This window comes from Meriones unguiculatus, chromosome 11, assembly GCF_030254825.1.
Source record: "Meriones unguiculatus strain TT.TT164.6M chromosome 11, Bangor_MerUng_6.1, whole genome shotgun sequence".
NCBI classification, from domain to species: Eukaryota; Metazoa; Chordata; class Mammalia; order Rodentia; family Muridae; genus Meriones; species Meriones unguiculatus.
Genome location: NC_083359.1, coordinates 65,230,979 through 65,303,067, shown reverse-complemented (window position 1 = coordinate 65,303,067; position 72,089 = coordinate 65,230,979). Strand labels below are relative to the sequence as shown.

Genomic DNA, 72,089 nt, shown 5'->3' with positions numbered 1-72,089 from the left:
CAATGGCGGCTGTAATTCCAAGATCCCTTTTCTGTCTGAAGAGAGTCATAGCGTGAGGGGCATCAATGGGCACAGGCACCCAGCGAGGCATGCGAGTAACCAGCTAGTAAATTTACTAGCATTCCAGCATTGGGCAAAAAAGCAAGTATCATTACAACAATTACTTGGCTCTATCTGGCTAATAATGAATAAAAATGGGGGATATAATGAAAGTATGCTGGACTTTGAGTCACTAGCATACAACATGAGAATTTTCCCTGTGCTGCAAATCTGTCTAAACAATTGTCTAGCTATATTTTAGGTAATTGGACTGGAGAATTCGATACTACGATGGAGCAGCTGAGAGTGGCCATTGTCACGGTAAATTCTACCAGAGTGGACGCAGGACTAGCCACAGGATTATCAGCATGGATTGCTGCAGCCATGAATCATCTGAAGGAATGGGCGGGCACGGGAGCGTTAGCAGGCCTTCTGGTGTTGGTCTCCTTGGTTTGCCTGTGGTATATATGCAAGATTAGAGTCTCACAACAGCGTAATGCAGCCATGACCATTCAGGCCTTTACAGCCATTGAAGCAGGACATTCGCCCCAAGCATGGTTGGCTACCATAAAAAGCTAAAATGTTACGCTCAGGATGCGAGGCTAAGCACTGCACTCAGGGTCAGCTGCTTTGGACCCAGAGAAGAGCATGTCTGATTGCATATGGGTTGATGCCCCAGGTCCCACCTCTGAGAAAAAGGTATTGGACGGGTCTGATGCTCTTTGGGTGGATGACACCTAAATGAACATCAGTACAAAGTCCCAATTTATTTCTAATATCAGAGATCAGACCTCTACTCTTGCCTGATGCGTCTAAAACAAAAAGGGGGAACTGTAGAGAGCTGTGTAATGCCGTGCCTTAAAGATGGAGCTGGTTTCCGCCTTCCACCTTCCCGATGGTGAGTGCTCTCTGTCACAAACAACTCCACATTTGGCTAAGGCTGAGGATCTGGCTTGCTTCCATGTATGTGGACCTATCTGCATTGCCCACGTGGCATGCCTGGGTTGGCTACCCAGAGGCTATTTAAGCTGTGGGCTGGCTTTCCCCAGGGTCAGATGATTGTTCAAGGTTCCTGAATAAACTGCATTGAAAAAAAAAAAAGAAAAAGAAAAGAGAGAAGTAAAGAGGGGAGGTAGTGAGGTATCAGAAATGAAAGCAAAAAGGGGGGAAAATAAGACAAAGGCTGTCAAATGGAATCAACAAACTCGGAAATATATCCCATGAGAAGCCATAAATTCCCCGTTTTGATCAAAGTTAAATTTAAACTTGTTCTGTAAAGACAAAGTGGGGGTACGAAGGACTCTTTGTACTAGTTGGTTTCAGTTGTCAACTTGACATGACCAGGAATTATCTGAGAGGAAATATTGATTGAGGAAATGACCATCAGCTTGCTCTCTGGGTGTGTCTGGGGAGGGTTGTCTTCACTGTGAAGAGATATGGGACAACCTAGCCCATTGCGGATGCTACTATCCCTACAGAGGCAAACCTAGGACTGCAAAAGAAAGATGGCTGAGCATGAACCAGGCAAGCATTGTTCCTCTATAGCTTCTGCTTTGAGTGCCTAATTGAGGGCCTGACCTGATTTTCCTCATGGATGGGCTATGATGTGGAAGAAGGAATATAACCCAAAACACCCCCTCTTAGTTGCTTTCGGTCAAGAGTGTTTTCAATCACGTCAATAGAAAGGAAACAAAAACACTCAATGGTCTCTCAATAAAATGTGTCCCTAACCTACAAAAGACAGAGATGCTCAGAAGTACTACTCTGCCCTGTGTAAAAGCACAGAAGTGCTTTCCCCTGAGCTGCTACATGAAAATAAAAACAATCAAGTGGCTCTCCTCTTAAATATAAATGACAGCCTGGCTTTCTCTCTGATGGTATATGCATGTTTCCTCTCGACCAGGCATGCTCTTAAAAATGGTGCTCTACCCCTCCAACTCAGTTTATTCCCTTACATTTGTGACTGTGACACTAAAAGCTCTGTCTCCACAGCCTTTCTAAAATGGCCGTACAAGTCAGTGTGCCTGTGACTTCACAATGAAAACTGCCTCACAGTCTTCTCTGCTCTCTGGGCCTGGTTTCCCTCCTTTTTCAAGTTATCTACGTAGCACTAAGAAGCTTTCCTAAGCAGCTGCCCTGATGTGGCTGTCCCTCTGCTCAAGCACCCAGTAATACCAGCCGCACCAAGACTGACTGTATTTTCCTGTTTCTAAGTGTTCGTGTCTAGCATTTCTTTCCTCTCATAGTTGGCTCTCAAAGTAAGGCATGAGGAATGGCAGGTTTGGTTTCCCTGACCTCTTTGTGGTTCAAGCGCCCACGTTCACATATTCAACTCTGCCTTCAGGGTCTGTGCAGCATGACACATAAATCAGAATATGAGAGGAGATGCACTCCTGTCTTGTCTTTTTATTCACAGGATGTTGAACTCCACTTTGCTTTGAACTTTGAAGTCACTGAAAGCGGAAAAACTGTTTTTATAATCACTAAAACCTTATAGTAATTTAATTTACATTTTATTATCTCCATGCACCCTACCTCTCTATAACTGACTTTACTAATTTCTTGTCTTCCTGGATTGGTGTTTGTTTGTTTGCTTGCTTGCTTGTTTAGAGACAGGGTTTCTCTGTGTAGCCTTGGCTATCCTGGACTTGCTTTGTAGACCAGGCTGGCCATGACCTCACAGAGATGAGCCTGCCTCTGTCTCCCTGGGTGCTGGGATTACCAGCTATGGTCCTGGATTTGTTTATTGTCTACTGTGTGGAGGTGTGTTGGCAGCCTCTGTCCAGTTTCATTACCCTTATCTAAGATTGTGATTAGTGTGACACTTTGCTCCCGACAGCCAAACATCTTGGTTTTACACACTCATCATGCTAAGTTCTCAGATGACCATAAGCCCATGTTCTAAAGGTTACTGAGACTCAACCCTACTGATTCCGTTCCCTTGAAGTCTGTATCCTGTCCCCTTCATCAGTCAGAATTCCAGCCTCTTGCTGTGGGCTCCATAATATTCATTCCACTCTAGTCTCATGTTCCACGTTTCTAGTAGAAACCTCTCTTACTCAAAAGCAAGTCAAACCTTCATGTCTCAATTTAAGTTCTAGCTCACCAAGAAGAGTCTAGTTTTCACAAGTGTTTCATCTTTGCGTGATAGCAGATATAGCTGCTATAACACGTGCTACAATATCAAGATATAACATCATGTCTTACCTTTGTCTATTCCTCCAAGTGTATGACAACTGTTCTTAACAGCATTGCAATCGTCCAACAATATTTTACTTTAGCATGAATTAGCATCTTAATGTTTCAAACATAAGAATAAGAAACCATTGCAATGTTTTCATAAGACAAATTATAAAACTTTAGAGGATAAAATTAACTCAACTATGTGTAGATAAAGGGAGGGATAGAAAACAAAGAGCGAGGATCAAATGCATTTACTTGATGCCAAAAATGCAGAAAAAAAAATCTCAGTCTCCAATGTTTTTGGTCTCCAACTTGCAATCATTTTTCAACAGAAATTATACTGTGCTTTTGGTATACAGGTATTAAATAGACTAAAGATAAATTTTAAAGATTCGGGTGTATTCTGTATAATGTTAACAGACTTGGGGTGATTTCTACTTATCTTCTCCCTCAAGGCATTATAATGCTTATTTTAATATATGATATTATGGTTTTTCTTATACATGATAAACAACATAGATTCAATATGTTCAAACTTCTACAAATTCTGGTAGCTAATATTTTTATTAAAAATATAAAAACTTGTATTTTCTAACAAATTAATAGAAAGTAATTATTATCAGAATATAGAAGGAAATAAAATGGGCATATTGAATTTTCATTACATACAGCTTTATTACAGTTCTAGGAACTTCAGTAAGATTAATTTTGAGAGGTATTTTATTTCTATAGTGTACAGGCCACATACAAATAAATAAGCCGGGATGACACTGTCTGGTGGTTTCTGTTTATTCCAAAACACTGTAACACTTTGTGATTAGAATACTAAGTTGACCTTGAATTCCAACGGTAACTATGTGAACTAGGTTCAATCATTTAACCTATCTGAGTTTATTTTATCATTTATTGTATATATAAAAATAATAAATATATTTTCTTATTTAATATAATGTGAAAGTGTATTAGGCAACACATCATACAAATAATGAAACTGTTTATAATATTTGGCTATTATTTTATGAATAAATATAACCACCTAAGAATGAAGTCATTCAAGACTACATTAATTCAACTTTAAATGAGGCAGTCTGTCATTACTATCAGATGACTTCCCCCAGCCTTGGTTACTAATGAATGGCTAAGCCTGTTGCTGTAAATAAATGGGCACTAGGACGTTTCTTAAACAACACATGTGGCTCAAGATTAGACTTCTTCCGCTTTGTGGTCTCACATGTCTGACCACAGCAACTATTTTTAATCAGTTTCTGTGCTTTTTAGTGACATCCAACTCCACACATAAGAGTCACCATTCTTATGATGATGCAAAGATGTGTGACATTCTTAATTGTCATATCCTTTTTGGTCAGTTGTTTTTCTTCTGTTTATGACTCCAACATGAATTTCTACTGTGGAAATTTTGAAAATACAGAAGAGTGAAATGGGCAAAGAACACTTACTTTATATCTACAAAAGTAAAGATGAGTTATGTAGTCAGCTGTCTTGACATAACTGATTTAACTAATAAACACTAATAAAACCCTCCAGAGAGGGCTTCTGCAATGACAGCAAGTTACCATTGCTTTTAACTCCAACTGAATAAAAGTATTAAGACTGAGAGGCAGTTTTAATAGCCCTCTAGAATCCTGACCTAAGCAGTGCCTCTCATAAGAGTGCACAGTGGATGTGTGCTCTGCCATTCAGTTGCTTACAACACTGATGGAGAAAATATGCTCCAATTCGGATGAACATGAATTCAGCTAAAGTAACTGTAACATCAACAGACTGTAGTCTTTTGAATGTTAAAGAATGTCCCCAACTTGTAATCAGACAGATCTAAGTTCAAATCCCAATCATACCATTTCAAAGGTTTATGACCTTGAACAGCTGAATAATTTGTATTTCTGGGATAGACAGGCTTTAATAGGACTAGAGAGAAAATGGTGGGTCAGGGATGAGAGGATTATCAATTAACAGTAAGTACTAAATTGAAAAGCAGAAAAGGTTAGAGGCATAAACTCTAAAGGCAGAGAAATTTACAAAGAGTGTTAAGAAAAAGCCTCTCTGATGGCATAAGAAACATTATAGTACCTTTGATCTATAAGACAGTGCCTTACCATTCTCCAAAGAATTTAGAAGAATCATTGCTAGTTACACAGGAAATAAGTGATTTGAGCATTAATTATTTCTTCAATTTTAAGTACTTCAAAAATAAAACTGGGAGACGACACAATGGGTAAAGATCTTTGCTACTAAGCCTGATGACTTGAGTTCAAGAGAGTGCCAACTCCCTCAAGGTGTCCTGTGTCCTGTCTTACCACACTTTGGTAAGCCTGTATGCATGCACACACATACACATACAAATACATACATACATTCATACAAACATAATAAACAGAAATACTTCAAAATAAAGTCATTTTGGACCTTTTTTTCTAAGTCCAATAATCCAATTAACTGTATGAAGAAAGTGAAGAGGTGAGCATTGTGTGTTTATAGTAATAATACTTCAGGGAGAATGAAGAGCAAGCAAAAGCCACAAATTAGCATTGGTATTACAAGATGAATATCAGAAAATCAATAGCTTTGGGGAAGGCAGATGCTGAAAGGTGTCAAAGGGCTTACTGAGCCTCAACCCCCAAATTCCTTACTTTTCCCAAGGAAAACAGTTTGTGCATCACTTGTGTAAGAAAGCAATTCATCTTTCTATGTATTTGTATGTATGTATCTGACACTAGAGGTCACGTGATAAGAAATGGCCACAGGAGACTTTATCTCAGATTGGCCAGACCCTATGCTCTTAGCCAAAATGCTATGGGGAAACAACTATTTCAAATAATAACACAGTGTGTAAACAGAACAAAGGAAAATGTGAAATAAGATTTTAAATTTAGACCTCAGCCTTAGGTGCTATTCTAACCGACCTACCAGCAGGAACCTAACTGCTGAAGGTCCATTACCTAGATCCCTCCTCCTTTACATCCTGATTGTAGCCCTTAAGCTGCAAGTACTGTTGACATGTGTGTGCTCTCTGGAAGATGTCAAAATGATACAACACGCACATGTGTACACCGGAACTCATGCAATAAAGAACAAACACGCCTGTGCAATATGCACATCACACATACATGTGGGCATGCACACATGCACACATATTCCTTCATGCACACGCTCACACACTCTGCCACCACAACAACCGCTGCAGCGCCCACCATTATTTCTCCACATCTTCACTGAGAAACAAAGAGAAAACCTGTGACGATCTAGCAACTGAGAAAGAGAAGTAAGTCATAATTTTATCACAGCATGGGGTCATTGTTGTCTACATTGAAACGTGTGGAAGTCAGAGTACTTCAACATTACAGCAATGATAAGACAAAACAAAAGTCCAAACGACCTTTATTTATGCATTGGAAGCTGGTGGTAGTTTTCAACCTCTCTGGAAAATCTAGAGAGTTCGAAACATCTCCCAAACCTTGTTGCAAAAGCATCCATAGAGCTGCTACCACCGCTAGCTTTGGTACAAAGGCTGCAGTTGTAATATTCATACCTGAGCCCCTGGCTACCACCTGCTGTCACTCACTATGCTTCCCCTGGAAACTGCTGCCCCTGCCCACTCCTCCCACTGCAGGGAATTTGTAGTCTCTCTTTTCTCATGTGAGTGACTTCTGACTGACAAGCGATTGGCTGGTACTTTGTATTTGTTAATATAGTAGCAAAAAGGAAGTCTAGATCATAGTTAATTTTTAAAAATACCTGATTATATGTTGTGAGAATACAAAAATGTCTTTGTTTGTCTTTTTCCCCCCTCTGTTCTAAACCAGGTAAGAATTGAAGTTAGTAATAGATAATTCTGAAAACATCTAAACATTCACAATTAATGGTAAATTAAATTAATTTATTTAGGTGAAACACACACACCTTCGTGTAAGTTCAGGTATAGTGCTGCAAAAGACACATGGGAAAAGGAGGGAAAAGCTGGGCCGGTTAAGATCTCTTTCTAGAGCCAAAGTGGCAGATCCTGCAATGCAGTCACTCTTTCCACTCTTTTCTCTCCCTCTCATCACCCATTGATGTAGATCTCAGGTCTCCTAAACCTTCCCTCTGTGAGTAAGCAGCATGGACAATGAAATCTGCAGATATGCCGAGTGTTGTCATTACTTAACATTGCTGTTCAGATCGCCCCTGTCACAGCACAGGACGAGAGTTCCTGCTGCATGGAGTATGGCAGTAGCTCTACAGTGCTAATTCCACTAGAAAACAGCTAGTTTTCCATTGCTCAGTTCTAGAAGCTCAGACAGGAAACCACACTCAGAGTATAATTGGCCACCAGCTACAGTGGCGCACAGGGACACCTAGTGGCTGACAAGTATTTTAAACTCGAGTTGATAATGTAAGCAAGTCTCCGTTCTCCCCTTCCCCTACAAACGTTCATAGTGTTTTCTTTCGTGAATTCTGAAATTTTTTCAAAGGAAACAAAATCTTTACAATCGTCTCTTCCTATTGTAAAATATAAATACTTAGAAGAACATTCTCCAAGAAAAGTTATCATTGAAGATTTTTATGAAAATAAGTCTTCAAATGAGATATTAGCTAGTAATCACAGTTTCAGGAGAAGGGCATAGGACTGGAAATGCAGCTCAGTTGTTTGGTAGAGTGACTGCCTAGAATGCAGTACATGCCCAGATTCCACATCTAGCATCACACACCTGTAATGGTGGGGTGTGCCTGTAATTCTAATACTGAGGAAGTAGAGTCTTCAGGATCAAATGTTCAAGGCTTTGCTTGGGTACATTGCAAGTTTGAGGCCAGCCTGAGGGTACAAGAGATTCTGTCAATTTTTTTAAAAAGGCAACACTTCTGCAAATCAAAATAAATTTGCAAATTGAAACACAGTTACACAAGGCCTCTCAGAATTTAGGAATATGAAAGAGAATCATTTTGGTAATTCTACCAAAATTACTTCAGTAGAAGCCAAAGATTTATGGTCTCAACTATGCTACTCAATCATTGGCTGTGCGACCTTAATCAAATTATGTGACCTCTCTGTGACTTTCTTTTATATCTGATAACATAAGAAGGTTTGGATGACTTTTGAGAGACTAGTTATAAAAGATGATAGACTTCTGCGCCAGTCACTGAGCATGGAAATGCTTAACCTTGAGGTCAGCACTAAGAGTAAAATACAAACCAGGTTTTCTCACACATGGACTCTCTTTCATACTACAAATTTATTTGTCTCTAATATTTAATTCATTCATAATTTTAATCTTAAATGGGTCATAATTTCATTAATTATTGAATAAAATGACTGTACTTGTTTTAAACATTCTTGCTCTCATATGTGGACATTAGCTTTAAATCTTTAGATATTTGTGTTTTATTATTAGGATACATAAAGATTAGGAAATTATTCAGGGGCTATGGAGGTGGAGGGTATCTTTCAAGGAAAAGGAGATTAAAATATAGTATTATAGAGGGGGTAAATATGAGGAGGGATAACTAACTCTAAACACATTTTGAAAAGTCCATGGTAATCTACACAAACATGTGTAAACTTTATAAACGTGTAGAAGTTTCCTAACATGTTTCATAAATGAACATATAATGAGAGTTTAAAGAATTGCAACAGGACCAAAGTTCCCCAACTAGATACCACATGCTACTGAATAAAAAGCCTAGTATCAGGCTGGGTTATAACCTTCTGAGTTTTTGGCCAATGGGGCCCCACAGACCCGCAAACATTATAGCTATTGCCACTCTTCTTCGTAACCCCCAGAGCTTGAAGAGGGGTCCTTAAAGATACCTCCTACTCGAATGGCAAACACAGAAAAAGTAGGTGGATGCCTCTCAGAGAACATCATCCCTATTGGCTGGCTGTCATGGTGCTGGAGGATGATATAAATGCTGTGGAAGAAATGGTAGTGACCAATCTCACCTAGCTGTGAGCACTGATGGCTACAATAATCACTGGTCTGGTAAGATATGCCCACTGGCACAACAGCAGCATGCAGTCTATCAAACATGTCATGAGCAAATGATTCAAATAGAGCATCCGTTTCTTCCTAATTAAGACCTTCTCAAAGGGATGGAATGCAAACTCGGCACCATTAATGGGGCCAAAGAAACTAGGGCTCACCATAGGCCCTAGAGGACAGCCCACCACTGTTTATTATTATTCTAAAATAGACATAATATTAAAACGACCCCTAAAAACTCATTTCTACACCCAAATGCTGAGCAGCTTTTAACGCTCATCAAAGCAGCTTCAACTTTTAGCAGAGAGCAATTAACACATACTCACAAACTGGTCAATATGAAGAGAATAAGAGTTTTCATCCCAAAATGGGAAGTCTGTACCACAGGCCCCTCCCTAAGACTCAGGCATGCTCATGGTAGAAGTTCTGGAAACAGTGCAAAATCAAGAGGTGGTGAACAATATTAAGGAAACAGTGTTTTCTTACAAAAGATGATAGATGGGCACAACAGGCTAGTGGCACATCTGAACTCACAGCAATTCTGATCGTGTGCACAAGACCCGCGCAAATTCAAGACACACAAACTCCCGACATGAAGGCAGATCTGTGAGTAGGAAGTTTTCAAGTGGAGGAATATTTGTCATTCAATAGCTGCTGAAAGAGAGAAAGTCAGGTTTCCTCAGTGGTGCGACCACTTGCAGGTCAGTCATACACTAGGGAAGGCCCCACACCAAAGACTATTTGAGCATCATAAAATGGTTTAGGTGAGGGGTGGGGTGAGAAGGAACATGAAGTTGATTTGACAGGGAGATGGGGTTGGGGTGAATATGGTAAAGTTACATTGATGGAATTCTCAAAGAGTTAATAAAAACGTTATTTTAAAAAATGGAAGGGCTGGAGAGATAGTTCCATGGTTAGAGCATTGGCTGCTCTTCAAGAAGACCCAGGTTCAATTCCCATTCCTGTCATATGGCAGCTAACAACCATTTATAACTCCAGTTCCAGAGACTCTGATGCCCTCTTCTGCACTGAGTACCTGTGGTGCAAAAACATACATGCAAGCAAAATGCTCACATATATAAAATAAATAAATCATAAAAGAAGAGAAAAGGAAGTAGGGAAGGAAGGAGAAAAGGGAGAAAAGAAAAGAATAGGACATTCCATTTGCATTGTTTGTTCCTCATGTGTTAGAATTCATCTGTCATCTCGTCTGGGGCTAGATTTTTGTGTTCTTTCAGTAGAAGTGAAGATGAGGTGATACTGGGAAGTAGGCAGATTCTGGGAGAGTTGGATGTCTGCAGCGTTCATTCAATTCCTACAATGTTTATAATCTATTCCAATTTTCCAGTTATTTTGAGTCAGAATATAAATTACATTTTCATAGAAATATGATCACTTAATTCCTGCATTCAAAATATTTTCTTGTAATTATATTTAACTTTTTTTTTGGACCCATAGATATACAGCCATGATTTTTTTTCATTTCTTTTTTATTTTTATCATTTATTACAATTTATTCAATTTGTATCTTGGCTCCCTTCCTCATCTCCTCCCAATCCCACCCTCCCTTTCCCTTCTCTCCCTATGCCCCTTTCCTAGTCCACTGACAGGGGAGGGCCTCCTCCCCTTCTGTTTGACCCTAGCCTATCAGGTCTCATCAGGACTGGTTGCATTGTCTTTTTCTGTGGTCTGGCAAAGCTGCTTCCCCCTTTGGGGGAGATGATCAAAAAGCCAACCACTGAGTTCATGTCAGGGAAAGCCCTGCTCCCCTTACTAAGAACCTCACTTGGATACTGAGTCTATAGGCTACATCTTAGCCAGGGTTTTAAGTCTTCTCCATGCATTGTTCTTGGTTGGGGTATCAGTCTCTGCAGGGCTCCCAGGGCTCAGTATTTTTGGCTCTGTTGGTTTCCAGGTCTTTCTCCCCCCCTTCTTTCATAAAATTCCATGCATTCTTCCCAAACTTTGGCTATGAGTCTCAGCATCTGCTTCAATACCTCTATCAGGAGAGTCTTTTAGAGGCTGTCTGTGGTAGGTTCCTGTCCTGTTCCCTGTCTTCTCCTGCTTCCAATGCCTAAAGTGTTTGTCCTTCTGAACGAGGATTGAACATCTTCCCTAGGGTCTTTCTTGTTTAACTTCTTTAGGAGTATAGATTTTATTGTGTTTATCTTGTATTATATGGCTAATACCCACTTATGAGGGAGTATATACCATGTGTGTCTGCTTCTGGGTTACCTCACTCAGAATGATCTTTTCTAGTTCCCACCATTTGCCTACAAATTTCAAGATTTCCTTGTTTTTAATAGCTGAGTAGTAGTCCGTTGTGTAATTGTACCACACTTTCTGTATCCATTCCTCAACTGAGGACATCTAGGTTGTTTCCAGGTTCTGGCTCTTACGAATAGAGCTGCTACCAACATGGTTAAGCAAATGTCCTTATTGAATGGTGGGGCATCTTTTGGTTACATACCTAGGAGTGGTATGCTGGATCTTGAGGTAGCACTATTGCTAATTTTCTAAGAAAGCAACAAATTTATTTCCAAAATGGTGGTACAAGCTTACATTCTCACCAGCAATGGAGGAGGTTTCCTCTTTCTCCACATCTTCTCCAGCATGTGTTGTCACATGAGTTTTTTTATCTTAGCAATTCTTCTGGGTGTAAGGTGAAATCTCAGGATCATTTTGATTTGCATTTCCCTGTAATGACTAAGGACGTTGAGAATTTCTTTAAGTGTTTCTCTGTTATTCAATATTCCTTTTTAGAATTCTCTGTTTAGCTCTGTACCCCATTTTAAAAATTGGATTACTTGGTTTATTTAATGTTTAACTTCTTCAGTTCTTTATATATATTCTGGATATTAGCCCCCTGTCAGATAAAGAGTTGGTGAAGATCCTTTCCCAATCTATAAACTATTGTTTTATTCTGATGACAGTGTTCTTTGCTTTACAGAAGCTTTTCAGTTTCATGAGGTCCCATTTATTGGTTGTTGATCTTAGAGCCTGAGCTATTGGTGTTCTGTTCAGGAAGTTGTTTCCTGGGCCAATGAGGTCAAGGCTGTTCCCCACTTTTTCTTCTAAGTGGTTTAGTGTGTCTGGTTTTATGTTGAGGTCTTTGATCCACTTGGACTTTAGTTTTGTGCAGGGTGATAAATATGGGTCTTTTTGCATTTTTTTTACATGTAGACATCCAGTTTGTTGAAAATGCTATCTTTTTTCCATTGTATGGTTTTGACTTCTCTGTCAAAATCAAGTATTCATAGGTGTGTGGATTTATTTCTGGGTCTTCTATTCGATTCTATTGATCTACCTTTCTGTTTCTATGTCATTACCATACAGTTTTTATTACTGTTGCTCTATAGTACAGCTTGAGATGAGGGATGGAGATACCTCCAGAAGATGTGTTATCGTACAGGATTGTTTTAGTAATTCTGGAGTTTTTGTTTTTCCATATGAAATTGAGAATTGTTCTTTCAATGTCTGTAAAGAATTGTGTTGGTATTTTGATGGGAATTACATTGAATCAAAGTAGATTGCTTTTGGTAAGATGGCCAATTTGTGATGTGTTTGTTTTCTGGTCTAGTCTATTTGGTGTTCTGTAGGCCTCTTTGTATATTTATGGACATCTCTTTCTTTAAGTTTGGAAAATTTTCTTTTATGATTTTCTTGAAAGTATTTTCTGGGCCTTGGAGCCTGGAGTCTTCTTTTTCATCAATTCCTATTATTCTTAGATTTTGTCTTTTCATGGTGTCCTTGATTTCTTGGATATTTTGTGTTTGGGATTTTTCTGATTTTACTTTTTCTTTGAGAGAAATATCAATTTCTGCGAATGTATCTTCAGCTCCAGGGTTTTCTCAGTTTGGGTTTTCTTTATTGACTCTAATTCTGTTTTCATGCCTTGCACAATTTCCTTCATCTGTTTCTATGTGGATTCCTGTCTCTCTTCGATGCTCTCTGTTTTTTGTTCATTTCCTCTCTATATGCCACTAATTGTATCTCTACTTGTGCCTCTATTTGTTTGGCCATATTTGCGTGTATTTCTTTAAGAATTTTGTCCATTTCCTCTTTCTTTGCCTCCAAATGACTGGCCAAATCTTTGATAGATTTGTTCATTTCATCTTTAACTGTCTGAATTTGCATGGCTATTGCTCTGAGAGAATTGCTTGTTTCCTCTTTATGAGCCTCAAATAGTTGGGTAAGCACAGCTTTAAAGTCATTTTCCTGTGCTTCTGATGAATTGGAGTATCCATCAATTTTCGGGTTTCCTGGTGAAGTCATGATGTCCTGATTTATGTTGGAAGTGTTCTTTCGCCTACCCCTGGCCATTGGCTTATCTGAAACCTTCCCTGTTTGTTTCTGGATTCTGCAGTTCAGACTGGTACTGTCTCTCTCTGACATCTGGAGAGTTCTTCAGGAAGCCGAGAGAGGTCTCATCGCCTCAGTGTGTGTGTGTTGGTGCACTGTCTGTACCTGTGGGAGGAAGTACGCTGGTGCAGAAGGGCAAATGTAGGCTTGTGGTGCAAGAGCTCTCATGCTAGCAGGTGCTGGTGATGGTCGCCAATGCGCAATTTCCGGCATTAACTGCCTTAACTCCTCAGTTGGACCCACAGAGCAGGGGCTTCAATGTCCCAAGTGACCCTCTGTTTCCCACAGTGGGTATATGGGTGAGAGGGGTCTGATGCCTGGCTTCTATTTTAGAAGGACCCTGGATCTGGGGCTCTGTAGATACTCAAGGGTGTGTTCATTCTTAAGCAGGTCACGTCGACAGGGATCTGGGCTCTCTGCTCTCTGGTTTGGCCCTGCTTGGTCTGCAGGAGGACTGACACACTCTGCCAGCTCAGTGATGCTGCTGTCGCCAGGTTAGAATGGCCAGCAGACCTGGGACCCTGGGAGGATGGTACCGTGGGTCTGGGACTCCAAGACCAGTACAGCTGGCAGTTGCCGCTAAGGGGCTAGGGGGCTCCGTCTTAGCTGCTGCATACCCTGAGCTCTGAGCTGAGAATCTCCATGAGCCAGCTGTGCTGAGTAGGAGGGAGGTCCGAGAAAGGGCAGTGCTGGGAGATCAAAGGATTGTTTCTCTCCTTCCCCAAACAAGTCCACAGGTGACCTGAGACCAAAGTTCTCACCTCGTGTGATGTTCCCTGTCATTCAGAAGGCCTCTCCGTCATTTCCCTGGCTCCAGAAGTCCTTCCACTCACCCACTCAGGCGTTCAGCTCTTCCACAAGTTTTTCTTTCTTTCTTTCTTTCTTTCTTTCTTTCTTTCTTTCTTTCTTTCTTTCTTTCTTTCTTTCTTTCTTTCCTTCTTTCTTTCTTTCTTTCTTTTTTTCTGTTGTTGTTGTTGGGATTTTGTTTCTGTAATAGATGGTCTCATGTAACCCAGACTATCAGTCTTGAACTTCTGATCCATATCCACTTTGCAAGTGTTTTGATTATAGGTGTGCATCGCCTATTTATTTAGAGTTGTGGATCAAATCCAGGGCTTTGTGTTATGCCAAGCACCCATGCTACCAACTCAGGTACATCCGCAGACCACATTTCATGGCTTGGTTTTATTATGCTTTTATATTCACTAACTCTTTGTTTCTTTCTATGGGTCTTACATGCCATTTCATACCGTCTTGTGTTGACAATACAGCTAATCATTTTACAGTTTTTTTTTTTTTTCAATGCAGTTTATTCAGGAACCTTGAACAATCATCTGACCCTGGGGAAAGCCAGCCCACAGCTTAAATAGCCTCTGGGTAGCCAACCCAGGCGTGCCACGTGGGCAATGCAGATAGGTCCACATACATGGAAGCAAGCCAGATCCTCAGCCTTAGCCAAATGTGGAGTTGTTTGTGACAGAGAGCACTCACCATCGGGAAGGTGGAAGGCGGAAACCAGCTCCATCTTTAAGGCACAGCATTCCGCAGCTCTCTACAATTCCCCCTTTTTGTTTTAGACGCATCAGGCAAGAGTAGAGGTCTGATCTCTGATATTAGAAATAAATTGGTACTTTGTACCGATGTTCATTTAGGTGTCATCCACCCAAAGAGCATCAGACCCGTCCAATACCTTTTTCTCAGAGGCGGGACCTGGGGTATCAACACGCATGCAATCAGACATGCTCTTCTCTGGGTCCAAAGCAGCTGACCCTGAGTGCAGTGCTTAGCCTCCCATCCTGAGCGTAACATTTTAGCTTTTTATGGTATCCAACCATGCTTGGGGCGAATGTCCTGCTTCAATGGCTGTAAAGGCCTGAATGATCATGGCTGCATCACACTGTTGTGAGACTCTAATCTTGCATATGTACCACAGGTATTTAGTTGTATAAAATTCCTTGAGAATCACTTCAAGACCCAGACTTAGTGGCATATACTTTTATTTCAAGACTTGGAAAACTAAGGCTGGAAGATGATGTGTTTGAGGACAAAAAGGGCTATCAAAGGGAGTTTAAAGTCAGTGTGAACTGCATATCAGACCCTCACCAAAACAATAGACACTTTAACTTTACCCTCTAGGTTTTATTCATAAAAATTTAATAACTTTATTTACATGTAGTGACTTTGACTCATTTTATCTTCTAAATATATGAAAAAGTTTAAAGAGATCTTTCAAAGGTATCTTCAACCGTGCATGGACTCAGCCTAGGCCCCCTAGACCTACATAGACGATGGGCAACTCGGGAAACATGTGGATTCCCTACAAAGGGGAAAGGACTCTGTTGCCTGTTTTTCAATCACTTCCCCAGGGCTGCCTTGCCAGGCCACTGGGGTTGAAGATGTGCTATATCCTGATGTGACTTTGTGCTGGTCTAGATTCTGTCAAGCTGACAATGGATATTAACCATCATATGCTCTCTTGAAATTTTTTCTGCCAAAATAATTATTCCAAGCACAAATATAGACAGAATATTCTTCCTCATAGATATAAATATTCTTTTCAAATACGAGCACTAACATTTTAAAGGTATTTACATAGAGTTGTCATTATAGTGAGAAAATCAGAACAAAAATATTAATACAGTTTACCAATTATGAAGCATTTAATATGCGTTGTATTTTAAAATACTTAGAATAACTCTTGATTTTTTTCAGGAAACTAATGTTTATACTACTGAGTAACTCATTCATAAATATACAAGTAGTTTAAATCAATTGGAAATATAAATCTGTTTTTTCTAAGACCAACATTAGTATTTCCATGGCAGAAACTTCCTCAGATAACTCATGTTAGAGGCCTTTTTTTAAATTTACCTATCTACTTTTTGAAGTTTTGTTTTATTTTAATCACATTTATATATATATATAATGTATATGTATATAATGTATATATAATTTATATATATATATATAATTTATTTATTTATTTGTGGCAGGGAGCACGTGCCATGGTGGTGTGTGTTGATACCAAAAGGCAACTTGCAAGAGTTGATTCTCTCCTTCTACTATTTGGGTCCGAAGGATCAAACACAGATTGTCCAGCTCTGTGGCAGGGATCTTCACCCATTAAACCATTTTGCCAGCCTCTAATTCTCAATGCACACTTAATGGATGTACATACTACTGAGATGTAACATAATGATATGATACGTGGTATGACGATGAAATCTTATCTGTTATCTCAGGCATGTAACACTTCTGTGATTGACCAAGTACAATTTATGATACTTTTCTCTGAATTTATGTATTAATCCACACCACCTTACATATCAAGATCTTATTTTATCTGTAAGCATGCCTAAGTCTTCACAAATAGAGATTAAAATTATAAATAACTATATAAAACACAACCCCAGTTGACTGTTTGATTTACACATGTAACCCCATGCACTTCATTTACTTAAAGAAAATTGAAACATGTTTTATTTCTCTGGTACAAAAATCTTTAAGTACTTCATAAGTACCTGACAATATCAATGAAAGGTAAATATAATCTTTCTTAGAAAAACCCAGAGCTCAGTTCTTAGCAACTCTCTAAAAAATAACTGGAACATTCGTTTAGTATAAAAAAAAACGAGATTTCTGCTTTTGGTATACCTCACTCAGGATGATCGTTTCTAGGTCCCACCATTTGCCTGCAAATTTCATGATTTCCTCATTTTTAATTGCTGAGTGGTATTCGCTGCTAGGCCACAGAGGAGGACTTTGCAGCCAGTCCTGAAGACACCTGATAAACCAGTATCAGATGGAAGGGGAGGAGGTCCTCCCCATCAGTGGACTTGGAAAGGGGCAGGGAGGAGATGAGGGAGGGAGGGTTGGGATTGGGAGGGAGAAGGGAGCCGGATACAGCAGGGATACAAAGTTAACAAACTATATTAAAAAATAAAAATTACGTAAGAAAAGAAAAGAAAATATCTCAAAAGTGAAAAAAAAAACAAGATTATCTTAATTTGATACTTAAAACTTGAAACTTATAACTCTTTTATGTAACAATCACAAATGTCAGTAACAATTCAAGGATACATAAGAACTTTTTTTCTAAAGTGATCATGTTTTTTACATCATCCAAAAGTTTAGGCTGGATAAGAAAGAAAACACTCAGATTTATTGCTATCACATAATTCAAGCCATGTGACCTCAGGAAGACTAAGGAAACTGCTAATGAGGAGGGTTGCTAGGTTTGTTGTTCTGTGGTATGTACATCTATATGTGTGTATGTGAGGGATGGAGGGTCTGCATGTGTGTGTATGTCTGTGTGTGTCTATGTTTCTGTGTATGTATAGCTCTGTGTGTATCTTTGTGCATGAATGTGTGTATGTATGTCTCTGTGTTTTTGCGTGCATGTGTCTGTGTATCTGTGTATGTATGTCCCTGTGTATACTTGTGTCTTTGTATGTATGTCTATGTGTCTATGTGGGGGGTCTACATGTGTGTTTGTGTATGACTTGTGGGTCGCTGCGTGTATGTATGTCTTTGTGTGTGTCTGTGTGTGTATGTGTCTGTTTGTCTGTTTATGTCTATGCATATGTGGGGGGTCTTCATGTGTGTGTATCTGTGTATGTATGTCTGTGTGTCTATGTGGGGGGTCTGCATGTTTGTGTGTGTCTATCTGTGTGGGTCTCTGAGTGTATGTATGTCTTTGTGTGTATCTGTGTATGTCTATGTGTCTATGTGGGGGGTCTGCGTGTGTGTGTATGTGTGTGTCTCTGCGTGTATGTATTCTCTGTGTATGTGACTACACATCTATGAGAGTCTATGGGTATGAGAAAGAAAGCAGGAACAGTAGTGAGAGCAAAAGAGACAGAGACAGAGAGAGAGAGAGAGAGAGAGAGAGAGAGAGAGAGAGAGAGAACAAAAAACAAAATATAGACCATGTTCCCAAATTTTCCTTGTCCCTCTATCCTTTCCAGGATTGGCCTGGGACAGAAAGACACTGTATTACTCAGCAAGGGCCTGTAAACCCTTTAGATGGTTTCTGTGGCTCACACTTCCCTTTCCTTCTGTTGTACTGTGAATCTTTAATCTGGGGAGGGAGAGCAATTCTACTCTCTCTTCAAATGCTTTTATATCCTGAACTAAGAATTTAAAATCCAAAAGCTGACACTTGCGTTTTGTTCCTGCTGCTTTCACTCTCTGTTATGTGTTATTTTCCCCTAAAGCAGTGAATACTTCAGAATTAGTGGCCCAATGGTAGAGGGAAACAGAGTAACATGAGCAAGGTGGCACAATTTCCATAGAAATGAGCCAATTTGCCTACTTGATCCACAAGGAAACAAGTCGTGGAGGCCAATAAAGACTGTCTTTAAACATAAGTAAGTATGCTAACTTGAACCACATATAATACACTCCATTTTAGGACTTATAAAAATAAAGAAAAACAAAACCCACTTATATTCAACCCAGTATAAAGTGCATGTGCACTGTGAGCCAATTCATCTCACTTAATATCATCTGTGTTTAATAGACGTCAAGGATCATTCTGAATCCCTAGCTCTCTTTTGGGATAGGCTGCAATTCTTTTCACATAATCATGCTAAGAGAGCAAGGTTGCTAGTGCTTCCATTCCTAACAGTCATTTTAACAGGTTGTGAGTGTTCAAGAAGGAACCCTGCACATTCTGGGATGCTCTGGAGCCAGACAGCTCGAGCTTTGGTGTATAATCCACAGCACAGTGTTTGCAAGCTATATCACCTTCCTGTACCTAAATATCCTTTACATACAAAATGATGAAAGGAAGTACTTCCATTAAACGTTTCATTTGGGACAAATCAATATTTAAAACTCTTACAGATCATATCATGTATTTATTTATATTACTATTAGCTATTATAGATTGAATTTGCATCCATGTATCTGGCAATTTGTTGAAGGCAAATTGACAGAGTCAGAAATTGCCTTATGGGTACCAGGGAGGATGACTGCAACTGAACATGTAGAATCTGTGGAGGCTGGTAATATTTTCTGAAGTCAGATTCTGGTGGTTGTTACACAAGTCCATATATTTACTAAAATCATTGAGTTTTACAACCAAAGTATAATTGATAAATTAGATGAGAAATAAATTAGGAAACACCCTTCACAATAGCTACAAATAACATAAAATATCTTGGCGTAACTCTAACCAAGCAAGTGAAAGACTTGTATGGCAAGAACTTCAAATCTTTGAAGAAAGAAATTGAAGAAGATAACAGAAGACTGAACACTTTCCCATACTCAGGGATTGGTGGTAAAATTAACATAGTAAAACTGGCCATCATACCAAAAGCAATCTACAGATTAAATACAATGCCCATCAAAATTCCAACACAATTCTTTAGAGACCTTGAAAGAACAATACTTAACTTCATACAAAAAAACAAAAATCCAGAATAGCTAAAACAATCCTGTACAATAAAAGAACTTCTGGAGGTATCACCATCCCTGATCTCAAGCTGTACTAAAGAGCAATAGTAATGAAAAACTACATGGTATTGGCATAAAAACACACAGGTTGATCAATGGAATCAAATTGAAGACTCAGAAGTGAACCCACCCACTTATGGACACTTGATTTTTGACAAAGAAGTTAAAACCATACAAAGAAAAAAGGAAAGCATCTTCAACAAATGGTACTGGACTAACTGGATGGCTGCATTTAGAAGAATTCAAATAGATCCATATCTGTCACCCTAAAAAAAAACTCAAGTCCAAGTGGATCAAAGACCTTAACATAAAACCAGATACACTAAATCTGAGAGAAGAAAAAGTAGGGAACAACCTTGAACAAATTGGCACAGGAGACAACTTCCTGAACAGAACACCAACAACACAGGCACTAGGATCAACAATTAATAAATGGAACTACATGAAACTCAAAAGCTTCTGTCATAAGATTCCCTGCATTCTGCCCAAAGTTTGGCCATAAGTCTCAACATCTGCTTTGATAGTCTGCAGGGCAGAGCCTTTCAGAGGCCCTCTGTGGGAAGCTCCTAACTTGTTTCCTGTTTTCTTCTTCTTCTGATGTCCATCCTCTTTGCCTTTCACAATGAGGATTGAGCATTTTAGCCAGAGTCCTCCCTCTAGATTAGTTTATTTAGGTGTACAGATTGTAGTAGGTTTATCCTATATTATATGTCTATATGAGTGAGTAGATCTGGAGAGGACAGCAGGTCCACAAGGAGAGCAACAGAACCAAAAAATTTGAACACAGGGGTCTTTCCTGAGACTTATACTCCAACCAAGTATATCTCCATGCATGGAGATAACCTAGAATCCCTGCACAGATGTAGCCCATGGCAGTTCAGTGTCCAAGTGGGTTTCATAGTAATGGAAACAGGGATTGCTTCTGACATGGGGGAGCAACTTTACCAGGCCATAGAGGAAGACAATACAGCCACTCCTGATGAGACCTAACAGACTAGGATCAGAAGGAAGAAAAAGAAACCCTCCCCTACCAGAGGACTTGGGGAGGGGCATGCGTGGAGAAGGGGGAGGAGGGGAGGGATTGGGAAAGGAGGAAGGAGGGAACTAGAGAGGGGATACAAAGTAAATAAAGTGTAATTAAAAATAAAATTAAATAAAAATTTAAAAAAAACTTTTGTATGGCAAAGGACACCATCAAAGGGACAAAATGGCAGCCTACAGAATGGGAATTGGTGGGGCTAGGGCATCTCTGGAACAAGCTAGAAACCCAGGACAATGGAAACTCCCAGGAATTTATGAGGGTGAATCTAGTTGAGATTTCTAGCAAAGGGGGATATGGAGCCTGAAAAGGTCATCCTCTATAATCAGAAAAGACTTCCAAGGGAGGAACTTGGATATCAATCCAGCCACAAAACCTTAAACCCACAATCTCTCCTGCCAACAAGATATGCAGATTTAAAGATGGAGCAGAAATTGAGGGAATGGCAAACCAATGACTGGTCCCATTTGATACACAGGCCATGAGAAAAAGCCCACCCTGACACTGTTAATGATATTCTGCTATGATTCCAGACAGGTGCCTGTCATAATTGTCATCTGAGAGGCTTCACCCAGCAACTAATAGAAACAGATACAGAGACCCACAGCCAAACATTAAGCAGACCTGGGAAATTCCACTGAAGAGGGGGAAGAAGGATTGAAGGAGCCAGAGGGGTCAAGGGACACCACAAGAAAACCTACAGAACAAACTAACCTGGGCACAAAAAGGCCCACAGAGACTGAACCACCAAACAAAGAGCATAAATGAAACAGACATAGGTCCTTGGCACATATGTAACGGTTGTGCAGGTTGTTCTTCATACGGGACTCCTAACAGCAGGAGCTGTCTCTGACTCTGTAGCTTGCCTTTGGATCTCTTTCTCCTAACTGGGGTGCCTTGTTTAGACACAATAGAAGAAGATGTGTTTAGTCCTACTGCCACTTGATATTCTAAGATGGGTTGATATCTATGAAAGGCCTCCCTTTTTCTGAGCCTCTTCTGAGAAGCAAGGGAAGATGGTGAGCAGTGAGATAAGAGAGAGGGACCGGGAGGACAGGAAGGAGGGAAAACTGCAATTGGGATGTAAAATTAATTAACTAAATACTTAAAAACTATCAGTAGAAAAATATGCATTTATACATTTTGTTATTTGATAGCAACATGGAGCCATGAAAGGCAAATAGAGAAACTTGACATTGAGCGAAGAGCCACAGCCATAATGACTAATCAGCATCTTTAACATCTCATTTATTCATATTAACATATTCATATCTAGCCATCATGACATCTAAATATTCACTGTGTTTGTCATGAGTGTTGTTTCATTGTTTTGTGATCTTCATCAAAGGAAAAGCTGAGTGATGCCCCATCAAGACCAGTTGCCTAATATTCAGACAGTACTCGCTGTGTTTAACTTACAGGATATTACAGTCTGAGAGAGGATTATTTTCTATGACAAATCGCATATGGGAAATGAAGCAAATTTAACTAGAAAAAGATTTTCCGTGTCCTCATCATATGTGCATTGAAAGAAGGAAAAACAAACTTCCTTTAGAGTGGTTTTAATTATTCACAGTCTCTGACGTGATTTCTACATAATTCAATACAAATGCTGCAGGATTCTTCTTTGCCAACTCTGGTGAACGTAACAATAGCCCTCTCCGCCACTCAAGAAACAGCCCTTTCCCTTTCCAGACCTCACTGGACTCCACACTGAAAACATTCTGACTGACTCTTCACCAAAACTGAGTCATGAAGCCAGTGCTTACATTGACTAAGCCAGTTTCCTAAGATTCTGTGAAAGCTCCTTCATATTCTTTCTTGGAACAAACTTCTAAGGGACAAATAAATAGGATCCAAACTCCCAGGCTCATAGAGTACGCGTCACCTCCATACAAAGTCTTCAGTGGCCCCCGGAAAAAGATCCATGTTACTCTTCCAATATTACCTCACATAATTATGTCTTACCAACTTTTCTAGTTCACTGCTCCTTAACCTGTCAATCGCAGACTTCCTTTCCACCAGTCTCAGCTGAATGTCCTGCAAATGAAGCTATTAAATTCTGTCCTTTCCTTAAAGATGCTCCACTGCTTCTCTTGCACAATATATTTCTGATATATCACAAACCGAAGATCAATTTTTATTCCTTTTAAGTCTTCTAGAAATTGTGTCACTTTAGCTGCATCTGTTACACTACCTGTATGTAGTAATATGCTCATCTACTTTATTACTCATTCTACTGTTGTTTTGATAGTAACAAGCATATCATAGTGTCTTGTACTGTGTATTCTGGTATAACCCTGACCCTCTCGCAATACCCTTCTTGGAATTACAATGTATTCAGTAGCATCGTTTAAATGAAATCATAATAGCTACACTATCCTCACCTATAGTTATAATCTCCCAGTATAGTATTAGTTCACATGGGGGAAAAAGTGATCAGGCAAGCATTCTCTGTCTCATTTGTGTAAGCAGCAGGAAGTAACTCTAGCCAATATTGGAGATTCTTATGATAGTTTTGGAGAAGCTTCATCCCTTTGCCAATATTCCTTTGCTCATGCATCTACACATGTCCCAAGATCTCATTTTCTAAGTGTCCTCTCAGATCTCAGTGATCTTTATGCCACTCCGCCATCTGCCATACATGAAAATGTGACGTAGAAAATTACATCTACCTAAACTGCAGTCGCCACAACCTCTTTCTAAATTATGTAGCTCAGCAGGCAGACATAGCATGCTGCTTACCCTGCCTGGGCTTTACAGTCTTTATCACTAGTACAAAGATCAAAACAGCAACTTCATGTAGTTATTGGCAGGAATGCATGTTTAATGTTTAAGCACTTTTTACCATACCTGGCAAATTAAAGGTATTTAAAGTGGAATTAAAGGTACTAATTCAATTAAATAAATATTTATCAACTGAGCACTAGGTATGTTGAACCACCTTGAGGATGTGAAAATAGACAAAGGCCCTGTTTTCCAAAATCATGAAGCCTCACAGAAAAAAAACCAAACAATTCAACAAGTATTCATAGCATTTTATGATATGCTGAAGGAAGAATAGTACACTTCTAGGGCAGAGATGGTGACAACCATGAGAACAGAAGACTCAGTTTTCCAAACTCTTCAAATCATAGCCTAAATGGTAAAACATAGCACCTCCAAACTATAGGTATTATTAGCAATCTAGTCCATTTTCTGTCCCAGTGCTGAGACATGCAAGGTACCAGGTGCTATATGACCACATTATAGATTGGTTTATGCCTTCTAGATAACACTGCATTCTAGAACCTACAATCATAGTCTTGTAGAGAGCCAGTAATCAAGTATACATACAAATATCCATTCGTTGGATATGTAGAATAGCCTTGGGATAAAAATATAATCAATACATGTGTCATGCATTTGCATATTTTCCTATTTTGGGCAATAACAAAACTCAGTGTTAAGAGACAGGGACTGATTAGCTCTTTCTGCAAAGCAGATGCCCTCCCTGTGCTTCTAAAGCCTGTTTTCTTCATTTTCTAAAACAGCATGCTAATTTTAAAAAGCAAAATAATAGAAGACATTTGGGGTGGCGAATGGAAAAGTTTCAAAGTTAACAAGGCAATTTCTCTTTATAACAGCCTTTGGGGAAAGAGGAGAAACGAACAGACTTCCTTTTAAAGAGGAACCTGTTGCAGTAACCTCCTGAGACCCGAGTGCCACGGGGAAACAAATAACACAATCTTAGGTAAATGAAAGTCTAATGGCTTCACTGATTAACATGAATGATGTCAGTGGCAGACCTTGAGTTCACTTGTCAACCCTGTTCAGAGGCTCTGTGCCTCTTGGTTAGCAAGAAGCTGCAGAGGAAAGGAAGTCAGAAAGATAGCCCCTTGCCCGGATCATGCTTTGCCTTCCTCGTAACTCCCTGGCTCTTCTTTGTGCCCACGAGAGGAGTAAATATGACATTTGACCTTAGCTTGCCTTTAGTGTAAACTAGGCATGTCTTTGGTAAGAGCAACTTAGAAATGCTATTTATTTCCTCTAGGATTCTTCCCATTTCTAGTTAGATCTGCATAAGTTAATTTAAAATATTGTCCTATGTTCTAATAAATTACTCTTTGTGTTTCCTCCACTTGACAAATTTATATGCTGCAACTGTGTTTAAATGAAAGTATCATCCATGTATTTACTCACATGTGACTTCTTTCCTTTTTGTAGTATTAAATTTTTTTAATTTAATTTTATTTATATATTTATTTATTAAATTTTAATCACTTTGTATCCCCTTTGCAGCCCCCTCCCTTTTCTCCTCCCAGTCCTACCCACCCTCCCTGTTCTCCCCCTATGCCATTTCCCTGGTCCCCTGATAGGGAAGGACCTTCTCCCCTTCTGACCCTAGCTTATCAGCACTAATCAGGACTGGCTGCATCAACTTCCTCTGTGGACTGGCAAGGCTGACCACCCCCCTGCCCCAAGGTGGAGGTGATCAAAGTGATAGCCACTGAATTCATGTCAGAGACAGTCCCTGTAGCCCTTACTAGGGAACCCACTCAGAAACTGAGTAGCCAATGGGCTTCCTCAGAACAGGGATCTAGGTCCTCTCCATGCATGGTACTCCATTGACATGTTGGTCTCTGGACCCCCTTGTTTGTTTGTTTTGGTTTTTGTTTTGTTTTGTTTTTTGGCTCTGTTGTTTTCCTTGTGGAGTTCCTGTCCTCTCCAGGTCTTTCTCTCTCCTCTTGTTCCATAAGGATTCCAGCACTTTGCCCAAAGTTTGGCTATGAAACTCAGAGCCAATACCCTGGTGGATAGAGTCTTTCAGAGGTCCTCTGTGGAAGGCTCCTGTCCTGCCCCTGGTCTTCTTCTACTTCCAATGGCTATCCTATTTGCCCTTCTGAATGAGGATTGAACATCTTCCCTAGGTTCCTCCTTCTTGTTTAGCTTCTTTGGGGCTATAGATGTTAGTATGTTTATCTTATATTATATGGCTAATATCCATTTATAATTGTGTCTTTCTGCTTCTGAGTTACCTCACTCAGGGTGATCTTTTCTAGTTCTCACCATTTACTAGCAAATTTCATGATTTCCTTGTTTTAAATTGCTGAGTAGTATAACATTGTGTAAATGTACTACAATTTCTATATCCATTCCTCCATAGAGGGACATCTAGATTGTTTCCAGCTTCTAGCCATTATGAATAGAGCTGCTAAGAACATGGTTGAGCAAATGTCCTTATTGAATGGTGGGGCAGCTCTCGGGTATATGCCAAGGAGTGGTATAGCTGGATCTTGAGGTAGCACTATTCCTAATTTTCTGAGGAAGTACCAGATTGATTTCCAAAGCGGTTGTACAAGGTTACATTCCAGCATGAATCATCCCTTGAGTTTTTGAACTTAGCCTTTCTGATGGGTGTGAGGTGAAATCTCAGGGTCGTTTTAATTTGCATTTCCCTGATGACTAAGGATGTTGAGCATTTCTTTAAGTGTTTCTCTGCCATTCAATATTCCTCTGTTAAGAATTCTTTGCTTGGCTCTGTACCCCATGTTTTAATTTGATTACTTGGTTTGTTGGTGTTTAACTTCTTCAATTCTTTACTTATTCTGGATATTAGCCCTCTGTCAGATAAAGCGTTGGTGAAGATCCTTTCCCAATCTGTAGGCTGTTGTTTTGTTCTGATGACAGTATCCTTTGCTTTACAGAAGCTTTTCAGTTTCATGAGGTCCCATTTATTGGTTGTTGATCTTAGAGCCTGTGCTGTTGGTGTTCTCTTCAGGAAGTTGTCTCCTGTGCCAATGAGGTCAAGGCTCTTCCCCACTCTTTCTTCTAAAAGAGTTAGTGTCTGGTTTTATGTTGAGGACTTTGATCCACTTGGACTTTAGTTTTATGCAGGGTTATAAATATAGGTCTGTTTTCATTTTTCTACATGTAGACATCCAGTTAGACCAGCACCTTTTGTTGAAGATGCTGTCTATTTTCCATTGTCTGGTTTTCACTTCTTTGTCAAAAATTAAGGTTCTATAGACATATAGGTTTATTTCTGGGTCTTCTATTCAATTTCATTGGTTTGCCAGTTGGTTTCTATGCCAGTACCATGCTTTTTTTTTAATTACAGTTGCTATATAGTACAGCTTGAGATCAGGGATGGAGATACCTCCAGATCTTTTATTGTACAGGATTGTATTAGCAGTTCTGGGTTTTTTGTTTTTCTATATGAAATTGTTCTTTTAATGTCTGTAAAAATTTGTGTTGGTATTTTGATAGGAATTGCATCGAATCTGTACATTGCTTTTGGCAGGATGACCATTTTCACTATATTAATCCTACTGATCCATGAGCACGGGAGATCTTTCCATCTTCTGATATCTTCTTCAATTTCTTTCTTCAAAGACTTGAAGTTTTTTTTTTTTTTCATATAGGTCTTTCACTTGCTTGGTTAGCATTACACCAAGGTACTTTATGTTATTTGTGGCTATTGTAATGGCTGTTGTTTCCCTAGTTTCTTTCTCAGCCCTTTGTATACTGGAGGGCTTCAGATGTGACTTCTTTGTAAAAAAGTATCTCTGAGCTGGTTAGATGGCTCAGTCAATAAACTGCCAGGAATAATACATAGTAATAATAATAGAGAACTAGTCCATGTTTATAATCCCATCACTAGAGGGGCAGAGACAAGAGGATCCCTGGAGCTAATGTGCCAGCCAGTCTGACTGAATCAGTAAGCTACAGGTCCATAAAATAACATAGAGAGAGATAAATAAAAACACTGACATCAATGTCTGGACTCCACACATATATACATATGTACACATTCACATATACACACACACACACACAAAGTACACTTTCCAACTGTGAAATATAATTATGATGTATAAGTCTTCTAAGTCATCAACAGAAGATAAGATTAATATAAAGTAACAAGTAAATCATGATTTCATAAAATTATGGTGGGATCTAGAAAAGATCATGCTGAGTGAGGTATCCCAGGAGCAGAAAGACACACACAGTATATACTCACTTAAAAGTGGATACCTAGACCTATACTATAAGATAAACATACTAAAATCTGTACACCTAAAGAAGCTAAACAAAAAGGAAGTCCCAGGGTAAGATGATCAATCCTCACTTAGAAAGACAATTGGGATAGACATTGGAAGTAGGAGAAAAGAAGAAACAGGACAGGAGCCTACCATAGAGGGCCTCTGAAAGACTCTACCCAGCAGTATATCAAAGCAGATGCTGAGACCCATAACCAAACCTTGGGCAGAGTGCAGGGAATCATATGAAAGAAGGGAAGAAGGTGGAGTTAGTAAGACCTGGAGAGGACAGGAGCTCCACGAGGACCAAATATATCTGGGCACAGGGGTCTTTTCTGAGACTGACTCTCCAACCAAGGACCATGCATGGATATAACTTAGAACCCCTGCTCGGATGTAGCCCATGGCAGCTCAGCATCCAAGTGGATTTCCTAGTAAGGGGAACAGGGACTGTCTTTGACATGAACTCAGTGGCTGGCTCTTTGACTTCCCCCCACCCTGAGGGAGGAGCAGCCTTGCTAGGCCACAGAGGAGGACATTGCAACCAGTCCTGATGAGACCTGATAAGCTAGGGCCAGATGGAAGGGGAGGAGGGTCTCCCCTATCAGTGGAGTTAGAGAGGGGCAGGAAGGAGAAGAGGGAGGGAGGGGGGGATTGGAAAGGGAAAAGGAAGGGGGCTACAGCTGGGATACAAAGTAAATAAACTATAATTAATATAAAAAATAAATTTTAAGAAGTTTAATATAAAGTATTAATGATAAATTTAAATAAATCTCTCTCTCTTCATTTTGCTTTCCTTACTCACAACTTTGCCATAAATATACATAATTGTCGATTTTCTGAAGTATCAATGTTAGATAAGCTATAACTGGGTTCATGCTCAATATTGACTAAGTGTTATAAGATAAATATTCTTGTATTTTAGTTTTTGTTCAGTGGAAATAATATGAAAAGACAAAAACAAACAAACAAACAAAACCCCTAAATGCTCTGGGGTCTTTTTCAGGTTAGAATAGTTCTCAAAACCTTCTGGAAAGATGAAATCCTGATGACCCTTTTACTAACAGCCACATAACTGTCAGTTTCATCTTCTGTGAAAAATGAAGCTGGTCATGACTGCTTCTTAAGGTTATTGAAAGGATCACATCAAGTTACTGGCTTCCTATGCAAACTGCAGATCCTTATATATAAACAGTGTTAGCATCATAGCATTAGGATCAAGAAATACACCATAATGTCCATGAGGAGTCTCTAAGCACATGATGCAGCTGAGGTCTTCAAACACATATCAATCTGGCCTTCTAGAAAATGCAAAATGGGAAAGTACCAATCCAGAGCTTCACCACTAGACAGGGTCTAACAATTGGCCCTAAGCACCCTCCTCTGGCTTTCTCATTTACAGTCTTGAGGAGTCAATATTAATAGACTATAATGTACCAAGCACTCACATCAAATCAGTTTTATGGATCCTCTGGATCAATCATGGCTCTCCAACAACATCCAAGACATCTAATGTGTGTGACCCAGTCCTTACGTCTGTAAGGACAGAACTAGATCATATGCAGATTTTTAAAGGCAATGGTGTTGACAGCACATGATGTCTCCCTTGAGAACTGCCAGCAAGAGCACTTGAACTAACCTTCAAACCACATCCTCCTAAGCAGCTCTACCCACCCTCAAGTTCATTAGTTTCTGTTGTGAGGAACAGGCTACTGTGCAAGTAGAGGGGGAACTTATCTCTTAGTGGCCCTCAGTGCTTCGCAGATGCTATCACAGCCCAGCTGTTGGTCATTGATGGCAGCTAGTACAAAAAGTCATTCTGAAACATGAGCAGTCGAGCGATGTTCTCTTCCAGTGACTGGGGTCAAAATAGGTGTCTACTTCCTATGCATTCTTCATGCCTCCTAATTAAGTTAACTGCAACTGCCCTGGTTGATGACTGTTACGCATCTTCCACGTGTGGCTGATGCTGGAGCCTTATTCTTAGGCCCCAGTTTCTGGCCTTGCATCCTCCACTGTTTCCCCATTCTGCCCTGTGAAATTCCACACTGCCCTTCATCCATACGGAAACATCACTGTCAGTAGCACTGGGTTTGCCTTCTACACACTGCAACACACAGTCAAATGCCTTCTTGGCATTTTTCACAATTAAATGGTTTGGCATGTTATTTAAATGGTTTGTCATTAAGGCCCATAATAAAGAATTTCCCACAACCCAAATTTATTTTATTTATTTATTTATTTTTCAATGCAGTTTATTCAGGAACCTTGAACAATCATCTGACCCTGGGTAAAGCCAGCCCACTTTAAATAGCCTCTGGGTAGTCAACCTCAGCATGCCACGTGGGCAATGCAGATAGGTCCACATACATGGAAGCAAGCCAGATCCTCAGCCTTAGCCAAATGTGGAGTTGTTTGTGACAGAGAGCACTCACCATCGGGAAGGTGGAAGGCGGAAACCAGCTCCATCTTTCAGGCGCGGCATTACGCAGCTCTCTACAGTTCCCCCTTTTTGTTTTGGACGCATCAGGCAAGAGTAGAGGTCTGATCTCTGATATTAGAAATAAATTGGGACTTTGTACTGATGTTCATTTAGGTGTCATCCACCCAAAGAGCATCAGACCCGTCCAATACCTTTTTCTCAGAGGCGGGACCTGGGGCATCAACCCGCATGCAATCAGACATGCTCTTCTCTGGGTCCAAAGCAGCTGACCCTGAGTGCAGTGCTTAGCCTTGCATCCTGAGCGTAACATTTTGGCTTTTTATGGTAGCCAACCATGCTTGGGGAGACTGTCCTGCTTCAATGGCTGTAAAGGCCTGAATGGTCATGGCTGCATTACGCTGTTGTGAGACTCTAATCTTGCATATATACCACAGGCAAACCAAGGTGACCAACACCAGAAGGCCTGCTAACGCTCCCGTGCCCGCCCATTCCTTCAGATGATTCATGGCTGCAGCAATCCATGCTGATAATCCTGTGGCTAGTCCTGCATCCACTCTGGTAGAATTTACCATGACAATGGCCACTCTCAGCTGCTCCATCGTAGTATCGAATTCTCCAGTCCAATTACCTAAAATATAGCTAGACAATTGTTTAGACAGATTTGCAGCACAGGGAAAATTCTCATGTTGTATGCTAGTGACTCAAAGTCCAGCATACTTTCATTGACAGCCAAGTTGAGCGATTTGCCATAAGGTATCAATTTGCTCCTGCACGAGGTCAATCCTCTGATTGAACACCATCAAACCTCCTTTTAGTTGAGCATTAATTCCTTTTTTACATCTAAGGCATGAGCTACATTGGCTAAAAGGTTATTCAGGGTCTGAGCAGTCTGCCCAGTATGACTCATGGCTAATGCCGTGGTGGTAGCTCCAACAGCCGCCAATGAGATGGCAGTAACAATGGCAGCTGTAATTCCAAGATCCCTTTTCTGTCTGAAGAGAGTCATAGTGTGAGGGCATCAACAGGCACAGGCACCCAGCGAGGCATGCGAGTAACCAGCTAGTAAATTTACTAGCATTACAGCATTGACAACCCAAATTTAAATAAACAATATGTTTTGCCTTCCGGTGTCTACCTGCTGATCTTTTATGACCTCTTCCAGAAATATTAGGTAATGTGTGAAGTCTAATGCAAACGACAATGGAAATGAATAGGACTCTAAATTTAATGAGAATTTTAAGAGACTGAGAACAGGGCATTAACCCTCTGGGCATGTGGTACCATCGAAGTGATGGATGCTCATGGAACCAGTCTCATCCTCTGACACCCCTACAGATATAAGCCCTGGTGTCTCCTCGGCCGTAAAGCACTGCCCCTCTCCCAAAACAAATGACAGTAATGTCTTCACCAATACTCTGGCTCCATATTGTAGTCTATTCATATTTGTTAGTTTTCTGTGTCAAATGTTCAGAAACAACACAGGGAGCAAGATAATTCACTGGACCAAATGAGTCTGATGGGACCTGGTGTATCTACTCCTTACATTTCCATTTAAGTATAGTTTCTAAAAATCTTTGCTACCTTTTTACTGACTAACCCATCACTGGCTAACCCGGGAATTCCTATGCAGATGGGGAGTGGGAATCTCAATTATCTGCCAAGTAACCTTGCAGGTGGTCCTGCTAGAAATAAGGCTTGACCCTAGACAAAGATTTTCTAACTAAGTAATTGCTTTCCTAGCAGACCAAACTTTCAAATTCTCATTATCTAGGGCCAATAGCATGTCTGTAGGCTAGAGCTGGCTCTGCCAGTTAGCAGGGGCTACAGCCTGAATCAATAAGTGATGCCTAAAAATAAAGCCACATGATCCTTTTGGGAAAGTGCTTGACTTAAAACAGACCCAAGTGGAATATTCCTTAATTACTGCTGTTTTGTAATACTTTTTGACCCCTTCTGCTCAGGCATGTCGTGGCTCCCCAGGGTATTTCTAGGCATTGTATTTAGTAATTTAAGCCAGCTTCCAATCTGCAGATAGCATCATTTCTTCTACCAAAAAAAAAAAAAAGACTCTAGCCTTTGGCAGAAAGTAAAAATAAAATAAAAAGAAATATACTAAGTATATTATTTGTTCTGTTATCAGATATGACTAGTGTTTTGAAGTACTAGAGTTACTTAAAAGTCTGAGTGGTATTTATGCAACATTGGATTTAAATTTACTTTGTTTTATATTATATAATTGAAATACTGAGCATAAACTGAATCATAAGTTTAAGCTAAAATTAATTAAGAAATCTTTGTGGGAGTATTTCCTGAAATAAATCGTATTTTGTTTACAGTAATCATCTCTGATTCTCTACTTCTTTCTCTCATGTGGCTTACTATATTCTGATAGTAGGCAGTAAGTATCTCGTGTTCCCGTTGAGAATGATGCTCCACTCTTATTGCCTGACAAATTATATTTAAAAGTATATACCACTCATTCAACACAATAAAGCCGAGCTAGCAGTACACAGGCTAAGAGACAACTGGTAGCTATACTGCATACGACGCAATAAAAGCAGGCAGACTTCACACAAACCTAGCATTAGTGGAACGTCTCTCTGGTAAGAAGAGAGAACACGTGTGAACATGTGAGAACATGTATGAACATAGGCACAGACAGACAAGGAAAGATTTATGTGTTTGTTTGAATTTCAACCAAACAATTCAAGCGAAATGACAAATCTTGTATATATATATATAAAAAAAAATTATCAAAGCACCTCAGTGTTAGGGGTCTGAGGTTAGCCTCACTTCTGCCACAGATCCTGTGAGCAGGAGGGTAACACACCAGGGTTGGTTTCATTTAAACTTCCTCCAGATTCTAAATTTTAGGGATAAAAATTCTACTTTAAAGTGAGGTTAGGAAAGCTGTTTCTAAAACATGTTCTCCTGCTTCCTGTATACACAACCTACATTTAAGTATAAAAATACCCCATTATTGTAATGGTCACCTTCAGCATTCCACAAAGGTGTAACGAAAGCAAATGAATTTTCATTGCCTTCTGCCTACTCACTTGAAAAAGCAGTAAACTGGGGTCGGAAACAAAATGTGGTTTTCCTAAACTTGCATAAATGGAATGTTTTCTATGTTTTGTGACATTCTTCTTGTATGTCTTGGTCACCCTCAGTCTATATTCATCTTGCTCTTTTTCTCAGCTTCATCTGTAACACTCACTCTTGCACCTCTGCTGTGCCTGTGGAATGTCTTAGGTGGTCCCATGGCATCCAGGATCACTCCTCTGCGCATGGCACTCATTCTTCATTTTCCTTTGGATATAATTTTAGCTGGGCAAATGGTTCTTCCTTCACAAAAAATGTTTTAAGACTACATTTTCTCCCTCTTAGAAAAGAAAAAAGAAAACTGACTTGATGGTTAACTTTAGTTTTAGAGTTGCTAAGGGGAAAATCCCCAACTATTCAAACTGGAAGACAAATTATGTACATTTTTTTAGTGAAAGAGTAATCCAAGTAAGTTTCTGAATCTTCCAGGATTACAATGATTTTTGTTTCTTGCCTTTCCTAAACACTAAAATTGTTTATCCAATCTTATTTGCATATTATGTCCTTCCAGAGGTTTTAAGGCAGAATTTCAGTCTGTTATTTTCAGATCCTGAAGACAAACATTGGCTTTGTGTTTCATTGTGTTTCCTTATTTGATAGTCTCAAGTATCCCATTGTTCAAATTTGCATGCGCTATGAAAATATGTATTTGTGTAAATTATACTTACAAAGTTTAGTATTTCCAAATGTGCATCATAAAGACTACTCTAATTATAGCGCATGAAAGATTAAAGCATAAAAGCGGGACTATTTTAGGAGGAGAGGAGACACAGACAAACATAATCCTTCTCAAACCTCACCTCCAAATTTTTATGTAAGTTAAATCTGCTGCAAAGAACATTAAGGGCGCTTTCATTGTTTGTTTTTGATGAATCCTATGAGAGAGAAATATGCTTATTCATTGTTCAAAGGTCATTGGGAATCAACTATATCAGTCTCAATATCATATCCACACGTGCGAGTGAAGCACTCTTCAGAAGTGTGAGATTCCAATTACATCCCCCAAAAAGCTACTTCTTTCCATCTCCCTCCCCAGGGAGAAGACACGGAATTCCTAGAGTGGGTGGAGCAACTACAGCCACTTAGGATTGCAATGAGGATGAATTTCTTTCAAGTTTAACTCAGCAGGCTCTTAAATAGCGACCTACCTAACAAAATAATAATAATAACTAAAAAGGCATTTTAATCTCTGGGCTAGGGCAAAAATACAGGAAATGTAGCATGAGTTTGTGCTGCTTTGTTCAACGCTGTCCGTGAAAAGGGAAGCTGCTTACACACAGAAAAAACAGTACGTTGATTAGGTAATTTCAAAGCAGATAGGCCTAAGCTTTGTATCTCCACACACCACTGAGCCCTATATACTCAAGACGTTCCTCACTTGAAGAAGCAAAGAATGCCACTTTCCATCTATGACAAGGACACAGTGGAGTTTCACTCGCCTTCACATTTTACTGCATTTGGTTTCATTTAAAAGTGGATATATATCCTTAGTTCACATAGAGCGAAATCTAGGTGTGACGTATCTTGAAACATCTGTCTACCAAACACCTAAAAATGTTAGGGGGAACAAGTAAGGTATGGGGGATGACTCAGGAGATAAAATACTTGTTCATCAAGCATGAGGACCTGAGTTTGGGTCCTCAAGTAAACATCAGGAGGCATGGTGACCTACCTGTAGTCCTAGCATGCAAGAAACAAAGACAGAAGATTCCCCAAAGCAATGTGGCTAGCTAAAGTAACTGAATCAAGAGCTCTGGGCTCAAGGGAGGCACTCAGCCTTAGCATGCAAGGTCAAGAGTGATGAAGGAAGACAACACGTGTGTGTAGAATGCACTGCACACATGCACACATACATTCTTCTGCACTCATACATATGAACATACATACACATATGCACACCACACAAGCACACATAAAAATAATAAATACCTTCTGACCATCATTCCTTGCAATTCCAGGCTGCAGATCCAAAGGTGGACAACATCACTGTGCTGACTCCCTGGGAAAGTCAAAAGAATGGGTTTAAGAATGGAGGAATTAAGAACGACTGGAAATAGTGACTGATCTTCATGGAATGATGTGATAATGGCTATAATTAAAGGCACCTTTAATACAAGTCATTAGAGTAAATACAGATAAAACTAGCTGCTAGCTTATATGCAGTTTGCATGCATTTTGTGTAGTTAACAGGGTTAGATACCCAATAATCTAATTACTGTTGCCACTATGCTTGATGTTTATATAAGTCACAGGCAGAAGTTAGTTATGCTGTGTCTGTTTATCAACAAGCCAGGGGGACACTACACAGCTCTGTGCTTTCGTGGCTCCGGACTTTGGGTGCAAACTGTTTGGGCTACATTCTGGATATCTGGGTAATGTGTCTACTTAGGCAAGCAGTAGTTGTTCTTAGAGATAACACAGTGGGAAGAAAGTCAGCAGAGAGAGCCAAGACTAATAGAAGGCTAAAAGGCAAGGGCCGAGAGTTCAGGAAAGCAGCAGATACCAATCTCCCTCCAAACGTCAGCAACAGTGCCTGCTGGGTATAGTTCACTTAAGTGTCTAAGAGCTTATACAGTTTGCAGAATACGTTGGAAAGTACTGAGGCAGGAGAATGGAACTAAGGGTGGGGTCAGAAGGCCTTCCACAAAGCCTTACAAAATTAGCATATTAAATAAACAAGTTGGCAAAGAGGAAGGCTGGAAAACCCCTCTGCCAAGGTTGAATAAATTCAGCTATTGACAGTCATAGAGCACTCCTGGGCGTCTCAAGGGGACCCATGGCTCTGAACAATACTAAAATATCCAGCCCTGGGGAGAGATGTAAGATGCTAACAAGATATGGGAGAAATGAAGTTGTATGTAGACCTACATGTAACAGCATTCATGGAAAACCCACACTATGCAAATGAGCAAAAGGCCTGAGTTATGTTACATAGAGGCCCTCTCCTTTATGCCATAGGTCCACCGAACTGCTGGACTTGTACTGTGCTTGAGCCTGCTTGCCTCGAGCCTGGAAATGAACCATCCCCTAAAAAACTTTCTGCTTCTGTTGCAACTGTGTGTCTCTGCTCAGTTGTTCAATCACAAGGGATTCTGGAATCCCCTTAGAGACGCCCTCCGAGCTGTGGGATTAGCTAACAACTGTGCTTTCTGTGGGTGGCATTCACTTTTCAGAAGTGCTCAGTGATATTCTGTTCCTTCTTGTCATCTTATTCTAGTATTTCTATGAAAAGGTTCTGAGAGTTCCCACAAAACACACACACACACAACACACACACATAAACACGCAGCATAAGAATAAGACAAGGGCAGGACATTTCCCCATAATCTGAATTCAGTAGATCACATCTTTGCAGTCCATATCAACAGACTGTATAACACTGACCAGTCAAAATACTGCCTCAGAGAGCCAGCAGTTCGAACTACAAGGTTCAGCCAGAAAAGAGAGCCCTTAGCTTATCACAAGTCCTTAGTAACTACTGTGAAGAGGTTGCTGTCAATAGTTGCCATCACTTCACAGTGTCTCCAGTGGTAGTCTGCTCATTTGTACTCAGGTCTCTGTCTTTTTTCCCCCCAAAGGGGATTTTCCTTTAGGCTGCACATTGTCAAAAGCTTGAAAAATTAATTATTCAGAAGAGAAATTTTGACTACAACAGTTGAAAATTCTCCGGAGCTGCTGCTTCCAACCATCTGGACATGTCAGATGTTCTGATATGTTTAGATAAAACCTCTCTTATCAGCAAGGCATTGCAATCCCACAGCACCACTTTCCATATTCAAAAAACCTCTCTTTGCATAGATACGTGTCTGTAAAACTAGAATTTCATAGCACAGAGACCGGAGTGCCATAGAAGGTAATTATACAGACGGTAGAGTCTTTTTATGCCAGGAAAAATAAAGTACTTGGTGTCTCGTGCAATTTCAGAACCTGATCTCAAAAGGATCATAACAAGGAGAAAATAAAATGTAGCTTGGTAGACTGCTCCACGGGATGTATTTGTGAGTATGAGATTCAGTAAAAGCGTTGGTAAATAGATGATCATTGTCTTGATGTGAATTCCTGGTGGGTACTGACTTCGGTAGCAGGGCAGTAGTAGTGCATGTAAAATAATTTTCCAAGAAATAAACAAGATTGTAGATACATATTTTTTTTCCTGGCTTAGATTTTCTGTGCCTAAAACTAAGAATGGCTTCCTATAAAAATTAAATAGGGCAACCAAAGGTATTTTGCAGTTTTAGAATATGTTCCTTTCATGTGATTTTTATGGGCGTGTGTGTATGACAGATATAAAATCAGAAAATTTAGAACTAAAAAACATTGATCTCTAAGTTGTTGTTTCTATCAGTTTATTATTTCTGTTCATTGTAGTGTGGGTTTTTGTAAGGTCTCCCATTCCTCATGCTGCACCTAAGTACAACTTCACAAAATTACTTTTGGTTAAGGGCAGGAATGTTGGTACCATTGCAAAAGAGGAACAAGAAGTATTCAAAATGTTAAGTGTTTGGGTTTTTCTAAACTGTGTTGAACCTGCTAAAATAAAAGAGATTGGGATGGGGGAGTTCATGTTTGTTTGTTTGTTTGTACATACACAGAAAGAATTTATTGATAACATGTCAGGACTACAAAATTTTAAATATGTTTTTAAAAGGGTTAATTTTTAAATTTATTTATTTTTATTTTACTTTAAGAGTTAATTTAAAGGCAGAAGGATAAATGAATCTATGTCATAGTTTGTAAGCAACTCATACTATTAGAAGTATATTTATTATTGGTCTATTAATAAGATGTGCTCTTTTAAAAATAGTTATAAGAAGAAAATATTGGAAAAAAATTATGAAGTATAAAATTTATCCTAACTCTACTCTGCTTAAAAAGTTATAAAGGTGGAGTTGGGGATTCAGTTCAGTGGTAGAGTGCTTGCCTAGCAAGTGGGAGGCCCTGGGTTTAGTCCTCAGCTCAGAAAAAAAAAAAAGAGTTTTAAAAGTACACATTAATTTTATCAGCAGATTATATAAAAAGGATAAGAAACAATACATAACTAAAATAATCATATGACAATTAAATAAAATCAATGGAAGAACAGATAAAGTTCATTTATATATTTTTTAATAATAGTCTACGAAATTAACAAAATTCTAGAAAGGCACAATTGGGGAAAGCCACAATCCATAGAGCAGAAGTTATTGGATGAAAACAATGGCAAATGCCTATAAAAAAAATCCTTGTGAAATACTGTATTTTCACACTACTCTTTCTGCTTCCTCTCATTTTTATCATTACTTTTTTCTTAGGTTAATGGAATGTTTCTGTGTCATTACACCAGCATGAATAAAACAGGACTGTCACTAATTTGAAGCTTGGTGAGTTTATCCACAATATAAACCGGTCCTCCAGCACATCGATTTAGATTGTTCTAAACTGGGAGCTTTTTTACCAAAATGGAGTTGAAGTTCTAAGGAATATTTGAGGTTAACTTTTATTCTTTTCTTGTACTCTAATTTGAGAAGTGCAATTTAACTAAAGATGGGCTTAGCTAGATTTAGCCAATAAAACGAATTTAAGTTTACTAATGGTGTACATTAATTAAATCCTTATTTCACTTGTTTTAAAAATTAGAATTCCTTATTTTTTTAAATACTCACTACATTTCTTACAGTTCCCCAAGTGCAAATTTGATCACATTCAACCCTGTCACTTCTTATATTGGTGGAGACTAAAGATGAAGATTTAATGACAAAAGATTGTAGGATGTAGAGTTGCAGCTTTTCTCTTTATTTTTAAATTAGAAGCATTTAGGAAATACTTATTTTAGAAATTCTTTGTCCTCAGACTGTGAATTTTATGTTCTTCATTTGGTCAAATGAAATTCCAAAGTCTGTGTTTGTTCTTCTCATCTTAGAGGTTTGCGAATTTTAACTTTACCCTCCATCTGCTTCCTATCTTCCAAAACTACTTTGAAATATTTTATTGTTTTTCCTTTCTTCTTTAATCTTTTTGTTTTTTTCATGTTTAAGTCTTGTGTGTGCTTTACCTCTGATCTTACCAGCATTTTAGCTGGAAGAGAGAATAAACTCAATTAGTCAATCTGACCTTTTTCTTTAAAATTAAATATTTGTGACTTAAAGACTTTGCTTCTATCTAGAGAACATTTTGAGGTATAAAAGTGTCGTCCTTCATCCCAGGAAAGTTGTGGTGCATGAGATCATGAATCCAATGACAATCATATGAAGCCACATGGGCATGTGTATGGACATTCAGTTCTAGAATTCTTTGTTTATTTTTTTTTACAATTTATTCACTTTATATCCCAACTGTAGCCCCCTCCCTCATGTCTTCCCAGTTTTACCCTCCCTTTTCTCCCCTTTCCCCCTCCCCTAGTCGACTGATAAGGGAGGTCCTCCTCCCCTACTATTTGACCCCAGCTTATCGAGTTTCATCAGGACTGCCATGATCTTCTTCCTCTGGAGCTTGGCAAGGCCACCCCACCAGGGGGAAGTGATCAAAGAGGGGGGCAACTAAGTCCATGTCAGAGATAAACTCTGCTACCCTTAGTAGCGAACCCACGTGAGGACTGAGCTGTCTTTAGGCAGGCAGTCTAGGCTCTTGATTGATGCATCAGTCTCTGCAGTCACCCCCTATCTGGCCAAGATTTGTTGGCTTTGTTGGTCTCTTTGTGGAGCTCCTGTCTCTTCCTGGTCCTTCTATTCCCTCCACCCCACCCCCCGCCATCACTCTTCTGTAAGACTCCCTGTGCTCTACCCAAAGTTTAGCTCTTAGTCTCAGCATCTGCTCCCATCCCGTGCTGGATGGAGTCTTTCTGAGGACATCTAAGGTTCCCTTCCTGTTCCTCTGAAACTACTTCTGGTGTCCATTCTATTTGTCCTTCGGAATGAGAATTAAGCATCCTCCTTAGAGTCTTCCTTGTTATTCAGCTTCTTTAGGTCTGTGGATTTTAGTATGGTTATCCTGTACTTGGGCAAGAGAGGGCTGAAGGTCCGGGGCAAACCTGGAAATGGACCTGCAATGTTAGGACAACATGCATCAAGTCTCAGGGACTGGAAAGCCAGAGGACATTATAGAACAAGAGCTCTAGGCACTCTATGTATAATATGTCCAAAGATTTTTTTTTTGCAATTTAAATCATTATATTCTTTTTATATTCTGTAATTTAATAAGCCTTTGAGTGTGACTTGGAATACTAAACAATATAAAAACAACTGTTTACAAATATTTATCAAATAATATTTGAAATTACTTATAATAGGAGTAGATAAGTTAGAACTTTATATAGCACGTATATGTACCTAATGTATGTATATTTATAGTTAAATATCAGTCTCTTAAGAGTGTTGCCCAAGGAATGAACAGCTTGGGCAGAACCTTGTTCTGTTTCAGTCCTCTAACTGAGAACAAGGATACTGTTTATCTAGACAGAGCTTTGCTGGGATTAGAAAAATTAGTACCATACATGGAATAAAGAGCTTCAAAAAAATAGCTTCTCAGGGTTCTGCAAGTGTGCCCACATGAATCTCAGTCTCCTGTTTCCCTTTTAATCGTGCATGTCTATAGAAAAGACCACCCGCAAAATTATCTCCAAGAGGACAATATAGGGGAACTGTTCTTTCTCGCCTTTCCACTCTGGCACTCAAACTTCTGGCCAGGCAAATTCTATCTTGGGACTTCTGTCCTTCAGTATGACATACATTCCTGGAAATTCAAAATACCTATATCTAACCCACCTAACTCAATCTTTAGGCTAATCTCTAAAACAGTAAACAAAATGAGGTAGCAATTTTTAAAAATGAGAAAAAAAAAACAGGATTTTCTTTTTTTAGTTTCTTTATTACAGTTTATTCACTTTGTATCACAGCTGTAGTCCCCTCCATCATCCCCTCCCAATCCCACCCTCTTTCTTTCTTCTGCTCCCATGCCCCTCCCCCAGTCCACTGATACGGGAGGTCCTCCTCCTTTTCCATCTGACCCTAGTCTATCAGCTCTCATCAGGACTGGCTGCATTGTCTTCCTCTGTGGCCTGGTACAGCTGCACTCCTCCCAGGGGATAGTGATCAAAGAGAGAGTATATTCACATGTAGAAGAATGAGCAGCATTAATAAGGAAAAGTGGTCATTTGAGTTGAAATTTAAAAGGAAAGAAAGAATACAGTCTGATCGCATGTGTCCTTCCTTCCTACAAAGGGCTGGAAAATACTTCCTGAGTGACACAGTACAGCAAGCTGAAGGTCAGAAAAACTGGAACAGAAACTTTTTGCATGCATCTATTTTTCTAATCTTCATTGTTCCGTTTCAGAGAAAAGGAAATAGATAATCTGAGAGGTAAATTAATGTGCCCATGGTCACACAGCTAATAAAAGCCTCAACTCAAGCATGTGTTATTCTAGTTTCAGAACCCCGAGCTATTTGAATAGCCTGGCTGTTCTCAGAAGCTCTGGAAAAGCCCTGAGCTCTAGTGCACCCACAAAGTACCTTCACTCTACATCTGACCTCAGTGAGTGCTGCGTACGGACTGTTGTGGTTTTGTCTGAGTCCATTATATCTATTAAGAATATTATAATTTATAGAAGACATATATTAGAGTTACAGAGATTATATAAATATGTGTACACCTGGCTCTAGTGGATGAAGTGAAAAGACATTGAAACAAAATCAATTGCTCAAGAAGAAATACCAAGTCCTTGTAGGAGACAAGGATGAGTAGTTACATGGACAGTGAGGACGTTCAAGATTAAGCAAGATATGTTGGGTATGGAAACTTCATTTCACTAATAGAGCTCAGGGCCCAATTATAGTTGTCATTATAAATAGACAACCAATGCCATGGTTTTCTCAGACGCACGCATTTCATTATTAATCACCTTCAGTCAGATTTCTCTTTCTTAAAAAAAAAAAAAAAGACTTCTGTTTTCACCACTTTGAGATTTGATTTTAAAACTTCAGTAAATTACTATTATCCACAATGTGGAATGCAATGATTTATTCCTGCATGTAAGATCATCTAGAATCTAGCTGCACACATACATAGCCCCATAATAAACTTCCCTTTCCACTTATGTTATTATATTTACAATCAAAGGAGGCTCTATTAATCAGTTAACCTTCCTCCCTCCCACTTGTCCCCCTATGTACATCTATTGACTTGCACAATGCTTGCTGTATTACATTCACCACTTTTCTCATATCTATCCATGGATAACTTTTACCAAATTCATACTGTCACACTGAAGTCTTCCCTGACACACACTACCAACATGCAAGCTAGAACAGTCAAGAGGGAGAGTTCTGCCTCTGGATTTCTGTTGTATCATTCTTCGACAGCTTTCATAAAAGATGGGGAAGGGAGGAATTAGGATTCCATTTTATTACTTTCTGTACCTTGTCGCTGCCCACTCTGCCCTACTGTGCTCATTAATGATATTCTTGTTAACAGATCTGGTGGCATCTTCAAATCCTTTGCTCTCTTACTGTCTAGGGACACCAACATAATTACTCATTCATTTTTAAATTTTTTCACTTCCAAATCCTTATTGTTTAAAATTGTACAAGTCTCTTATAAGACCATATTTTGATTTTTTTTAATGATCTCTAAATGTAAATGTACAATGGATATCTCTTTCTGAAACTCAACCATGAATTATGGGTTCTTCAATAATAAGCATGTTCTTTGTTGTCTATGATACAGTATTGTTCTGATTTTTGTCTAGTGGGCTCCTCTTTCACCGGCTTTTTGAGATGTGTGTGTATTTTTCAGCCATCTTAGGCTGTCTTTTCAGTTCACACTCTCTCCCGCATTGTGCTTTTGGCTTCTCTTAAGTTTTTGTGAAAATATCCATCTTTTCCTTCAAGCCAAATCACTCAGCTAAACTTGCTTCCATCATTTCCCTCAAAAGACACATCCAAAGACGATTGTTGTGCCAATCTTAACTCTCTAGGCTTTTCTCTCCAGGTTTCTCTTCTTTCCACCTTAGACAACCCAATTCTTGTCTTTTCTTCAACTGACCACTACTTCCTAAGCAGTCCTTCTTTCACTCAAAACTTCCCAGCACAGCCCAACACTGCTGGGATGGCTTCACTGACTATTCTCAGGTCTGACTCAGTTCTCCTCCTGCAGGTGTACACAGCCCCTCTAACAAAATCCTACAACATGTTTTTTCACAGCGTGCCTGTCAGGACAGAAAGAGGGGAAATGAGGTCTCTGTAGATCTCTCACTGGCACTGAGGGGTTGGCAGAGGATAGAAGCTCAAAAGACAGATGCTTTCTGTCTTTGAATGAGTCAATAGGATCGTAAAATTTCACTACTGACCCTCAGAAATTCACTTCATATAACTACCGATGTATAGCTGCCAAACTATTTCCAGATTTTATATAAAACATGGATTCAATTATCCCTAGCATGTTTTTAGCTGTTTTCTCAAAGTCCTGAGATAAAAAAAATCTATCATGACATGTGTTGCTATATACACACTTTGCCTACACAGATTCGACTGTTTCAGAATTTCAAGTTACAATGTCCAAAATGCCAAAACTTATGTAAAAACTACTGTACTCTTTTCAGAATTTATTCTTAACAAGTTTTTATTTGGCTGTTTATGCTATTTTATTTGACTGATTACAAAGAGGCAAGTTTTCCTTCATATATTTAGGAAGTGTTCTAAAAATAAGAATTGTCCCAAAAAGGAAGACTTAGACTTGGTAAATTCATTGCCAGTGGGTTCTAATTAAAATACATCTCTCAGAGCTCTGTATTTAAAAAACCCTGCTGTTAATGAATAGGTGGGTAAGAGGAATTCTAAAGTCACTGGAGGATCTAATCACCTATATTCTTATGAAATATGTATGAGATGAGTCATTTTTATTCCTTCTTCCTTCATGACCTACAGTGACTTCTGCTAACTTTAAGAATTTATCTTTTTGTGATTTCTGATTTCTTATGTTCTTTGAAAATTGATGCTATCAGGCAGTCACTTTATATGACTGATTGCATATCTTATACTTCTTTTTTTATTTTTTAGAAAAATGAGCAGACATATCTGTTGGATTTGTAAGCTATGCAGAACTGAATCAAAGAGGCTTCCTTCAAAGTAAGTAGCTTTTAAACATTATGGCCATTTTAAAGAATTTTTAGTCATGTGATAAATAGGTACATGTTTATTTAACTTATGCTCTAAATAGATTTTGTGAGAAAGTAAAATTTTCATTTACACATGAGAAACTTCGCCAGAGGAGCAATCATGTGTCAAACTAAAGTTCATTTCCATTATTTGTGGTATATACCTGAATACGTGGCTACTTTAATGTTTTAGAGAGTCTTTTATAAACATCCTTCAAAAAAAAAGTCATGTTTATATTAAGGGAGTTTTTTAAAATTTATTTTATTTATTTATTTATTACAATTTATTCACTTTTTATTCCTCTGCAGCCCCTTCCCTTGTCTCCTCCCAGTACTACCCTCCCTCCCTCTTCTCCCCTTATGCCCTTTCCCTAGTCCCCTGACAAAGGAGGTCCTCCTCTCCTTCTATCTGACCCTAGCTTATCAGGTCTCCTCAAGGCTGGCTGCATCATCTTCCTCTGTGGCCTGGCAAGGCTGCAACTCCCATTGGGAGGTAAACAAAGAGCCTGCCACTGAGTTCATGTCAGAGACAGCCCTGTGCCCCTTACTAGAGAACCCACTTGGAAACTGAGCAGCCAATGGGCTTCCTTTGAACAGGGGGTCTAGGTCCTCTCCATGCATGGTCCTTTGTTGGAGTATCAGTCTATGCAGGGCCCCCTGGACCCAGGTATTTTGGTTCTGTTGTTCTCCTTGTGGAGTGCCTGTCCCCTCCATGTCTTTCTATCTCCTTCTTCTTCCACAAGGATTCCAGCCCTCTGCCCAAAGTTTGGCTATGAGTCTCAGTATCTCCTCTAATATTCTGGTGGATAGAGTCTTTCAGAGGTTCTCTGTGGAAGGCTCCTGTCCTGTTTCTTGTCTTCTAATAATATGTTTTATTATAAAGATTCAGCCTTTTAAAATGATATCTGCAAATAAAGTAAAATGTAAAGTGTGCCTGGAAAGACACCAAAATGACTAGATTTATCACAAAGGATTCACAGATTGAAAACCCCTGTTAGGTTAACCACATATTCTAAACCTAGGCCAAGTGAAGGCTTCTGAACCCATTCTTGTATGTCAGAACTCTTGACCTCTCTGACCTCCCACTAAGGTAGAGAAGGTCTCACAAGGTCATACACTAATGCTGGGTGAAGAAAGGTTGCTGTAGTGGTGGGCGGTCAAACCCCAAACTCAGTATTCTAGTGACCAGTTGAAGATTTGTGAACCATGCAGGCATACCCATAGAGAAAGATAGAATAGATAGATCAGAACAAACTTTCTATGCTCTATCATTATCAAAACTTGAATAATTTTTTTCATGTCTGCTTTGCAGACCCTCCACATGAGTTCATTTAATAAGAGGCTTTGCATTCATAATAAATTTGTCAGATATAGACATAATAATAAAAGCTAAAATGTGGAGATGTGTTAAATCTAGCATGGACACTGGATCCTCCAACCATCAGACTCTAAGCAACAATGCCACGAGTTTCACAATGTCCACATGTCTGATTACTTTTCAATGTCTTCCTGACCAGAAAAAAAGAAGAGAAACAAAACTGGAGAACTCAGATCAGAAAACCTAGGCTGATCTGGGGGCAAAGGTGCTTAAAATAATATTTAAATAATTCGAGGATATCATCTTCATCATGGGCCAGCACAAAAAATGAAATCCAAATAAAAATTTCCTCCAACCCATGGTCAGCATGTCTCATAAATCATACAGGCAGAGATATTCTCTTAGCAACAATTTCCCAATACAGTAACGTTGTCTCCCCTCTTAGCCTTTTCTCCACAAGGGAATTGGTGAGAAACAAGTATGCAAGAAACCTGCCTCACACTTCCCACTTCAATAGACTGAAAATGGTATTTTAGCTTATTCTTCTGAACTTCTAGAGGGAGAAAAAGAAAATGAGTCAGAAAAAAATTTTATGAAAATGTCTTTGAGAGCTGATGTGTAAGTCTGCATGGATCTGGCAAGACCAACAGAGTTGTCACAGGAATAACAGTGCTGCGTGGTTGGTCTGGGTTATATTTAACATTAACCTTTTCTTATCTTCATAACCAGTTAATGCTGATGGTCATCACTGATGAACTAACATTCGGGCTGACCCTACCGGGGCAGCATGGAATAGCCCTTGCTTGCGTTTTCAGTTTTCTTACATTATACCTAGTGCTAGAGGTGGGAAGACACATGTGAAGCAGAAACTGAATGGGTGATGAACATATTAGCAACTTTGATCCAGGGAAATAAAACTATTCATGTATAAGAAAGTAGGATCACTTACCGGTCATCTCAGGATGCTCACCATCACAAACAGAATGAAGGCTTCAAGCCAGCATCTTTCACAAACCACTTACAAGTATGGCTTTGTTCATTCTGTTGGGTCAAATGTAATTTGACATATTCTACCGTCATTAAAGTTAAAAACCTTCAAAATTCGATCTGTAAATACACACATATCATATAAAAACTGAAAAAATAATAAACAAGATATCACATGGAAATGTGCACATAAGCTTCGTAGATAAACTCTGTGTTCGTTAGGTAAGTGGGCGCATGGGTGACAGTGACAGAAAACACTAGACAGTTGTATGGCGGCAATGTGGGACCCTGTGTCTGGAACTTTCAATGCGCCTGCCTTTTATCTGTTTCTACTAATCTAAAAATTTACCACAGCTATACAGTCACGCAAACTTGACTTCACGTAGCTTAAATGGTAAAAAATGAGAAATACGCAGATACGTTTAGAGCAACTAAATAAGCTCCAGAAGGTGCCTTGTAGAATATTACAGTCACCAAGATGTTCTATAAATGATTCATTTACAAGTTAAGGAGTAAGACCATACTATTTACATATAAAATGTGTATAAGGAGAGTATATAAACAGAAACTATGTATGCAAACCATAATCTTTGGTTAAAGAAAACACAAATATATATATTTCAAAGGCTAAATCTATCACAATTCTAAAAGAAAACAAAAAAATGAGATGATATAACCATTTTTCTATAGTAAATATTTCTTTTCCATTTTTAAGTACGCACCTCTCATTTTTTTATAGTTTAAAAACTCAGTGAAAAGCAAAACATAAAGGATTAAAGAATGATTAGCAGTGTAATCATATTTTGCTATTATTCTCAAGATGACATAGATTCATTTAGTTCAGCAAAACTTTGGTAATAATCTATCCCAATCAGCGCTTTTGTTTCTTTTCAAAGCCTTACTTTGGAGGAAGTTTTAGAATGGGCCCAATCCTTGGAAAGTCTGATGGCTACAAAATGTGAGTATGATGCTTATGTCATCTTTGACTAAGCGGCCTGTTTCGTTCTCCTGAGGAAGGGGTGGAGTGCCAGATGACAAGCGTGGCTCTGCTTGCCACCTTCTAAATGGCAACTGACAGAGCTAAAAAAGGAAAACTTGAAAATAGCTTGTCATGCCAACCACTGTTATTTCCTTTGGTGTTAATTAAAACAAGATTAGTCACTGTGGGTATTTATTCTTCACAAGTATGTGTACAAGACCCATGGGAATATGCTGAAATAGTAACACATACTGAAATATACTGCCTTCCATAGGTTACTAAAGTTAGTGCTTGGAAACTATTAAAAAGTTGCTGTTCTAAGTGCTTTCAAAAGTAAGAACCAATCTGAGCCTCGTTCTGAATCTCCATGGAGTTCTTCAGTCTGACTCCAGTGGTTCTGTGCATAATGGCACAAGCATCAGAACTCAAAGGTACAAATGAAAGGCCATAGCAATGTGAGTGAACACATAAGTTTAGAAGCAAGATATAGTTAATATGGAAGATCAAAGGCACTCGGGAGAACTGTCTGTTAGGTTTGAAACAGAAAATTGGTAGATGAGCAGGAGCTGTCTCTGACATGAACTCAGCGGCTGACTCTTTGATCACCTCCCCCTGAGTGGGAGAGCAGCCTTCCCAGGCCACAGAGAAAGACAATGCAGCCAGTCATGATGAAACCTGATAGGCCACAGATAGAAGGGTTGGAGGACCTTCACTATCAGTGGACTAGGTGAGGGGCATGGGAGGAAAAGAGGGAGAGAGGGTGGACTGGGAAGCGATAAAGGAGGGTGCTACAGCTGGAATACAAAGTGAATAAATTGTAATAAATAAATAAATAATAAATAAAATAATAAAACTTAAACTTAAGAAATAATAAAACACAACAAAATTGAAATAAAAGAAAAAAGAAAAAAAAAGAAGGTGCTCAAAATTCTACTGAACTTAGTTTCTTTCATCCCATCAAATGTTTGTTAATGTTTGTCTACAGGCTTATATCTTCAGTAGAGATATCCCTGTGTGAAGATGTCTGGGAATAATGCTTTGCTCAGCTCTCCTGACTGAGCACAGCAGTCAACTGTGCTACTACGATGTTTCAATTAGTTAGCAGGGGTGCAAGGTTGTTCTAAACAGTACAGCCTGTCAGTCCTGGGGGCCTCTCTGTTCCTAGGACACTACCTGCCCTCACAGCCTCAAGAACATTCTCTAGTGCATCTGTTATTTCTGACTCACAGGGCAATGACGGGAAACATAAGCCCTTAGCTCTTGGCTCTTTCTCTTAGAATTCCTTCGCCCTCTAACTTGGACTCTCAGGCTCCTCTGGTAGTGTTGTGTATCTCCAGATCTGGAGCACCAACTAAGCACCTATCTTCAGTTGTAAGCCACTCCACCAACGATGCACATGGCATAATTTCTTTCTTTCATTTACAAGGTGGTTTGAACTATGCCTTTAACTTATCAAGTACTATTCATAGTTCTCTGATGTAACTCGTCAGCATGATCATGAGTTAAACACTGTATCCTTGGGTTAAATTTTAGGGCACTTAAATAGAAGAAGAGAGACTTGCCTGTTAGGTCAGCTGTATTGATTCTTCTCCAAACAGTTTTAATATCAGCCCTAACCCATGTTTACATCATTGCCAGGTTAATCTCACTCCCAGAGTTACAGATATCTCTTCTGTAACATGGGGATAATATCATCTCTTTATTCAACACTATTGTACTGGTTAAACATACAAGACATGTTTCAGTACATGATATGTCCTGAGCATGAAAAAAAAATGGCATTTATAAGGTACACAGCTCATCTTTTTCTGTCTTAGTGTTAAGGATCCATGATACCCTAACTCAACAGTTTTCTAAAAATTGTCTCTAGATGTGTTGTTTATAAGACACACCTTCCATTGTCATGGCCAATGCTCCATCCCTTACCTGTACATCATGATTCTGCCCTCTTACAGGTTTTTGCCCAAGTCCATTTTTCTCACCCAATCCTCCATACCTTGAAAATTAAAACTCAGGTTCCTCCTTTTCTACAAAATTATTTAGAAATGTTCTTCCCGTTCAATTTTGTCAGTTCATTTATTCCTCTTTTAATTGTAACTTAGATAATGAGTTGTTTTTTTCCCAAACTCATTGTGAAACTCTTTGAAAAATAGAAATTGCTTATTAATTTCACATTCCACTGAAAGACTAAAAGCGTCATTTGTACCTGGTAGGCTTATAAGAAAAGATCAATATACCAAGCTATATTATGTAAATTTATGTGCCAGTGCTGAAGACCTGACAAAGATGAGTAGAATGGATAGAGATAATTATCTCACGTGGGTATCAAGTGAGCACTTGCTTAGTGAGACTCAGTAATTAGATGTACAGTGTCATGAGAATAAGCAAAGACTACAGAAAAGGTGAAGGCAGGAAGGCATCTCACAGCTCTTAGTAAAGCCCGTGGAATCATGAAGTCAAGTTAGTATGAAATTCATTTTACAATTCTACAATATGATAATTTAAAAGTGACTAAAAAAATCATCCTACAAATAGGATGATTTTCCAGTCAACTAGAAAAACTAAGAAGAAAACATATAGAAACTATATGGTCTAGAGAATAAGATTGTGTTTACACTAAGCAAAGACACAAATAAAATGTATCTAGTAGGCTAAGATATGCAAATTTCACTTGTTAATGATATTAAAACACAGCCTCAAGACTATATGGATCAGAAATCCACATAGAAATGAAATGTGCTATTCTGAGACTCGAGAAATTAATAAAAAATATTTGTTGGAAAACTATAAAGTAATAGCTATATTCAACATAATGCCATTAAATTCAAAGACTTTATTCAAAGTGGAAATTTGAAAGGGCAAAGTTTATGCAGCCATTTCTAGGAGTGACTGTTTCCAAGCAGACATCTGCTGTTCTGGCGCTTACAATCTTTCTGAGCCCTCTTCCGCAGTGGTCCCTGAGCCCTGGGTGTAGGAGCTGGGATGCAGATGTATACACTGGGGCTGTGCTACCTACAGCCTGTCAATACCTGTGTTGTGTCCAGTTGGGTTTTCTGTCATTTGCTGTAAAGAAAGGATTCTTTAATGGGGGGGGGGGTAGTGACACTTTTCTGTGGGTACAAAGATAATATTTAGAATGTGGGAAATAATTATGCTGACCTAGCAAATTAGTGGCAGTAGATTGTTTTCTAAGGTTCAGGGCCTCCCTATTCCTGGACAGTAACTAGGTTTCTGTACCTAGTACCATGATTTCCTTCCTGTTGACTGGGCCTGAAGTCTGATAAAATGGGTTTTGGTTGCCACCATGATTTAAGCGCCACTTATTGCACCTTAATGCATTTCTTGCCAAAGTCAAAACAATGTCCTTATCATTAACATGAAAGGAGGAAATGTTGTAGGGTCCCATGCATAGACAAAGAACCACAGACCACTAATAAATGATGGAAGAAGAAAAGTCAGTCTCTTGCAGGGATGAGCCCCTTATTGGTTTGTCCAATGAAGAGTGATCATCCCTGAAATCCTATACACACAAGCCACAAAAATGGACTCAGCAGTACATATATTTGCACACATACATATATATGCATATAATAATAATCAAAGAAAGGAAACATGGGAGGAGTTCAAGGAAGGTCAGCTGGGAAGGGCCAGATGGGGTGAAGAGTGATATCGTTCTACAGTTTTAAAAAATGAAAAACAAAGAAGGTGAGGAAGAAGGAGAAGGGAGGAAGATAAAGAGAAGAAAAAGTAGGAGGAGGAGGAAGGAGAGGGGGAGAAGTAGGAGGAGGAGACATAGGAGGAGGAAGAGAAGGACAAGGAGGATGAGGAGGATGAGGAGAAGAAGGAAGAAGAAAAAGAAAAAGAAGAAGAAATAAGGCTAAGAACAGAGCTATGGCAAAGCCAGTTGTTAATTCAAAATTAAGAATGTTTGTAACCTAAATACACTCTAGGTGTTATTCAATGAGATATTGATGGCAGACAAAGATTTTTTGTTGTTGTTTTTATTTTTTGTTTATGTTCTCAAATAATGAGTACATATTAAGCTTCTCTTAGTTATCAGGCAGCATGCCCAGAGAAAACCACATAGACCTATCATACATATAAAATTCCGCAGAAAAAAAAGTTGTTTTTTTTTTTTTCAAAACCTGAAAGTCCTTTAAGAAAGAAGGAAAGGATCACCATTTATGGTAGACTGTGAGAGATAGAAAATAGTTATTAAACCAACTTTTAGAAGTAATATGAATGGAATTCCAAAGGAAAAATATAGTTTTTAAAAAAATAATACATTTGATTAAAAATAATGCTAAGGCTGCATAAAGGAATGAATGGTAGTAATTTAAATATGGATATTATGCAAGTGGTAAAGCCTGTATATATAAAGAGTATCTTTTAAATGAAAAAATGCAGTGTGTTGATTTCTTGGTGTTTGATGTGAAATTCAGTGTCAGTTAAATCATCCACAGTGAATGAAGTGGAAAATGCTCTATAAATTTTAAAAATCTACAGGTGACTGAAAATTCTTTACCTTTTCAAATATCTAAATTTTTAAAACATATTTTTCAGAAGGGACAAGAATAAATATGTGTCATGGAAAAAAAAAACTAATATATCCAACAAAATACTGAGACTTATCTAAGATTTTCCCTCAAATGACAGGAACCCATACCTTGCCACTGTAAACAAAATTGCAATCGAGGCATCAGGCTTCAACAACATGGATATGGAAAAAGTAGTTCTGTGGATGTCTCTGGTAACTAAACACTAAATAAGATTAGTGAAAGCAGAAAAGATACAGAATCAGAATCTATAATGCCAGAAAACAGATAAATACATCACATACATTAACCAATTTTCTTTTTATCATTTTAGTGATAGATGCTTCGTTAATTATTTTTTTATTTTTTTGAGATTATAATAGAGTTACATCATTTTCCCTTCGTCTTCCTCCAAACCATATACTCAACCTTTATTTCCTTCAAATTCATGGTGTCTTTTAGAATTGTTACACACACACATACGCGCACGCACACACACACACACACACACACACGCACACACACACATTCCTAAATATATAAATACAAACTTCAATTTGTACAATGGTACTTGTGTGTTTTCAAGGCTGACCGTTTGGTATTGGATAACAAATCTGTGTGCTATTCCCTGAGGAAGGCTATTTCTCCAGCTCTCAGCATTCTTTGTTGCCTGTAGTTCTTTGTCAACAGTTGCGGCTTCATGAGCTTTCCCCCACTCACTGTCAGTTGTTGCCCTTGTTCAGTTCATATATAGGCAGTCAAGTTGGTGGTCCTTTAGGGATGTAGCTTCTGACATTCCTTGGAGACACAAAATCACTGCTAACTCACTGTTCCTCTAGATCTTACAATCTCTCTGTCCCCTGTTCTGAAATTATATCTGGGCCTTAAGTGTGACAATTGTGCTGTATTGTATTTTATTCACAGGGACTGGGCTCTAAAACTCTGCATTTTGGTTGGTTGTGGTTTCTACAGTGGTATTGGTCTATTGCAAAGGGAAGTTTCTTTGATGAGGGCTGAGGACTACAATTATCTGTGGGTATAAGCACAAATGTTTAGAATGTAGACAGAGATTATGCTGGTTTAACAAAGTAGCAGTTGTAGGGTTCTCTTTCCTCCCAGATCTATGACTTCATCAGCCCCGGGGAATTGGCTGGGTTTCAAGTACCAGGCATGATTTCCCTCTTGTTGCATAGATCTTACGTCTGATTAGAAAGCTGTCGGTTATTGCCAAGGCGTGTGTGCCACTAGTGCACCCTGGACTTATCATGCTGTGCTGGTAGTCTTTGAGTTGTCATAGCTGGGTAGGACAGTTGGATGCTTACCTCTGTTGAAAGCTTGAATGGGGCCTTCTTGTTCCATGAGAGCAAGTCCTCAGGGAGGTCCTGTGTTTGTAATGCATGATGTCATCAGCAAGAGGAACCTACCTTCTACCTCTAAGAGCAAACTAATTTTGAGAAGATAACAATAGAAGTAACTCACAGATAAATTTTTTATACAAATAAAAAGAGCACTTGGATGATTAAAATAATTCTACCATGTGTCTGGGGGACAACATGAGGATGGAGATGAGATAAATAAGGTATATATACACTCAGCCCACATACTCCACTAAGACAGAGGAGACAAGGACCAAGCAAACTAATGAATAGATAATTTCATGAAGTGTTAAGTGTTTTGATAAAAAAATAAAATCAATTGATATGGAAAGAAGGTGCAAGACTACAGTAATACAACTGAGAATTGTTGACAGGGAACAAAACTGTCAGAAGGCATAGATTTGAGTAAAGCAATAAGTTATAAGAAGCAGACATCTATGTTGAGGTCTTTGGATATAAAGTGAAGCAGCAAGAAAATATGTACAAAAGGTTAAAAAATGTGAGATTGGTGTCTGCAAATAACTGAAAGAAATTTTAAAGTCAGATACATACGGTCTCATGTGGCCATGTAAATGACCTTACTTTGAACACTAACCAAAATCAACATATTTTTAAAACATCTCCCCAGATCTCTTCTGAAGGGAAACTAGTTAAAAGGATATTGCAATAAGCCAGCTAGGAACAGAACTCAGGAGAAAAGACAAGCTTGGAAATAATTAGCATCTGTATGCTAATGAAAACTATGGGTCCAAAGATTATTAGAAGAGTCGAGATAAAGAAAAAAGACAGAGATGGTGCTTGGTATATTTCAGAGTTCAGGAACAAAAATGAGTAGATACAAAGAAGCATCAGGTAAATTAATGTGGAAGAAAAATAGTGTATTACCATGGAAGCCAAGCAAAACAGCTCTTTCAAGAAAACTGCCATGAACGACTGTATTGACGACTTGGAGAGAAATCAGTTTATAGCAGGGCCCATTAGATATGATAACATAGATACTCTTGACACCTAACAGAAGCATTTACAGTGGCATGGTGGAAGCAAGGTAGAATATATAAAGTAAGTTACATAAATTTTTTTCTTTTTTATTTTAATTTTATTTTTCTTATTAGTTACATTTTGTTAACTCTGTGTCCCAGCTGTATCCCACTCCCTCATTCCCTCCCCAACCCCACCCTACCTCCCTGGTCTCCTCCCTGCCCCTTTCCAAGTCCACTGATAGGGGAGGACCTATGAAGTATTTATTTAAAGAGGAATTGATTTCCAAGATTTACAAGAAATTAAAGCAATTCAACAGTAAAATAATAATAACAACCACAATCCGATTTAGAGTGGATAAATGATTTCTATGTACATCTCCCAAAAGAGAATATACAAATGGTTAGTAATGATATGAAAAAAAGGCTTACCACCACTAAGTATGAAGAAACTGCAAATCAAACTACAATAGGCTACTATTATATACCTTAACAACAATAACCATTATCAAAAATACAATGAATAAAAAGTTCTGACAAAAAAAATTGAAAATCTAAAGGAAATGGATAATTTTCTTGAGAGACTCCATTTACTTAAATTAAATCAAGATCAGGTAAATAGATTAAATATTCCTATATCCCCCAAGAAAATAGAGGATTAATATCCAAAATATAAAGAACTTAAGTAAAACACCAACAAACCAAGTAATCCATGGGACTGGGAGAGAATGAGGGTGAGGGCTACAGCTAGGATACAAAGTGAATAAACTGTAATTAATATAAACAAATAAAAATCTAATAAAAAAGAAAAAATGGGATACAGAACTAAACAGAATTCTCAGTAATGGAATATCGAATGGCAGAGAAACACTTAAAGAAATACTCAATCTCCTTATTATCCAGGGAGATGCATATCAAAACAACCCTGAGGTTTCACCTAACACTCATCAGAATGGACAAGATCAAAAACTCAAGTGATGTTAAGCTAGGATCGGATAGAAGGGGAGGTGTATCTCCCCTATCAGTGGACTTGGAGAGGGGCAAGGAGGTGATGAGGGAGGGTGGGTGGGATTGGGAGGGAATGAGAGAGGGGCTACACCTGGGATGCAAAGAAAATAAAATGTAATTAATGTAAAAAAATAAAAATTTAATAAAAAAATACCTCAAGCGGCAAAACAAACAAACAAACAAACAAACAAACAAAAACCCTCAAGTGCTGGAGAGGTTGTTGAGAAAGGGGAACCCTCCTCCATTGCTGGTGGGAATGCAAACTTGTACAAGCACTTTGGAAATCAATCTGCTGCTTTCTCAGACAATTAGGAATTGTGCTTCTTCAAGACCCAGCTATACCACTCTTAGGCATATATCCAAAAGAGGCTCAAGTACACAACAAGGACATTTGCTCAACCATGTTCATAGCAGCTTTATTCATAATAGCCAGAATCTGGAAACATCCCAGATGTTATTCATTCCTCATTCAACTGAGGAATGGATACAGAAATTGTGGTAAATCTACACAATGGAATACCACTCACCAATTAAAAACAAGGAAATCATGAAAATTGTAGGCAAATGGTGGGAATTAGAAAAGATCATCCTAAGTGAGGTATCCTGAGTGAAGCAAAAAGACACACATGGTATATACTCACTTATAAGTGGATATTAGATATATAATATAGGATAAACATACCAAAATCTGTACACCTAAAGAAGCTAGGCAAGAAGGAGGACCCTGGGTAAGATGATCAATCCTCACGCAGAAATACAAAAGGGATGGGCAACAGAAGACAGAGAAAACAGGGAACAAGACAGGAACCTACCACAGAGGGCCTCTGAAAGACTCTACCCTACAGTGTATCAAAGCAGATGCTAAGAATCATAGCCAACCTTTGGGCAGAGTGCAGGGAATCTTATGAAAGAAGAGGGAGACAAGGGAGACAGAAAGTGGAGGGAACAGGGCTCCACAAGGAGAGCAACAGAACCAAGAAATCTGGGCAAAGGGGTCTTTTCTGAGACTGATACTCCAAACAAGGATCATGTGTGGAGATAACCTAGAACCCCTGCACAGATGTAGCCCATGCAGCTCAGTGTCCAAGTGGGTTCCCCAGTAAGGGGAACAGGGCCTCTCTCTGACATGAACTCAGTGGCTGGCTCTTTGATCACCTCCCCCTGAGGAAAGAGCAGCCTTACCAGTCCACAGAGGAAGACAATGCAGCCAGTCCAGATGAGACCTGATAGGCTAGGGTCAGAGGGAAGGGGAGGAGGACCTCCTCTATCAGTGGACTTGAGGAGTGGCATGGGAGGAGAAGAGGGAGGGAGGCTGGAATTGGGAGGGGATAAGAGAGGGGGCTAAGGCTTAGACACAAAGTTAATAAATTGTATTTAATAAAAAAAAATTAAATCCAATAATATTTCTGGCAAGGCTGTGACGATCGAAGACTGCTTGTACAGTGTTGGAGCTAATATTGATTAAGTCAAGCATGTATGGAGTTTCAAAACACAAAAATGAATAAAACTACCATATAATCCAGCCATCTCACTACATTCTACAGAGCCAAAGAAGTTGAAGTGTGAATGTAGGGAAAACATCAGTACTTGAATTTTTCAGAACACTCTTCTTCATCAACAAGATATGGAATGAACATCAGTGCCAAGCTGTTTAAATTGGTAAAAAAAAAAAAAAAAAAAATTAAAGTGAAAATGTGACTGATACATGTGTGTGCATATTCTTAATGAAATACTGTTTAACCATAAAAAGAATGAAATATTGTTGTCTACAAGGACATGGATACATCTGGAGATGATTGTGTAAAAAAACAGACAGCTAGGAGGATGTCTCAGTGGATTATAAAGTCTGGAGTTCAGATTACCAGTACCCAATAAAGCCAGATACAGTGGCACACACTCACAGCTCCAGCATCCCTACAGAAAGATGGAAGGTGGAGACAGAAGGATCCTGCAAAACTGTGGTGCCAGAGATCCTGCCTCAAACAAGTTGGAAAGTAAGGACTGATATCTTAGATTTTGCTCTGACTTCCACCTGGCATGCTTGAGCCAGCACTCACACACATCCTACACACACATTTGAACTTAATCAAACCCATGCAGACATACTACATGTTCTCATTTATTTGAGGAATCTAAAATGTATTCTCAAAGCAGTAGAGAATACAACTTGGTCTCCAACTCCTGAACAATATGTGAGACAAGGAAGAACAGAGAAAAGGAAAAAAAAATGGACCCAAAGGTATAATTTTATGAGAATAGCTGCTAATGCAACACTAAGATGACTATGTTTGAAGACAAGTAATTTAACATTTAAGAATAGGTAGGAGAAAATGCATGTCTGAACTGACAAATATGTCAATTATCCTAATCTAATAATTATATACAGGACACATAGGCTAAAATATCACATATATACAGCATACTATGTACTGTCACTATATGTCAGTTAAAAATAAAAATAAACTTTAAAGAAAAAGAGAAAGTAGGATTTACAGAAATACGTCAGTCAGTGAAATGCTCAACTTGCAAGTATGAGGACCTGAGTTCAGTCTCCAGGGCCTGCGTTTTCAAAAAAGAAAAATGCCTGGGCATAGTTGAGCATATTTATAATCTCAGTTCAGAGAAGACAGAAACAGGTCGACCGCTGGAGCCTGAGGGCAACCCAGCCTAGCCTACTGAAGCAGTGTCAGACTTGTAAAACATACCCATGTGCTTGCGCGCATGCGTGCGCACACACACACACACACACACACACTCATAAAACGAAGATGGGAAGGAAACATGTGGTCAGTAGCAGGAAGGAGTGTGGTGTCAATAATTGTTTTGATCATTTTGCGAAACCCAGTAACATGATCATCTGCTGATGGCAGCTAACAGAGAGGAAGACATGACAGAGAGGAAAGGGGCTAACATGGTAAAAATAAACAGAAATGTAAAGCACCAAAGAAAGCAAAGGCAGGAGAGAACCTGGAAGAAATTCAGCCAGTGCAAAAGGAGTCAAAACAACTCTTCTGGTAAATTCTAGGGCTATGATAGCAGAGAAACAGCAGTTGACAACTGCACATTGTTGAGTGACCATTTAAAATGATCGCAGTGATCATTTTAACTCAGAAAGCACAGCTGTGGGCTGTCCCGTGTCCTGCTCAGCTGCCCAGCACTGATATTCTGGAAAGGCAGGGGTTCTGAATAAGAACTAGCATTAATCCTTTACTCTGGGTCAAAAATTATACTTGAATTTACTTTATACTCCTCCTTCTAAATTATCATAATTACAGGGAGACAATCTTTTTTAAAAAAATGATGAATTTAACAGTGTAGGATTGACAAGCTGCTCAAGGCAATGAAACCTCTCCACAGCGATGCCGATTGGGCTGGTGGAGGATCTTCACTGCTGCAGGGGCACAGAGCAGGTATGAGAAGTTCCCGGCGGTGGATCCTGTTCCCTCTGTGCATTGTCTCAGCTCTCTTCATCTGTGGGAGATTCCCTACCTCCCACTCGGGATTGGCAGCTTCCTACACTATCATTTATCTAACGTCTGCTAACCACTGCTGTTGCTATGGTTACCTTTGTCACACTTTATATTACTGTACAACTCTGCCTCAGCCCTTTCCATTTAGCACTTTTTGTCTTCTCCAATTTCTCATGCACCTTTTCACCCGGCAGGATGAAAAAAGAAATGGCCTTTTATAGACACGGTTGTTCAGCTAGCACTTTTCCCCCCACTGTCAGAAAATAAAAGCAATAGTATACTTTTATAATCTTCAGGTCTTCAGTGCCTCATGCAGGGGGAATGATCAGACCTGCCTCAGTTTTTAACTTATAAGAGAGTTCTTTAAAATGTAGAAGCATAAAGAATACAGAAGCCTGGCTTAGAAAGCATTTATCCACCGGTAGCTGATACTTACCATTTATTCTGTGCTTAATAACCTGCAGTCCTGATTCTCATAGCTTCTCAGTTGAATGGGAGGAAATCAACAAACATGACAGACCATAATATATTTATTGGAAATATAGAGTCTCTAAATATTAGGTCTGTTTGTCAACCAACAAGACATATTTATGCAACTTTTCCCAGACATTGTGATCTACAAGCCAAGCCTTGGGTTGAGGTATAAACCACGACACAGAAAAGAAACAATATAAATGAATGATATAGCACATACCCACGAAGTGTGTTTAGAAGTGTATCTAAGCACTCAGGCACCACATTTAGAAGTGAATAAATAGAGCTGGGAGGAGGGTAGAACTCTGTGTCCAATGAGCCTGACAACTGCAGTCAAAAGCTCCGGCCTTCATCATTTGAGTCATGGGAAGGCATTGGTTGGGCATAGTAATATGACCACATTTGTTTTGTAAAGAACTTTTTTCTTTCATAAAATTCCTGACAAAACTGAAAGGAGCATTCAGCGAACTGACTAAAGCTTTCTCATGTAAGACTGTTACAAACATACCTCAGAATAATGTGCAAATAACAGAAGATAATGCAGCAGCGTCACAGTTGTCTTTAACACATAACGAGAATAGAAAAGTCAGGAAAACTTTAACCACAAAACACAACTTTTAATAAAACAGAAGAATTACCATAAAAGATTATAGATATTCTAGTAGAATTTTAAATTTCAGTATGCCCAGTGATGTAAATTAAAAGTATGTAACCAGAACTGTGTTCTCTGCTCCCAATTTTCAATGCATATGGTGAGGCAAGGACTGTTGTAAAATTGTGACCGCAGGAAAACAAACTTCTTCTTTGAAATATAAGTTTCGTTTTGTTTCCCAATTTGTAGTAACGTCTAACTATGTCACTTCCAAAGCTACATGCCTATGGGCACTGTGCCCTCATCTGATCTGTTCTCCCACCTCTTGTACTGCAGGCTCAACTGCCCATGACAATGAGCTGTGCTCTAGGTCTGTGTATCCCCTACAGAGCATATTTCTGGCAAATTTCCAGCCTTCCCCAAGCCTGACGGTTTTGTAAATGGTATCTCTATCTGTAACTCTATCTGTTACTTTCCCTGAATATGAAATATTGTCCTTCTTCTCCTTTCACTGACTATATAATTAGTGATAATCAAGGGAGCACATAGCTTGATTTTCTAGTGCTAGGAAACTGGCCTAATAAAGAAGATGAGGGAAAAAAATGACTGTACTCACCATTTCTATGCCATTTGATTATCACTATTTCTCATGACAGTTAATGATACCAATCAGAATTTTGTTAGTAAAATCCTATACTTAAGAGTTTTGGCACTCTGGCACAATTTGTGATTTTGTGGACAGGTACTGACCTCAGCTTGCAAACATTAAGCGATACACTGAGTGTCTGCAAGAGAAAAAAAAATCTTCACTGTCATTCTGTAAGTGTTCTTGTATTCGGTCTGACTAAACAAAATCCTATTAGCATTATTGGAAAGGTATTTTGTCACTGTATAATTTAGCAATTAAATGTCTCAGATATGCTGAAAGACTTTACAGTCACCAAAAGGAGTTCGTGTCACTCTCAAAGTATTCATCTCAAGCCTTGAGACTGCTTGATGTTCCCAGCAATGATGAGGAACAAGCTGCACTTATGAGAGCATGTCTAATCTACGAGCACAAGCTCCTGCGAAATGGACCTCTACTCATTTGCTCACCCCAGAGGCTGCTCACAACCAGAGCTGAAGAGAACCATCTTTTCATCAAGTGTCGCCTGATAGTTAGGTTCAACACAACACATTGCTCTGTGTTAGGTTCTGAGAGGATGTCCAACATCCCTTTGGATTCCATTCCTTACTTGGTCCTTATTTCTTCTTTGAACCATAAACTATGAATATGATGTTCAGTGCTTCATACTCCTGTTCTGCTGATTGGACACTGAGAAACAGCTCTGGCTCATCAAAGTATCACTCAGACATAGCTTGGATAGTTTCCTCCCTACCCTGACTTTCCAGATTGTTAACCTAGTTCTTACCTATCACTTTTCTGTGAGGTCTTAAATGTAACCTTATGAGGACAGTTCTGTCTGCCTATGGAGCATAAGTCATCTGTGTGGGTTCCTGTGACATCTCCCGGCCTTTCTGCCATAGGAACGTCTAAACTGACAAATATTTTCCACAGAGTGACTCAGATCAAAGGGGTGACTTCAGCAACTAGTGGCACCTTTAAACACGCTTCAGAGGTGCAGCGACGTGAGCGTGTGTCTGATAAAAGTTATAGTATACACTCATTCTGCATCTTTGGAGCTCTTTTTCAGGCTTCTCTATTAAACTGCATGAATTATTGTTTAAATGACGACTGCTAACCCATGAAAACAATCACATTTTTCTACTTTCAGATGGCCCAATAGTATACACAGCATATTTAAAATTAGAGCACAGTGATGAGAACATCAAATTCTGGATGGCATGTGAAACCTACAAGAAAATTGCTTCGCGGAGGGGAAGAATTTCTAGGGCCAAAAAGCTTTACAACATGTACATCCGACCACAGTCTCCTCGAGAGGTAGTAACGGTGGGCGTGGCAGTGGGGTATCCCCTATGGTGGGCGTGGCAGTGGGGTATCCCCTATGGTGGGTGTGGCAGTGGGGCATTCCCTATGGTGGGCGTGGCAGTGTGGTATCCCTTGAAGGACACAAATAACTCAGGTATCACTGTATGCCAGGCATACTTTGCCCCAACGTCTCCTAAAAATGGTATAAATTAAGAATTACTAATTTTATTTTCTGGTCACAAATCCTAAGAATTAGACAGACTTAGCTCACTTAATGTGTTCCCTTGTGTGGTACAGTTAAACAGTAACATCAGGACTCAAAGGTGAGCTGTTTGATCCAGGATTCTCCACCCATTGACCTACCTTAACTCCCAGCAAAGTTAAAAAGAACAGAGGGGCCATTGGAAGAGTTCTCTGGCAGCATAAACTCGAAGTACCTCAAATGTGCATGAGCATTTCCCCGGTGGCATTGGTCCTCTGTGCCACGGCACTGTAGCATAAACCAACCATCTCACCTGACATCCATGTTGCCGGTACTACTGTCACCTATGCTGCCTAACACTGAGGTGCCTGACAGAGAGACAACCAAAAATTACATGTCATGCCAAATGCAATGATGGAGAGTAACATACGATTTTGCCATCACTCAGTATAATCCTATGCTATTATTCAAACATTTCCACAAACCCTTCTGGAAATTCTCAGTTTTCTGAAGTAACCACTTCTCCCCTCTGTTTCTTCACTTCTCCTCACTTGCTTCCCATTTCAGGACTCAGTTGGCTAACACCACATTTGTGACTATTAACGAGAGTAAAGTTTGGATCAGCCACCGATTTCCTATTTTCTTTAGAAAGAGCCCTCTAGTTCAGAGACTTTCATGTTTGCAGACTACCACTGACAAACCACTGGCATGCCCCACATAAACAGTGGTTTCTGGAGTTCCCTGGTTTGGGACTTCAAGCTTTCTTTAGATCCCTGAGATGTTAATGGTGGATTTTTACATTTACAAAGAGCAAAGACTTCATTTCCTAAAAGTGTTTTTAGATACCTATGAAAATTGCGCCCACACTATCATATTGCTCTGAAAAAGAGGGTAGTAAATTAAAGCATTCTTTGCAGGCATACACATTTTTTTGCGCTTAACCTATAATTTCATTTTTCAGATTAACATCGACAGTACAACAAGGGAAGCTATCATCAAAAGCATTCAAGACCCCACTCAAACATGCTTTGAAGAGGCACAAAAGATTGTGTATATGCATATGGAAATGGATTCTTATCCCAGATTTTTAAAGTCAGAAATGTACCAAAAACTTCTAAAAACTGTTCAATCCAAAAGCTCTTGATTACTATCCAAAAGTTTAAACCAAAGATGGCATCTTGCAAGTGTTAACTTAATTTAGAAAAATATACAAAATGAAAATGAAAGCAGAAATGAAAATGAAACCAAGCTATGAATTGATTTCTAGTTCACAAAGGAGACGAATTCCAAATATAATGAGTGCCCAAATATCATAACACAATTTGTAGTATAATACAGAGAAGAATTAACAGAGAAGGGAAAAGAAGCTAGCTTTTATCATATAAACACTATAACATTTTTTTTACTATACTAGACAACTAATGATATTTTTATTAAAGAAATTTGGCAGTCATAGTGCTGATAACTTGTTTTTAAACCATTGCTCTGTGAATTATGTATCTAGGTATGCTTATAATATCTTGAATCAGTATAGAAACATAGTAATCATCATATAATTGATTGTATTTTAACATAAGCAGTATTGAAAATAAGTTCTTAAGAGGAAATTTAGCTATAAAATTTTCCTAGTAGGATGTCCACAAATGACCTCCTATATCACATGTCTTCTACATGTAATATTTTTGTGATGATTGTAAGTTCTTACTATGTGTGGATCTTTTTTCATTTTTATTTTACATTTACATTGCTATTGGGGTATAAAATGTGGTCTTTTATTTTGAGATTTATTTCTTCACAATATGAACTTATATTGTTGGAAAGCAATAAACAAAAACTAAAAGTTGGATGCATAATTTTCAGTGACATATTATTGTACCTTACAGTACAAATTTCAGAGGGCCTAAAGTGTACAAAAGTAAGAAAACAGGATAAAGGGCAGTTTAACTTACTCATTTGATGTCACACTGCTGTCACTTTAAAATGCAAAAAAAAAAAAAAAAAAATTTAGACTCAACCCCCAGATCTGGAGTTCTGGAGGTTCAACAAAACATACACATGTACAAAATTTAAAATGTTACCTCTCATACTTTAAAAAAGTCAAGTCATATGTTGCTGATTGACAAGAAACATTGAAACTGACCCTCACCCCAACCCAGAATCACCTTTCAACATTCATGTTTTGCTTGGTGGTTTCAGCTTTCTGGTGAAACCAACCTTCCACTCTTCCCAGTAACTCCCTAGTTCTCACAGTACTACAGTCCTTACTGCTTGAGCTATTGCGTCCTATTATACTTAAAAGAAAAGTGTTTGCCAGCCTCCATGGTTCACATGGTCCCAGGCATTTTAACTACTGCTTTCCACATATGAAAGGGAAAGCATGAGTAGCTGCACAGCCAGCCCTTAAACTACCTGCCTCCAGCTCCAGAGAGGCCAGCAGAACCATGAGTAAGTGAAGCACCACTGACAATACAGTAAGAAATGGATCCTTTGACTCAACACAAATTATATAGAAAAAAAAATAATAAATGTATTATAAGAGACTTAAGTTTCACTTTTGGGTTTCCCAAACTGACTAGTGTATGAATTTATTTAGATATGGGTACACTATAGAAAGTTAGAAAAAAAAAGTCACAGTCTCTGCTCTTCACTTTCTTTATTTTTTTTTTAATTTACTTTAAATTTTATTTGTTGTGGGGGTTGGTGTGGGTACGTACATAAAACAGTGCATTACAAAGGCTAAGGAATAACTTGTATAATGGAGTTAGTTCTCTATAACTTGTGGGTCCCAGGAAACACTGTCATGTCTTCAGGCTTGACACTCAGCCATCTCCTAGGGCCAAGTTTCCCCTTCTATGCCCTCTCTTGAACTCATAATCCTCTTGCCTCAGTCTTCGAAGTAATTTGGATTAATTGACCTGTACCACCAAAGCCAATGCTTCAGTACATTTTTATATTAAGTTTTTATTTTTTATATTAATTACAGTTTATTCACTTTGTGTCCCAGCTGTAGCCCCCCTCATTCCCTTCCAATCCTACCCACCCTCCTTCATCTCCTCCCATGCCCCTTCAGTATTTTTAAGTTAATATTTTTCTTCATTTAGGTTGATGTTAGCCAAAGGTTTGTTATATATAGCCTCTTTCATGTTGAAGTACATCCCTTCCAGTACTGTTTTCTCTAAGGCTTTATCATGAAAGCACATTGAATTTAATTGCTCAGCCATGTTTATTGCTGCTCTGATCAGAGTCTAAATGTCCTTCAACAGAAAGATGGATAGTAAAAATGTGCTACATATACACAATGGAATTCTATCCAGCTGCAACAAAAATAAAATTGTGAAATGTGTTGGTAAATAGATGAAAATAGAAAGTATTACACTAAATGAAGCAACTGAAACCCAAAAGACAGATGCCTCTTATTTGTGGACTCTTTCTGAATCTTTAGATTATATATATAATATATATATATAATTATATATATAATCAGGGAGTATATATCCTGAAGTAATCACAGAAACCAGAAAATAAAAAGGGACCATTGTTGTAGGAGTAAGAAGGAACTCTAGAGAGGTCTAGAAATGGGGTACAGTAGGACATAAGTGTTGGGAAGGAAGGTGAGAAAAATGGGAAGCAGGAAGGAATACAATACTGAGTGAGAGAGAAAGAAAGAGAGGGGAAGGATGAGAAAGAACACTAAGGATGATTGAAAAAGTCATCAAAAACTATTGTTTTATGTTCACTTAAACTTTGATTACCTCCCTCTGATGGGGGTGCAGCCTTACTGGGCCACAGAGGAAGACTATGCAGACCTGCTAGGCTAGGGTCACATGGAAGGGGAGGAGGACCTCCCGTATCAGTGGACTAGGGGAAGGGAATGGGAGGAGAAGATGGAGGGAGGGTGGGATTGGGAGGTGATGAGGGAAGGGGCTACATCTGGGATACAAAATGAATAAATTGTATAAATTAAAAATTAAATATTAAAAAACATACAGTATATATGTGTATGGATGCATGTATACATAAATTTTTTTTTTCAATGCAGTTTATTCAGGAACATTGAACAATCCTCCTCGGACCCCGGGGAAAGCCAGCCCACAGCTTAAATAGCCTCTGGGTAGCCAACCCAGGCGTGCCACGGGGGCAATGCAGATAGGTCCACATACATGGAAGCAAGCCAGATCCTCGGCCTTAGCCAAATGTGGAGTTGTTTGTGACAGAGAGCACTCACCATCGGGAAGGTGGAAGGCGGAAACCAGCTCCATCTTTAAGGCATAGCATTCCGCAGCTCTCTACAGTTCCCCCTTTTTGTTTTAGACGCATCAGGCAAGAGTAGAGGTCTGATCTCTGATATTAGAAATAAATTGGGACTTTGTACAGATGTTCATTTAGGTGTAATCCACCCAAAGAGCATCAGACCCGTCCGATACCTTTTTCTCAGAGGCGGGACCTGGGGCATCAACCCGCATGCAATCAGACATGCTCTTCTCTGGGTCCAAAGCGGCTGACCCTGAGTGCAGTGCTTAGCCTCGCATCCTGAGCGTATCATTTTAGCTTTTTATGGTATCCAACCATGCTTGGGGAGAATGTCCTGCTTCAATGGCTGTAAAGGCCTGAATGATCATGGCTGCATCACACTGTTGTGAGACTCTAATCTTGCATATATACCACAGGCAAACCAAGGAGACCAACACCAGAAGGCCTGCTAACGCTCCCATGCCCACCCATTCCTTCAGATGATTCATGTCTGCAGCAATCCATGTTGATAATCCTGTGGCTAGTCCTGCGTCCACTCCGGTAGAATTTACCATGACAATGGCCACTCTCAGCTGCTCCATTGTAGTATCGAATTCACCAGTCCAATTACCTAAAATATAGCTCGACAATTGTTTAGACAGATTTGCAGCACAGGAAAAATTCTCATGTTGTATGCTAGTGACACAAAGTCCAGCATACTTTCATTGACAGCCAGGTTGAGCGATTTGCCATAGGGTATCAATTTGCTCCTGCAAGAGGTCAATCCTCTGATTGAACACCATCAAGCTTCCTTTTAGTTGAGCATTAATTCCTTTATGTACAACTAAGGCATGAGCTACATTGACTAAATTAAATTATGCCATTTGGATAGAGAATGTTCACTCCAAGAACTATAAAACATATATATGGAAAAAAAAAACCCCACAGTGTCAGGCAGGGCAAATCTTCTATTGAGTGGCTAATCTTGAGCATCCAAGAGACTCACAAACAAAATAAACTATTGCCATTGCCTTTGGTTGCCTCCCAGAACTAGAAGGTATGACTTATTGCTAAAGGCACCAGATGCTTCAGACACAGAACTTGGAGGCATCAAGCTGGAACTGACCTGGAAGTTTCCCCCTGAGGAATAGCTTTCATAGTATTTTAAACTGATATATAAGCTGTCCAGGGAGACACATAAAAGTACGTATAAAACCATCTACCATGCAAAAACTAGGTACAGCAGTGCACAGCTCTGACAGAAAGACTAGGGTATTGGAAAAGATGGGTGGACCCCTGAGACTCATTAGCCATCCTACCTATCCAAATGGATGAGTTCCAGGTTCGGTGAGAGACTGTGCCTCCAAAAATAAGGTGATGGAGGCTCTAGAGATGCTCAGCAGTTAGGAGCACTTTCTGTTCTTGAAGAGCACCTGGGTTCAGCATGGTCCACAACCTCCTGTAACTCTGGTTCCCATGGGTTGGATGCTTTCTTCTTACCTCTGCAGCCACCCGGCATGCACACGGTTCCCCACACATGCAGGCAAAGCCTTCATACATAATTTTAAACACATAAAAAAATTAAACCATAAGGTGGAGAGTGAGCAAGGAAGGTACCTGACAGACCACCACATGTACACATATATGCACATGGACATATATAAACATCACAGAGAGAAAGAGAGAGAGAGAGAGAGAGAGAGAGAGAGAGAGACCGTATTATCTTTGAGTAAGGATGCAATCTTTTAATAAGAAAATAGTGATAAAAATATCTCAGAATTCAAGTATCTTGGTACAAATGAGCATTTTTTTATCTATAATTCATGAGGCACACAACAATTTCATCATCTACAAATGACTTTATATCAATGTTAGAACAATGGCTTTAGAAAAGACAGATACAAGGTTTTTTGTTTTTGTTTTTGTTTTTGTTTTCTCCAAAGGCATAAAAGATTGTAATCTAGAGAAAATGGTAAGTCCCCATTGCTTAAAAAATATCTTTTACTTCTCTAGGACCTGAGATTCTCACCACTGATTACAGATGAAAAATACCATCTAAACTCACACTAGAAGCAAAAAGAATGAATCACTAATGTTAACACATTAGCTGTTGCCTAGCAGAAAGCAAAACTTGGAAAAATAAAATGTGGTAATATAGTATAGTATAGGAAAATATCTGGGCTCAGGGAACAAAGACATTAATTAGGGAAGCTGTGGGCTGAAGAACAAGAAATGGGGTACAAATGAAGTATTTTATTTGTAAGAGCTTGCCAGTGTTGTTAATAGAAAAATTAAATGTGAAAACGAGCTTTATAGGAATTATATATCTAAGTAGAAAAAATGTAATATCCCTATGAAAATAAAAAAGTAAATATAAAATTATTATATAAGTGACATTTATAGAGCCATCTGTTTAAGAAAATTAAACTGGCTCTAGTAGGGCCAAGACACTGCACAGACAACCATTAATTAAGATAGGTTTTCCACTCCCAAGGATATATGCAATATAACTAAAGCGCATAGCAATAAGTATACATGGGCAAAGGCCGTTCTGGAAACCCAGAAGAAGCACCTTCCTCTACACAGTGAAATCCGCAAAGAACAGGAGATGGGCTATTTGAGAGGAGCTCTGAAGAATAATTCAAAGATCTCTCAGGGAAGAGGGGAAGGTGGTGACCTGGAACAAGGGTGCAGACAGGAGAACCTGTGGCTCTCAGGAAGACGCAGAAGGTGGTGAGAGTTCTCCGATGAGGCTGCTCTAACTTCACAGCCTGGCTCTGAAGTCTAGCAGCTATGCGTATTTCAGAAGACTGCTTAATCTCATTGGAATTTATTTTATTTTAATCTACAAAATAATACAATTAATTTACTGATATAGCCTTCTATATTCATAAAGAACACAAAAAGTAGCCATATCAGTCACCTTAAAAACTCGAATGAAAGGAAATGAGGGGAAAAAAGTATTTCTGGGGGAGAAATTGTGAATGGATCAGATCTGAACAGTAAGAGAAACACCACAGATGTTCCAGCATGATAAATTCAAATACCATTTCATGAGACAATGACCTAAGCTGGATTTAGAGAATGTGTGTTGGGAGCAGTGATTATATGCTGTGGAAACCTTAAGTATCCTGGTTAGCTTTGTCAACTGGGAACGATATAGAATCGCTTTGAGAAGAGAGTCTCTTTTTTTTTTTCTTAATTGAATTTTATTTTTTTCTTATCAGTTACATTTTATTAACTCTGTATTCCAGCCGTGTCCCGCTCCCTCATTCCCTCCCAGCCCCTCCCTCCCTCCTTCATCTCCACCGTGCCCCTTTCCAAGTCCACTGATGGCGTGGGGGGGGGACCTCCTCCCCATTCATCTGATCCTGTTTTATCAGGTATCTTTAGGACTGGCTGCAAAGCCCTCCTCTGTGGCCTAACAGGACTGCTCCTCCCTTGGGGAGTGGGGAGGCCAAAGAGCCAGTCATTGAGTTCCTGTTAGAAATAGTCCTTGTTCCCCTTACTTTGGGAAACCAATTGGAGAAGAGAGTCTCAATGACTTATTAGTTGATGTTGAAAGACCCAGCCCAATGTAGGGAAGAATGAAAGGGGTTCTGAATTGTGAAAGAGTGGAGAATTGGAGGTAAACAGAAGCAAACAAGCAAGCAGACATACATGCATTCAATTCTCTCTTCTCTTGACTGTAGACATACTGCAACTTCCTTGCTATCATACACGATAGCCTGTAGTCATGAGCTGAAATAAAACACTTTTACCCTAAGTAGCTTTTTGTGCAAGTATTTTATCAAAGCAACAGAAATGAAATGAAAACCATTTGTAGGATCAAGTAACTGAGTAAGCGTATCTTAGAGAGAAACTATGCGTGATAGCAAGCAGAAACTGATAGAAAACAAAGTAACAGTCTAATAATTCTTAGTTGTTCATTATAGGCTCATTACACCGTTACATCAGTGATAAAGATAATTTGTTGTGTTTCAAGGGGTGGTATGAAACATTTTGACAATTCATTCATTCAACAAATAGTTAAACACTTATGTGTACCAATTAGGTGATCAGACATAGAAGCAAACTTACTATTAATGAAACAATTAGAAATGTATTTATAAACTTTACTAAATTAATAAAAGAAATAAGTCAATAAGAATCATATAAGATTACAATAAGCTCTATAAACAAAGTAAAAACTACATAATAAAGAGAATAAGAAAGGAGTAAAAGGATGAAAAGGAGAAAACTGGTGGGCTCATATTTACATAGTTTACACATACCTCACTTGCAATTGTAGCTTTAAGAAATTAATTACTATATATATGTGAGCATGTATGTGTTCAGAACAATGAGCACAAGCTCCACTCTATTAATACATTTAAGTGTACTCCAAAACCTCAGTCTTCTTACCTATAAACAAAATATTATCCAGCAAATCTCCAGGTTTCACTCATCTTACATAACTGAAAGTTTATGCCCACTGATTAGCATAAACTTTAGTAACTCTGCGGTTCCCCTTTCCCTTCAACACTAGAAAGCACCATGCTATTCAAATTTAATTACTGTAGGCATCTCGGGTTTTCATAATCATGAAACATTTGTCCTTCTTTGACATGCTCCTGTTGTTTGGATTACATTCTGAACATTCACCTATATTGTTACAAAATATATTTACATTGAATAAATATATTTACTCAATGACTTTATTTACATTGAGTAATATTCTATTGCAAGAAGAGAAAATATTTAATTTATCCATTCATTCATGCCATAATATCTGTGTTCTCTTCTGTCTTCATTTCCCTAATTATTCTTAACACTTAACCAACATTTTTTATAACTGCTTGTTATGCATGTATCTTTTTTACAACATGGAAATTACACACACACACACACACACAAACAAAATAAATGCTTGAACCAATGGAACTGAAATAAGACTAGAAATAAGTACATATTGAGTCAAATGGTCTTTGACAGAAGTGTCAAGAACACAGTTGAAGAAAGATATATCTTTCATGAAATAGTGAAGACATAGGAAATACCCAGAACACCATGTTTATTATAAGTGCTGTTTATGATACCTTCATTGTCAACTTAACTAAATTTAGGATTAACATGAAAACCCATTTCTGGGTATACCTATGTGGGTACTTCCATAAAGATTTAGTGGAAGAAGAAAGACATAGCCTAAATATGTCATGTCATGGGGTGAGGTCTGAGACTAAATAAAAATGAGAAAAGGTTAGTACCCATACACATCCCTCT

The 72,089-nt window shown here is 38.9% G+C and overlaps 1 protein-coding gene across 2 annotated transcripts; it reads left to right on the top strand.

The window, feature by feature from the left end:
* The first annotated feature begins 37,357 nt into the window (after positions 1-37,357).
* Rgs13 (regulator of G protein signaling 13) lies at positions 37,358-64,037 on the top strand. 2 transcript variants are annotated; one of them, XM_021647472.2, is made up of 6 exons: positions 37,358-37,477; positions 38,916-38,984; positions 44,652-44,720; positions 47,951-48,012; positions 62,241-62,407; positions 63,559-64,037. In XM_021647472.2, the coding sequence occupies exons 3-6, from the start codon at positions 44,656-44,658 to the stop codon at positions 63,739-63,741; spliced, it is 477 nt and encodes a 158-aa protein (XP_021503147.1). In that variant the 5' UTR covers positions 37,358-37,477; positions 38,916-38,984; positions 44,652-44,655; the 3' UTR covers positions 63,742-64,037. The 2 variants fall into 2 exon arrangements, with proteins under 2 accessions (XP_021503147.1, XP_060221029.1); XM_060365046.1 differs by lacking the exon at positions 37,358-37,477 and adding an exon at positions 37,487-37,622.
* The last annotated feature ends 8,052 nt before the right edge of the window (positions 64,038-72,089 follow it).

Bases quoted from the DNA above. Each gene is read 5' to 3' on its own strand.
- Rgs13 (XM_021647472.2), top strand. From the start codon at position 44,656: ATGAGCAGACATATCTGTTGGATTTGTAAGCTATGCAGAACTGAATCA. The intron at 44,721-47,950 runs GTAAGTAGCTTT...TTCTTTTCAAAG, and splicing joins TCAAAGAGGCTTCCTTCAAA to CCTTACTTTGGAGGAAGTTT. The intron at 62,408-63,558 runs GTAGTAACGGTG...TTCATTTTTCAG, and splicing joins GACCACAGTCTCCTCGAGAG to ATTAACATCGACAGTACAAC.